Here is a 72089-nt window from a genome sequence, read left to right on the forward strand (position 1 = left end):
ACCACGCCAATAATGGCTCAAAAGAGCAGAAGATTGGACAGCAGAAGAGCAGAAGATTTGACAGCAGAAGAGCGCACAGCAAAAGAGCAGAAGAGCGGAGAGGGAGAAGACCAGAGCAGAGGGAGAAGACCGGATGAAGATTTTTAATAAACTTTTCAAAACGTCTCCTGTCGTTATTTACATACACTGCCTTTTATGGGGTGAATGGGTAGGGGTACAGTGTACCCCATACGCATTCACATAGGGAGGGGGTCCGGGACCTTGTTAAAAGGGGCTTCCAGATTCTGATGAGCCCCCTGCCCGCAGACCCCCACAACCACCGGCTAGTGTTGTGGGGATGAGGCCCTTGTCCTCATCAACATGGGGGCAAGGTGCTTTGGGGTGGGGGGGTGCAGAGCTCCCCCGCTCCAAAGCACCAACCCCCCCCATGTTGAGGGCATGTGGCCTGGTATGGTACAGGGGGGGGGGGGCGCTCGCTTGTCCCCTCCCCTTTCCTGCCCTACCGGGCTGCATGCTCGGATGAGGGTCTGGTATGGATTTTGGGGGGGGGGGGGCCCAAGCTGTTTTTTCGGCGTGGGGCTACCCTCAAATTCCATACCAGACCCAAAGGGCCTGGTTTGGAACCTGGGGGGGACCCCCACGCAGTTTTTTTTCCCATTTTTGGCGTGGAGTTCCCCCTCAAGATTCTCACAGCGCAAGTCGCACCGCAAGTCGGATCATCCTGATCCGACTTGCGGTGCAACTTCCATTAAAATAAATAGGCTCCCATAGGGAACCATTGATTTTGAATGGAAGAAAAAAAAACGTATAACGTGGCTGAACGTACTTCATCACGTTCAGTCGCGTTTGGTCCTGTTTTTGCGTTTGAAACGCCGGGAAACACACGTTCAAACGCAAATAATTGCGTTCCAAAAAACGTCCCTGAACTCAACTGCCTGTAAATGACTGTAATACCATGTATACATGGACAGATAAGATAACATAGAGGAGGGTTCAGGGGCTTCGGAAAAAAAACCTCCAGCTGCTCCTAAACGTCCGTTTACAACGTCCCGTGTACATGGAGCCTAATAGGTTTAGTTAGATTGTAATGTAATATTTAAGAATTTCTCTAGAATTGCCAAACTCATTATATATTCCTGGAGTAAAAATCCAATACCATGGTATTATTTATGGTATTAAGGTTTGAACATGCACTACAGACACAGATTTAGCTGTTGTAATATAAAAACAAAAAAAAAATAAAAAAAAGTTGACAAACAGAATAAAATATAAAGAAAAAAAACTGAAAATTCTATTGAATGTAATGCCATTGCACATGTTACCTGAATATATTACCTATATTAAATAATAAGAAAACAAAATGAGAAAAGCCTTTTTCTTTTTCTTTCAGCAGCATAGTAGATGCCCCTACTTATTCATGTTTGAGCCCAGGGCAAACATGCCAATCTGCAACCCCCCCCCCCCAAGATGTATGAACATTAAGTGTCAGCAAAAATCTTCCCCTCCTAAAAAAAAAGAAAAAGAAATTGGGCACTAATCTGCATGATTACTCCCTAATCATAAATTCCCCCTCCTCTCAGTACAAATCTACCCCCCTGCTGAAATCCCCCTCCCAGCACAAATTTGTGCCCTCTCCTTTCCCTCAACACAAATGCCACTCCCCCCCCCCCCCACAAAAAAAATCACCCCTTCTAGCACAAATCATCCTCCCTTCAAATTTCCCCTCCAAGTACACATTCCCTCCCCCCTACTCCAAATGCACTCCTAGCACAAATACCCCCCCCTCTTCTAGCACAAACAACCTCCGGTCATCCTTACTTGCAAAATCCACCCCCCCCCCACCCCTAAAAAAATATAAAAAATTGTCCTCCTAGCACAAATCCCCTCTCTCCTCTGCAATATCACCTCTACTAGCACAAACCCCCAAAATCGTCCCTGCTAGCACACATTCTCTTCTCCCATCCCCCCCCCCCCCAAATCACTACTCCTAGCACAAACACCTACATTTCCCCCTCCTAGAACATTCTTACCCCCTGCTGCCCCCCATATTCCTCCTCCCAACACAATTCCCCTTCCCATCAAACTCTTTGTGGTGCCCCCCCCCCCCACCTCAAATGATACCACAGTGCCAAGGGCAGCCGTCCCTCCTGTCCACCCCTTGTCCTGGCCCTGATACTTGGTAAAGCAGTGTTCATTTTTACATCAAATTTCTGTTTAGTTTTAGTCGTATGCCATTTTAGTTTTAGTCCTATTTTAGTCATCTGAATTGTTTAAGTTTTAGTCATATTTTAGTCAACTAAAATAGTGTTCATTTAGTCATCGAAAATATTTTAGTCGACAAAATTAACATTGACTCTGATAGCTATATTCATGGTATGCTTCATGTGATTAAAATGTACAACATAGACATTTGTCACCTCTAAGTCATTTTTGTATGTGACTTTTAAGTGCTACTTGTTTGCTCTTCCATATTTTCATGATAGGATTACAGGTTTGCAGAGTCTGCAGATGGTATGGGGATAAAAGCCAGCTTTAGTATATGCGGGATAGAAGGGTTTGCTTTCATCCCTAAAAAATCCAGTGTTGAAAGCACAATGGCTGCACTGTATTACAAGATATACTGTGTATGTGTGTGTGTGTATATGTGTATATATATATATATATATATATATATATTATAAAATGACACTTCTTACCTAGAAATACAGTGACATATCTTTTTTGATCTAGGTGGATCCTGCCATGACCTATGGAGCAGGAGGACAGCTATGTAAATATTCTTGTACTGGAGCATGAAGAAGCACCACGAGATGTTGGTGGTGTGCAGCCCCCCACTAAGTCCCTGTCCTATTCCACAGGGAGGTTTAGAAATGGTGAGTGACTACTTTTGCTTGATTCAATGCTCATGCTAGGAGTAAAGATTGCGACCTTCAGCCAATCAGGAGGGGTGGACTGTCTAACAGCACAGCTAAATATAATAGAAAGATAACCTAAAACAAGTTTTGGGCAACTGCTGTTTTAATCCTCCACTGAAAGGCCAATCACAATACCTTTAGTCCTGGTTTTACATATTTAAGTGCAGCCAGATTCAGCAGGCTTTTCCAAGGGCCTCTAACTGCACATGACCCTGTGCTGCCCAGGACCATCTTACTGAATGGGCATGCTGGGCAGTTGCCCGGGGGCCCCACTTGCCCGGGGGGCCCCACCTGCCCAGCGACCCAGCCAAGTATTAGTTTTGAATCCCACGTGCATCCCGCCACTGAACTTAGCCGGTGGCAAGCATCTGTTGGCCCTGCGCTGCTGTCAGGCCACTTAGGATGTGGAGGGGGAGCCCACAACTGCAGGAATGCCTGTCCACCCCACGGGAACAGACACACACAGCACAGTCGAGTCTGACTCCCATCCGTGTGTTTTTGCCGGACCCAGCCGCCAAACTTGGAAGCTGTTATTAGCCTGGCACTGCTGTACCAATAATTATCACCTTATGGATAATTTGCATTTTTATTCTCGTGGGTGATTGTATAGGCAGGACTCCAGTGCACTGCATTGCCCGGGCCCTTTAATGCTCTTAAGATGGCACTGGTTGTCCAAAAACACCTTTATGTCCCACTATAAAGGGGACTTGTCTCATCTAACAGGGAAATTTGGACAGACCGTTATTCAGGCTAATTCTTCTATGTCACGTTAATAAATGATATTTTTCTTGCATCCACCCGACTAAAATAACGCCTACATATGAAGCTGAGCCTCCATGAATGAAAGAGCTGAGATCCAGGGACTGTAATTCTGGGGAGGAAAGGACTACATGATGCTAGACATCCCCCAGCCAGGAAGGAGGCAGCTCAATCTGACATTTTTTGGATAGCATGGAAGGAGGCGAGGGTTAGAACCTCTGTCTGGATTTTGAGACTTCTTCCTTTTTCCTGTCCTGGTGACACCTGAGCAAAATGAAAGAAATCACTCCCAAGATGAAGGGGCAGGTGTCACTATTGGGAGGTTTCCCCTATATTTATATGCAGAAAAAAGCTATCAATTTTTAAGTTTCCTTTGCTGTCTGGAGAAAAAAAAATCCCATTAAAATATTAAAAACCTCAGAGTTTGTAACCTTTCCCTACTTTGTCCAACACTGGAAAAAAAAAAAAAGATTTTTGATTGGAGTCCCACTTTCGTATTGTCTACAAGATTGAAACAAAGGAAAATAAATAATAAAATGGGTTTAGATCCTTTCAATTCCCTAAGTGTATTGGCTAAGGTGTCTCTAACTACTGTGGTCTCCACCCTATACAGGAGCCACCGGACTCTACAATATCGGAACGACAAGCTGCCTTAATCCGCTGCTACAGACTCTGTATATGAATAAGGAGTTTACGGGGATCCTGTGCAGGTGAGAAATGCTGCATTTGGTGCTTATGGTGCTGCAGTGTTGCTAAAGGCCTTGTCCGCATCAACGCGTTTTAGGCTGTTTTGTTTTCTACAGAATTAGACATTACCCAATCAAGACTAACACTGAACTGATTCATAGGGGGCATATTTACAATTGCTTGCCTAGAACCGTCCTCCCATCCCTGCCACATTCCAGGAGTTCTGAACTTCCTCAATTTAGAATGCAGAAGAGGATACAAATTTTAAAATGTACATGTACATAATTAGGCAATTTAGCTCTTGCACCTCTACAACCATCTTCCCCCATGGACCGGAGCAACTGTTACATTTCTGCTACGGAACAGTTTTTTTTAGAGGGTATTGGTCTTACTAAAAGGCCAACTACAGCACTTGCTGGTTAAACCCTACTTGAATGCCAGTAATAATGACTAAAACAGGTGATATGTGATAAACATAAAAACTGTCAGTAAAATTATATAGAATCTGTCAATAGAAATTAATAAATAGGTGATAATATTATAGTGATTAAAGGTGACTTGTGAACAACTTTAAATAAATAGCAATAGCAAAATCATTCAATGATCTAATAAATAAATGCGTGCCACAATATGCATCAGTGACTTAATAAATAATATATCAATAAAAATGTTCAATGTATATGATCAATAATAAAGTCCAAAAGGTGACTGTAGTGCTCAAAAAGTCCTCAGTGATTGTGAATTTTCCAGCAAATTCAAAAGTGCAAGTACTCAAACGTGATTGTCCATGACATCGATTCCTTTCACCGTGTGTATGGATAGAATGAATCACTTACCGGATCTTGTGGGTCCTATATGCCGTATGGCATTAGGACCACTTGTCCTTAGTTGCCCCCTGGGCTGGGATGGCTTCCCCTTTAAGATCCTATGGGCTGGTGCCAGCCAGTTAAATATGAGGGAATGAGAAAGAAGCTCCAGATAGTGTAGAAATTCAAATAATAAAGTTTATTACCCACAATTGCAGTAAAATATAAAAGCGGATCACCGGTGGTCAGCGGTGCGGGCTGCGCATCCTCCCTGCAGAGTGGTGAGCGGTACTTCCGGCTTGCGTTCCACCTTACCTGACGTAATGACGCTATGCATTCCAATCTCACGCGTTTCGTCACTTCCTGTGACGTCCTCAGAGATCATTTTTTTTGCCAAGACCTTTGTCATTAGTCAAGATAAAAATATAATTCTGTATATATAGTATTTACAGACAATAAGGCTTTCTTTTGGGGATATTGCATTGCAAAAATTATTTTTTATTAGCAATCTGTAGACAAAAAGTAACAAAACGAGAAAAACACTTCCTACGTTAATCACTGTTAGTTTGCAAAAAAATACTAATATGGATTAAATGTATATATTATTTTTCTATAATCTGTTCTGTTTAAAATGACACTAAGCAGTTTTATTACAAATTTGCAAATCTGTTCATACATTGAAACTGCTTGTAAATTTGTTCTATGCAAATAGAGTAAAATTGATTGCTCTCAGGTTATATTGTCTGCAATTTGAACATATAACTGTGTAGATGACATTATAAAATCAAATCAATATAGCCACTAAATGGCACTGGGGAGAAAGGAAAAAAAAAATGGCACCGGGAAGTAAACTTATTGATGTGATAGTCTGCACCATCCAGTAGCCATATTGCAGAATGGCCTCTACATGGCGCTTATTATCATAAGAAATAAGTATGCTCCTAGGGGGGGAAAGGGACAAAATTGGTTCTGGCTTGCTTCATGCAAATGTGCTGAGAAGGAACATGGTAATAGAAAAAGAGAGCAGGGTGAGCAAAGAGATGACTGTCTCCTGCTGCTCCTTTACTGTCCAATAAGCAGGCTGGGGGTGGAAAGAGGACACCATTGTATTCATTGACCTGGCTATGCTGTGTAATATTGCAGAATCTGATTGACATAATTAAAATATAAATCTGACAAAAGTTTTAACTTTCCCTGCTCTGTTCACTAAACTAAAACTTAAAAAAAAAATACTGTCTGGATTTACACATTTAGGCAAAAAATGTCATGAAGAAAATAATGACAGTAAGAGATTAACATTTGTATACTGACCGTTTGATAAGTTTTGGGTTCTCATATGTAACAATGGCTGAGTATGATAGAACAATGAAGGTTTTTTTTTTTCAGCTGCCAACCTCGCACACATTCCACACCCCTCCATTCTGTGATACACTATCAGCATTCATCCCCAACAAAGGAATACATTCTTTTATTTCATATCACAATTACATCAATATACTGGGACTAACAGTGACCAATCATGGGCTAGTATTCTTAAGCTGACCATAGATGGATGGAATTGGCTGACTTTCAATCCATGTATGGCCACGACTTCGCTACAGCGGTTGATCTCACAATAGACTTCTGTTGAACGGATTTGTTGAAAAAAAAAAAATTCAAACAGTAGCTGCAGCCAATGGGCTACATCGTCTAATGTATATTGACAGTGGAGGAGTTTCAGCTGTCAGAATACAATGGCACCACAGCGAAGATTCCTCCATCCACCTTGTTTGTGTGGATGGAGAAATTGATTTGATTTTTTCGATTAGCCCACTGGCTGATTGAAAAAAACAAAAAACAAACAAGTTATTTATTGCCAGTTATTGGCTGCTATTGGTTAAAACTCTTCACTGCATCTTTGCATTGTGTATTGAATATATTTAATTGTCAATTTCAGGGCAAGGCAGCAAAAATATCTGATTGTGAATGTACAATATACTGTATATGAGAAGCTTTGCGTAAATTGTCAGTGCTATATAAATACCTATAATAAATAAAATAAATAATCTTTATGTAGGATTAGGCATTAGTAAAAATCCCTGATTCCTGATTCAACTTCGCCAACAAATTTTGGTTAAAGTTGCAGATTTTTTGGGTACTGCAATGCATTTTGCCTATTGGGGAAATGCATTGGATTCAGTGGAGATGGTATAATGCTGGTGGTTTAGGGTAAATTTTAGGTTTTTAAGGACTTAATATGGGTATAAGTGGGTATTCTTTGCATTATGACTGCTTTTACACTTTTTTTTTTTTTTTTTTGGTGTATTTTATTTTTGGAGTTTTGCATTGGTACAACAGAAAAAAAAAACTACTTAAAGCGGAGTTCCACCCAAAAGTGGAACTTCCACTTTAGGTATTCTAACCCCCTGACATGCCACATTTGGCATGTCATTTTTTGGGGGGGGGGGGGGGAGCGGGTACCTAGTTTTGACTGGTACCCGCTCCCACTTCCGCTCGGAGCGCCGCGGCGACCTGAGCGGAAGTTCTCCTCTCCCTCCCTGCAATCTTCTGGGACATGTCAGAGGTCCCAGAAGATTGCCGGCCAATCAAGACGCGCAGCGCGACCTGCGCATGCGCAGTGGGTACCCGGCTGTGAAGCCGCAAACTGTCACAGCCGGGTGCCCACAGCAGTGATGCCGGCGCCGAGGGAGAGGATCGAGGCTTCGGGCGGTCGCATCGCTGGACCGTTGGACAGGTGAGTGAAATGGCTGGAACTCCGCTTTAAAGTTTGAAACAATGAAAACAACTAAAATGTATTGATATAGTATCATCTATCTAATCTATCCTTCCAGTGCACCATCATTTTTTTTTTCAGGCAGCTTTAAATTACTTTTATTTTTACCTTGCAGGACTGTAAAGTGAAATTATAGGGCAATATTTTGGCAAATGCCAAAATCAAATTTGAAAAAATGTCATGCCAACTGGTAAAACATCTTGCTCATATTTGCTTGCCCCGCTCTAGAAGACTCTTGAAGTATGTCAGTTAACAAATTAGCTTTTGTGGCATGCAGAATGTAAGTGAAACATAAAGTCATTAGCAGTGTATTCCATGGACCCAGCTGTATCCACAGTCCCTGTTTCAGGATCAGTGATGTTCCCGGGAGACAGACTGCATTGGTTAGAGGGGTACAGAAGCTGTTAATAAATTATTGACTTTTTTAGGTTCCATTTAATAAAATCCTTCCTGTGTCCTCCCCACAGGATTGGTGACATGGATGACAACATCCCCCCAGACAGCCGACTCCCCTATGAGCTGTTGGCACTCTTTGAAGAAATGCAGAACAGCAAAGAAGAAGCAGTGGCCCCGTACCGCTTCCTACACTACCTGCAGATCCTCAGAGCAACTGGTAAATTCTGGAGATGTGGTGGGGCGATTTAAAGAGAAACATAACTGTATCTGAGCATCACAAACTTAAAATACTATTTAATTTATTTTTAATATTCAAAGCCAACTTACCCATCTATTCACTTCTCCATGCTTTTTTATGTTGAAAAATCACTTTGAAAAACGCCCCCCCCCCCCTAGTATTTCTGGCCAAGGCCATCTTGCTTAACCACTTAAGCCCCAGGCCTGTTTTTCACACTCTGTGTTTACAAGTTAAAATTTTTTTTTTTTTGCTAGAAAACTACTTAAAACCCCCAAACATTATATATTTTTTTTCAAACACCCTAGAGAATAAAATGGAAATTTTTGCAATATTTTTTATCACACCGTATTTGCGCAGCGGTCTTCCAAACGCAATTTGTTTGGAAAAAATTCACTTTTTTGAATTAAAGAATAAAAAACCAGTAAAGTTAGCCCAATTTTTTTACATAATGTGAAACATAATATTACGCCGAGTAAATAGATACCCAACATGTCATTCTTCAAAATTGCTCACGGAATGCCGACAAACTTTGGTACTTAAAAATCCCCATAGGCGACAATTTAAAAATTTCTACAGGTTGCCATCTTAGAGTTACAGAGGAGGTCTAGGGCTCAAATTATTGCTCTCACTCTTACGATCGCGGCGATACCACACATGTGTGGTTTGAACACCGTTTACAAATGTGAGCGGGGTTTCCGTATGCGTTCGCTTCGGGAACAGGGCGCTTTAATTTTTTTTTTCACTATTTATTTCATTTATTTCTTATTTTTACACCGTTTTAAAAAAAAAAACATTTGATCATTTTTATTCCTATTACAAGGAATGTAAACATTCTTTGTAATAGAAATAGGCACGACAGGACCTCTTTTTTGTGAGATCTGGGGTCAAAAAGTCCTCAGATCTCACAAGTACACTAAAAGATGAAAAAAAATAAATTAAAAAAAAAAAAAAAAGGGACCTTTTAAACCGGTTGCTAGGCAACGACGTTTGCCGTTGCTCTGGTCCTCCAAGACCATAGAGTCGAGTGAGGGCAAGCTTGCTCTCACTCGACATCCTGTCTGTGAGGATCCGGGTCCGGATCGTTTTCCCAGCTGCCGGCGGGTCCGGTATGCGGGGATAAGTTACGGGACGCGGCGGGAGGGGGGGCACCTCTTCCGCCGCCCCGGAAGGGTGATCCCGCGCCGAATCCGCCGCTGGGACAAACCTTATCGGAAAGCCATCCGCCCGCAGTTTAAAAAATACCAGGGTAATGGCAGCTATCTGCTGCCATAACACCGGTATTTAGGCTTAAACTGCCGGCGTAAATAGTCGTTGGGCAGTTGTTAAGTGGTTAAGGGCAAATGGTTCATGAAGCATTTACTGTATTTTCTGGCGTATAAGACTACTTTTGAACCTCAAAAAAATCCCCCAAAAATGGGGGGTCGTCTTATACGCTGAGTATAATATCTCCAAGGTAACCTAAGTATAAGTATTACCGGTAGATGAAAATTAGGGGGGTCGTCTTATACGCCCAGTCGTCTTATACGCCGTAAAATACGGCACTTCCTGGAATTCATCTGCGCTTAGCTCAGGCATGCAGGCAAGGCAGGAGGGCATGCTTAGCTGAGAAAGATGAAAGAAAAAAAATGTCCATGAAGACTCCTTGGATGTGTGACATTATTTTGGCCTAGGCCAGTAAGCAATGTAAAACAAGTTTGAAACAAGTAAATGTAATATACCTTCCTATCTATTTATTAATGCTAGTAGCATAAGGTTTAAAATCATTAATGTTGATTGACAGAGTTAAGTTCCACTTTGAATGAGGTGCATCACTGGGAATTATGATGGAGGGGGAGAAGCCTGCAGATAGACTATACCAAAGACCAAGTTATGTCATGCAGCTTATTTTAATGTAAATAATAGAATGTAATAAGTAAATGAGCTGCGAATATGACAGTAAAACTAATAAAATATTTGTGGTAGTGTGATAATTGTAAAGTCTTAGGGCAGGGGTAGTTGGCCACGGGGCAAGAATGACAGAGAGAGAAGGATAAGCCTGTAAATAGACCATTACAAATAAAACCAAATTTGAAAAACAGGTAATTATCATAAATTATTGAGCCATAGATATTTTAACCTACAGTGGTGATCGAAAGTTTGGGCACCCCAGGTAAAAATTTGTATTAATGTGCAAAAAGAAGCCAAGAAAAGATGGAAAAATCTCCAAAAGGCATCAAATTACAGATTAGACATTATTATAATATGTCAACAAAAGTTAGATTTTATTTCCATCATTTACACTTTCAAAATTACAGAAAACAAAAAAATGGCATCTGCAAAAGGAGAAATAACTGAAAGTCATTGTTTGGGGAGGAGGGGATTACAAGTGGGTGAATTTCTTGAGTTCTGATTGTACTATTTTGCAGTATGTACCCAGAATGATGTAGCTGAAGTCTTTTCTACCCTACTGAGCCTTCTACTTCGGACAACACCCAACCCTCAACTGGTAGGTGTTGCAGACATGGGGAAGGGGATATGGGGAAGAACTTTTCTATCTTTGTACCTTTTTAATTGGATTGGACCTTCCTTGTACTGCATACACTATCTTCACAAATTAGCCGAAATGCAGCAGATGATCAAATCTCATTGTATTTTCAATGGTTGGGTTACATGTTTTTTATAAGAAAGGGGCACTTATCAAACAAAATCAGCCCAAAATCTGCATTATGTGGAAGTCATATTTGCTTTTTATTATGTATTTATGAACATCTTTTCATTTAGAAGTCCTGGCTCTGTAATTATGACAAATTAAAGATTTAGTCTGCTCCACCTGAAAATGTATGTTTCAGTTCTGGGTGGATGTCTTGAGTCAGATTTTTACAAGGACCTAAGCAGTGGGAGTTCTCAACACCTTCTTGAAACAACCATGACATGGAGGTTTCAGATAGACTTAGTCTCCATTCACACTGGTACGACTTGTCAGGCGACTTGGTCAGCCTGACAAGTCACTCACCGTCGCGTCCCATAGTGTAGTACAGGAGCAGTTCTAATAGGAGCGACACAAGTCGCTCCGACTTAGAAAAAGGGTCCTGTATACTTCGGGGCGACCTGGAGCGACTTGCATAGACATTCATTTTATGAAGTCCGTGCAAGTCGTGCCGAAGTCGCGGTGCACGCGACTTCACAGGTCGCTCCCTAAGTCAGATCGCCGTAGTGTGAACCGAGTCTAAGTGGTTAGCACCTCCACCTGGCAGCACTAGGGTTGTCGGTTTAAATCCTAACCACGGCACTACCTGCCTGGAGTTTGCATATTCCCACTGTACCTGCGTGGGTTTCCTCCCACACTCCAAAGACATGCTGGTAGGTAATTGGCTCCTGTCTAAATGTGCCCTTATAATGTATAAATGTGAGTTAGGGTCCTTAGATTGTAAATCTAAAGAGAAATTAATTCATCAGGTCCTAAAACCATCAACAAACCAAGTGGTATTGTAGATGGTACTTCCTAATCAATAATAAAGTTATCGTACGGTCATTTGGAAGGGGAGCTCCAGCAACTATGGTAATCAGAGTACCTAAAAATGGGTTGGAGTCCTGTCATCGACAGGTAAATGCAACATAAAAGTTAGTTCCTTAGATTGTAAGCTCCTTGAGGGCAGAGACGGATGTGAATATGTAGAGCTTTGAGTAAATTGACAGCGCTATATAAGCACCTGTAATAATTAAAATGGGTTTTTAATTAAGAACTGACTGGAGTATCAGAGTTATACAAGCATATGCGTTAGCCTAACCAGCTCCATCTAACACTGAAATATCTGAAAAAGGATGGGTTTTGGTGGAATTACTCCTACTTTTCTTTTTTTGTGGCAGGCCGAGAAGATGAGAACATTGTATACCATTCAATTGGGAGAACGTATCACATGTCAGAGGTGTTCCCAGCAGAGAACTTCCAACAACGACCTTTTAGCTATTCCACTCCGAATCTCCTACTCCAAGTTCCACAGAAAACTGACATTGGTAAGTAGCAGGGGACATGGGGGTTTGTGTTACCATAGCTGCCATCTAAAACTGGACCAGATTCTTTTTAATAAGATCTTCCTACATTTAATAGAGATTCACCCAACATGGTGGATAATTTAGATTGTACTCTTCTCTACATTGCTTTGATCCAGGATTACCATTGGGTATCACCTTACAGCTTACAGTCTCTTCTAATGTTTGTGTTTCTTCCCACAACCCAAAAAGATGGTGGTGTGTCCTCAGAGCTGGGGTGCTGGGTTCAGTTCTCACTTGTGTGCATAGAATATGTATATTCCCTTTGCCTTTGCTTGAGTTTCCTTCAACAACCCAAACACATTCTGCAAACTGATCTGGATTCCATTCTAATTGGATCCAATAAATACTGGGGATTTTTTTTTGTTTACTTTTTTTTAATCTATTTTTTTTTTTTTTTTTCCATTCTTTCATGACAAAACTGCTACATACTTATCTTGTCTATTTCCTCCAGTTTTCAACTTCACTTAAAATACATTTTTTAAAATTACATTAAAATGTTAGCTAATACAAAACATAACATATGCTAGTAGGTGGGCAAGTACAATGCATGAGTACATTCCCATATAGTAGCCATCAAGTGTCAGGAGAGAAGAACAGTTGAAGTAAAAAACAATAGGTATTTCGGGTTATGGGCTAGCATTACAATAATAGCTAGCGTTGTACCTAGGAACGTGGACCTAGGGCTAACTGGGTAGCAGAAGGCACTGGTACGGTCAACGATTTTTATCACTTTCTTTCCTTTTAAAAATCAGATTTAAAAAAAAAAGATGTAGGCGGCTGTGTTGCTTATCATCTTTTGCTAAGAAAAAAAAATACTCCATATATTATCCAAGAAAAAGCATTCAATGGGGTATTTCCACCCCATGTGATCAGTAATACAATTCATCTTTCATCCTTAATATAAAATGCATATTTAATACAAATTGTAATGTGTGTGGGCACCTTAAAGTGGACCTGTCAAGTCTACATAAATACATTCCTAATATGTTTATATATATATACACACACAGTATCCTTTTTTTTAGAAAAGCTCCATCTTTTTATCATTAAGAGCTTCCATTGAGCTGCAGTCCAGTGATTTTTGCCTAGGCTGAGATGATTTCATTAGTCTGCTGCAGGCAGGGGGAAGCATTATCTCAGTCTCCTTTCCCCTGGCAATCAGGTTGCAGCAATGTGACTGTCAGAAGGTGAGAGGCTGCAGCAGGGACTGATCTGTGCCAGGCATTTATGAAAACAGCCAAGAACTGTGCAGGCCCCAGGATTTACATGAATATGTCATCTTGTATTCTGCATCCCAGTACAGGAAGTAGTTGGTGACCCTAGATAATGCCTGAACAAAGATGTTTCCATCCTTCTGAAGAGAAAAACAAATGAAGACATAATCAGGAGTAATGTGAGAGATAATACATTCATGACAATGTTACACTGACAGATTACTGAGCATGCTGCACTTATCAGATATATTTTTTTTTTCCGGCTAACAGGTCCACTTTATTACTATAAGGGTGTTAGTTTTTTAGCACTTTTGAGGGCAGGAACTGATGGTCTGTATACTGACAAGTTATTTTTCTTTTTTTTCCATATAAATGTAACATGCCGTGTTTGTGTCTTTATCAGGAGCGCACACTGTGGAGATACTTTCGGTCGCATGAAACTTATGATGACAGAAACCTCTGCCCCAAATGTAAAAGTAGCAGAATAGTGAAGGTACTGGCTGTCTCCTTTTATTTACCTAAAACCAGGCCATGGCCTTCAAAGGTCACCATTTACTGAATGTTTAGAGGCCTACGCAGACACAAGTAAATGGGAATGTATAGAAGAAAAAGGGGGATTGGAATTGTGGGACTTTAACGGTACGTCTCAAACTATAATAGATGGAGGGAAACACATAAAAAGAGCGTGAGGCTAGACAAACGAATACATAATATTTACCCTGACCACAATAATTAAGAAAGAAAATAGAAAACCTCTATACATTCCCTGGAAAAAATAGTGGGTGGAGCCACAAAGAAAAATATAAATCAGAGTACCAACATCCCTATAAATATACGAAAAAGAGGAATTGGAATTGTGGGACTTTAACGGTACGTCTCAAACTATAATAGAGATCAAGAGATAGTCATCAAGTATTTATGAAAAAAATTGTATCTTTATTTCTGGTACAATCACAATAAAACATTGCTTTTCACATTTAATCCAAATAAATTCATGGAACCAAGTAACTGTTTATTGTATTTATGCATCAATTTCTGACCGTTTTCACCAAACAGCTTCCTCAGGGAAATGAAGACATATGTTACATGGCTTACTATAAAAACAAAAATATGTAAATACATTTCATGTGCATAACATAATTAAGTGTAATTTAACAATAGTCCATGATGAATCAATGCAAGGAAATAAGAGAAATAGGAGGCCCATACCTGAAGCATGGAGTCTCCAATGAACTGTGAAGCAAGCAGTAAAATAAATTGTGGGCTTAATTTCACACGCACAGCACGTCCAGGCAGCAAATCCGCCCCACCCATTGGGTCCACCACAGAGGGGGTGTTGGGCCCAATTATATGGATAAAAGTAGCCAAGGGGCACCTATAAAGCACATATGCATAGATTGATAAGTATTCATAGATTTGTAGCGACCATTTAAAGGTTAATGTCATTTATGTATATATAGATTAATATTAAAAAATAAAAAATTAATTCTTCCAATACTCACATATGCAAAAAAGTTGCCTCATGTACCTGACGCGCCAAAAAGTTTCAACTGCTATGGGCTTGTAGATTTATAGGGAGATTTTGGCTTCAAAAGCTCAATCATAAAGGAAATTGCATGAAGGGCCTGAATCAGGGATCACACCGGCGTGCAGGGAGTGTATGAGTACACTGAAGAAATGCCTGTCTGAGCTCCATACATATACCCCCTCCACTCCGCCCACAATGTGTGCATCAGAGCGGGAAGTGGACGTACGCTTGAAAGCCGCCCACGCGCACCGCAGATCCCTGTCATTGCCGATGGGTGGTTAAACTTTACCCAGCTGACGCAGCACTCAGACCGGGATAGGAGGGGCGGCTCAACATACGGCATCACAGCTGATGCTCAATGAGATGGATTAGTAGCTGCATGTTGAAACAGGGAAAAGGGTGCATATGCGCGGGCCAAATAGAGAGGGCGACATCCCCATCGATCCCAATCTAGAGAGAAAACAAGCCATTTACCTCACAGAGGGAGGGGTGTGGAAGCGCCCCGGGTGTCCATATGGGGGACCCTAAAAAAGAGCGGAGGGCGGGGATCAAATCAGCCGCATGGACAGCCGTGCACAGAAGTATGGCCCCTAAATAAGTGTATATTGATATACAGAGCGGAGTATGTAGAAATGGGGAGAACAAATCCTTGCATTGATGCAGCAATGGTAAATACACTAAAAAAGATAATGAACAAAGAAAATAAATATGACATCAACAGTACATACCTAATGTTGATTATTACAAAAGGAAGTTACATAGTGTATTCAAAAATGAAAGAAAAAGAAAGAGTAAGTTACAAAAAAATGTAATAATAACTTAAATGTAGATATAGCAATCTGTTAAATATTCTTGAAGTTTGCACATTTATTTAATACAGCACTTAAAGGTACACATATTTACATATTTGTTAATTGCGGTGCTTGAAGGTATGGCCAACCCAGGCGAGAGCAAGGTGAATATGGGAAAAAAGGCTTCAGAAATGAAGTGAATAATACAGAATAGAATAGGCTAGAAAATCAGAAATAGGGACATGTGGGAATGGGAGGAGGGAAGGGAATGGAGAAAATGGAAGGGGGAAAAAGGGAAGAAGAAAAAGAAAGAGGGGAAGAATTGCAGAGGTACTTGAGATCTTAGAGAAAACATTTATAACTAATACCCTCATGATACCCTCTTTCTTGGACTCAAAAGCTACTTTTTATTTCTTTTTACAGACTATTTCTTGCTGCCTTTTGAAAGTTTGGCTTGTTTAGTCTACCAATCATGATTATTGCCTACACCCTAAGTTAATATCCCTGATTCAGGCCCCTCATGCAATTTCCTTTATGATTGAGCTTTTGAAGCCAAAATCTCCCTATAAAAAATCTACTTGCCCATAGCAGTTGAAACTTTTTGGCGCGTCAGGTATATGAGTCAACTTTTTTGCATATGTGAGTATTGGAAGAATTTATTTTTTATTTTTTAATATTAATCTATATATACATAAATGACATTAACCTTTAAATGGTCGCTACAAATCTATGAATACTTATCAATCTATGCATATGTGCTTTATGGGTGCCCCTTGGCTACTTTTATCCATATAATTGGGCCCAACACCCCCTCTGCGGGGGACCCATTGGGTGGGGCGGATTTGCTGCCTGGACGTGCTGTGCGTGTGAAATTAAGCCCACAATTTATTTTACTGCTTGCTTCACAGTTCATTGGAGACTCCATGCTTCAGGTATGGGCCTCCTATTTCTCTTATTTCCTTGCATTGATTCATCATGGACTATTGTTAAATTACACTTAATTATGTTATGCACATGAAATGTATTTACATATTTTTGTTTTTATAGTAAGCCATCTAACATATGTCTTCATTTCCCTGAGGAAGCTGTTTGGTGAAACCAGTCAGAAATTGATGCATAAATACAATAAACAGTTACTTGGTTCCATGAATTTATTTGGATTAAATGTGAAAAGCAATGAAAATAAAGATACCATTTTTTTCATAAATACTTGATGACTATCTCTTGATCTCTATTATAGTTTGAGTACTGTTAAAGTCCCACAATTCCAATTCCCCTTTTTCGTATATTTATAGGGATGTTGGTACTCTGATTTATATTTTTCTTTGTGGCTCCACCCACTATTTTTTCCAGGGAATGTATAGAGGTTTTCTATTTTCTTTCTTAATTATTGTGGTCAGGGTAAATATTATGTATTCGTTTGTCTAGCCTCACGCTCTTTTTATGTGTTTCCCTCCATCTTATTATCACCAGATATATACAGAGCTCAATAGCTTAGGCTAAAATATACACACACTCTGGCGGGTGGCCTTATAAGACAGGCCCATCCAGGGTTTTAGTCAGACAAAGTAAGCCTTGAGGCAAACAACGACCCATGTGCTGTCTTATTAGTGAACTCTGAGTGTTCTGGGAATCCTTTGTAATGTATTAAAGAAATTAGCTGCGCTACCCTTTTTGCTGTAAATGATATAACCTTGATCCAACACAATAAAAGTAATTCTTTATTAGCATGAATATTCCAGTAAAGAAATTATATATTCAGCCGGTGAAAATAACACCAAAATATTAATATGGTGAAAGGCCACAACATCAAATTGTGAAAAATCTTCATGCATATCCAGTAAAGTGATTTTCCATTAACCGTCATGAATTGCAAGCTTCTTTATCAAATGGATATGTACCCTAATCATCTGAAGGTCATATGCACTTGGGTGAGGTGATGAAAACAACCTCTGCTATGATCTCCCACCAACTCATAAGTACCTCTATAGATATGCTATAGTATGGACCATACAGGAGGAAGAAAGTAATATCAAATTGTTGGAATTAAAATGTTACTCACAAGCACAGAAAAGGATCCAAGCAAAAAAAAAACATTTAAAATCGCACCACTTTACTTGTAAAACAAAGCATTACAAGTAGTATTCAAATGTGTGTGTGTGTGTGTGTGTGTGTGTATATATATATATATATATATATATATATATATATATATATATATATATATATATATATATATATTATCAAAAGTCTTGGGACGCCTGCCTTTACATCCCAGTCTTAGCATTACAAGTAGTATTCAAATGTGTGTGTGTGTGTATATATATATATATATATATTATCAAAAGTCTTGGGACTCCTGCCTTTAACCACTTTACCTCCGCTCACATGGAGGCTACTGCGGCAAAGTGCCGCGATCCCGTCCAGCGACGTAGACCTACGTCGCTGGACTCCGCCCCTTGTGGGCGGCGCTCGCGCGCCGCCGGAGGCTCGCTCCCGCTGTGTTCATTCACAGCGGGAGTCGGGCCAGCGGAGGAGCAGCGGTGATCGCCGCTGCTCTTACCCGATCGTCGGGGATCGAGTCTGGAGATCCGCCCGCTGTGTGTAAACACAGCGGGCGGATCTCCATAGTGACAGGGACTGACAGATCGGAGTGTTCAGCATAGCTGGACATCCGATCTGTCCTTCTGTCACACAGTCACCTCCCCCCCTACACGTCAGTAAGCACCAGGCATACATTAACCCCTCCCTCTCCAATAAAATTAACCCCTTCCCTGCCAGTGTCATTTTTACAGTAACAGTGCATATATATAGCACTGATTACTGTAGAAATGTCACTGGTACCCCCAAAAGTGTCAAAAATGTCAGTCAAGGGTCCAATCTGTCCGTCGCAATGTCGCAGTCCCGCAAAAAAAATCGCAGATCACTGCCATTACGCGTTAAAAAAAAAAACACCAAAAATGACAGAAATCTTTCCCTTCGTTAGTAAACGCAATAACGTTTGCGCAAACCAATCAAAATACGCTTATTGCGATTTTTTTTACTAAACATAGGTAGCAGAAAACAAACTGACCAAAAATTTAAAAAAAATTTGATTTTTACATTTTTTTTGGGGGGAATTTCATATAAAAAAATGTGAAAAATATTGTTATTTTTTCAAAATAAACGCTCTTTTTTTGTTTATAGCGCAAAAAGTAAAAATCGCACAGGTGATTAAATACCACCAAAAGAAAGCTCTGTTTGTGGGAAAAAAAGGACGTAAATTTCGTTTGGGTACGGCGTCGCACGACCGCGCAATTGTCAGTTAAAGTCGCACAGCGCCGAATCGCAAAAAGTGGCCTGGACGGAAGACCGCAAAATCCTGCGGTGGTAAAGTGGTTAAATCCCAGTCTTAGTATGTAGGGATTAATATTGAGTTGACCCACCCTTTGCAGCTATAACAGCTTCAACTCCTCTGGGAAAGCTGTCCAAGGTTTAGGAATGTGTCTTTGGGAATGTTTGACCATTCTTCCAGAAGCACTTTTGTGAGGTCAGGCACTGATGTTGGATGAGAAGGCCTGGCATTCAGTCTCCGCTCTTACTCATCCCAAAGGTGTTCTATCGGGTTGAGGTCAGGACTCTGTGCAGGCCTCTCAAGTTCCTCCACCCCAAACTCACTCATCCATGGCTTTATGGACCTTGCTTTGTGCACTGGTGCAGAGTCTTGTTGGAACAAGAAACGGCCATCCCCAAACTGTTCCTACACAGTTGGGAGCATGAAATTCTCCAAAATGTTTTGGTTTGCTGACACCTTAAGAGTTCCCTTCACTGGAACTAAGGGTCCAAGCCCGACCCCTGAAAGACAACCCCACACCATAACCCCCCCCCCCCCCCCTCCACCATATGATTTGAACCAGTGCACAAATATAGTGTGTGTGTTCATTTTTAAATATATTTCTGTTCATACAGGGAACACGTTTGTTTGCACACAGTTGATTTTCCTGTAAGTTATCCCATGAAACAGCACTGCGGGTAGTCACTTTGCATTTGCAATTGGCTCCAATATTCGCATGAATATGCTGTCGTAGTTTCAAAGAAAATATATTCATACCTCAGAGTTTTATATTTTAACACATATGAGAAACTGATTCAAAAATGATATTCTTGTCCGTGGAGTTCCACTACCCCACCCTCTTTTTCGCTTTTGTTCTCTTCTCTTTTTCTTCCCTTTTTTGTCTTGTGTGTTCTCTTATCTGTGGGTGGCCCACACCTCCGGGTTGTTACCACCTCTAGGAGGGCGGCATTTCTGCCTTGGAAGATCGATGCATCCTATTCTCAGTATTAGCCCTCCTGCATCTTCGTTACTATTTTGTGATGATTCTTTTGTTCAAATAGCTTCAGCTTGCTTATTTTGCATGTGAATGTACACCTGGGCCCCTGCGTGGGTGTAACATAAGCCTGCATATTCTTCTTTGTTTAAAATGTATTACCAATATTGGAACAGGAAAAAAAAATATTATTAGTAAAATTATTATTATTATTTCAAATAAAAAACAATCCTTGTATTACAGGTGACACATTTAAGATCGTTGCCACGCACACTAAACATTCACTTGAAACGCGTGAGCCAGAAAAATCCATTGCAGAAGGTCAACAGAACACTGTCCTTTCCGCCAGTTCTGGATCTCCATGAGGTCCTGGATCCAGAACATCTACCGCCAGAGGAATATTCTATGGTGAGACAGCTGACAATATATCATTTACACCAGGGATCCTCAAACTACAGCCCTCCAGCTGTTGCGGAACTACACATCCCATGAGACATTGTAAAGCTCTGACATTCACAGGCATGACTCGGCATGATGGAAATTGTAGTTCTTGCACAACTGGAGGGCCATAGTTTGAAGACCCCTGATTTACACCATCTAACATATGCAGGAGTAGAGCTGTGCATTATGGTTGTGGCTTATGGTAGTAGCGAAGAAGGTAGTTTAGATACTCTGGGTGGCACCATGCTTGGAAAGGCTCCTGAGTACAGCATAACCATACCCATGTTTATCCAATGTACATACAGTTGTGCTTAGCTTGTCAGCTATCAGTGCAAGGTGGGAACAACCATTACAAAACTTGATGAATCAAAAAACATTATGAAAGAGCGACCAGTAACATATACAGCCATGATGGGCAGTTGCCTTTTGATCCAGGCTGTGCTTGCGGGTAGGGCCTCCTCACTTCAAAGATTAGAAGCCAGTTCTAATGATGTACAATTCTTTTGAATCCATTAAATCTACTCTTGAATGTATCCCACCATGTCAAAAACCATATTCTTTGTTTTTTTGTTTTTTTTTTAATTTTGTTAGATTTGGATGTCTACAATTAACATTTTAAAAAGCCAACTCTACCTAAATGAGATCATTTATTATAAATTGCTGAAATAAATTGCCACTATTATATTCCCTAGACATTCAGTTCCTTGCAGACCTTCCACCCCTCCAATAAGGACATAAAGTTGTCACTCTCCCCTACTGTCTGTTTACTGGGTAGCATTGCCACCTGACCATCTTTGAATTGGACTGTCCAGCTTTTGTAACTGCCATTTGGGTTCAAGAATTGCTATGCAGAGCATTCGTATTGGGCACTGTGCCCAACAAATCAGACTTTGCCTTAATGTTTTGGGGGTACCCTTCCCAGGGCTTCAGTGGCCTTTCTTTACTGTATAATTACAATGTAATTCTGTTGTTACAATAGGCTTAAGTTCTGGGAAAATCAACAGGCATTTTTGTGCACCTGCAGTGCTTTTACAGGGATAAAACATAAGGAAATGTGCATTATTGCAGGGATTTGCTGTATTTTTGTTTTTCACCGACGCATTTCTGTGATTCTGGAGTTCAGCAGTAAATACATCTCTGTGGGCTCAGTGATTCCCTTGTGCAACCCTATTGCTGGGATCTCCTGGGGCCCCAAGGTAAATTTATACTCACCTGCCTTGTTTTGTTGTCTTCCAGCTGTGCTATAATTATCGCCTGTTTGCCGTCGTGGCACATTCTGGCACTGGCGGTCTTGGTCACTTCTGCTGTTACATCAACAGTCACAAAGATGGCAGATGGTATTTCTTCAACGACTCCAGCGTGTGCAGGGTGAGGCAGTGTTCACGGAACGTGCTCTGACAATTCACTACACTTGTCTTTGAAAAGTAAAGGAGCTAAAAACATGAATAACTCTTCAATTTACGCAAAAAGTACTTTAGTATTTAAACTGGTCATAAACTGCTGAGTGTGTGTTTTTTTTTTTTTTTGTTGACCTGCAAGGTAAAGCCATAATGTGCTAGTATGCATTACATACTAGCACATTATGTGAAGCATACTTGAAAATGAAGCCCCCAAGCGGGACGCTGTCACTGCTAAGAGGGCTTTCATCTTCACCTGGTCTTCCTTCCGGGTTCACGGACTCCAGCTGTGTAAGTGGGCAAAAGCGCGATGATGTCACTCGCGCACGAGAGCCACCACTTACGGCATAGGACTCTGGAGGAACAGCCCAAGTGGCCATTCCTTCAGAGCAAATCTAGTGACGTCACCAGCTGCATGTATAGTAAATGTCTCCTAAATGGTGCACGTTTAGGAGCTATTTACAGTACCTATAGGTAAGCCTTATAATAGGCTTACCTATAGGTAAAAGTCAGAGATGGGAGTTTACTCCCACTTTAATGACTGATATATACACACACATTTAATGATAATGAAGGAAGGACACCCTGGAGCCACACATCCGTGCTGTCCCTATGCTGGGTGTATGAATGGCAACCTCAGTCTGGACTCCAACCAGGCCACGCCCCCAGCGCTTTTTATTTCAACGCGTTTTCCACATGACTAAGCTCTGAGGGGCGGAGTGAAACGCGTTGGGGGGGGGCATTGACTGGTTAGAGTCTAGGCTGAGGTTGCCATTTATGCACATTCATGCAGTATAGGGACAGCATGGATTTGCGGCTCCAGGGGGTCCTTCCTTCATTATCAGTGATCATAGGAGCTGGGACGAGCTCCCTCCCTTGTCAGCACTCCCAGTGGAGGATGTTTGGGATTTACACCACACTTCAGCGAGCTTCAGAGGCACACAAAGCAGTCCATATATATATATATACATATTTAGCAAGGTTAGCACCTCCCATATCCAAATCCCCCCCCCCCCGATTGCTTTTTTTTTTCATTGTAACTGTATTACTGGGTTCTTTTTAAACCACAAATTCACCCGCACAGAGTTGTCTCCCTGTGATCCACTGTTTAGGTGCCATACAGTGGGTCCCACACCACCATCCTGGTCTATTTCCGCTGGCTGCCACTTCTGGGTGCCACCCTCAGGCTGCTCTGTGTGCCTGATCCTGCAGCCTCTTGTGGAGATGTGATGTAAGTATCCCAGAAGGCTTCAGGACCACGGCCTAGGCCAGAATGGTGGTAGGGAGTAGAGCCAAAGAAACAAGATAACCACAGAAAAAAATAATTCTGCTCGGGGGAAGGTGGTTGTCTCTGACAACCAACCACACAAAACTGGAATATCATATTAGAGTAAAATTACCCTTTAAACATGACATTATGGGGGGGGGGGGGGGATTTACTAAAACTTGAGCACTCAGAATCTGGTGCAGCTGTGCTTGGTAGCCAATTAGCTTCTAACTTCAATTAAGGTTTGACAATAAGTCCTGGAAGCTGATTGGTTTCTATGCAGAGCTGCACCAGATTTTGCACTCTCAAGTTTTAGTAAATCAATCCCTATAGGTTGCCTTTTGGATGCTGATTGTAAAACTTTTGTTGGTAGATTTCTGTATTTTTAAACTTCTTTAGTTATATGTTTAATAGTTGCTTCTCTTCTAGGTGTCCTGGGATGATGTCAAATGCACATACGGGAATACGACCTTCCGCTGGTGCGTATATAAGGGATGGGAAAACCCTATAGCGGGTATGGAGGGGACCAGGGCCGGTGCTTCCACTAGGCAAACTAGGCAGCCGCCTAGGGCGCATTGCCACCTAGGGGCGCAGCCACGAGTCGGCACTCTCTCTCTCCATCATAAATGATCCTTGTGAGCTGAGGGGAGGGATGACAGTGGGGGAGGAAGAATGGACAGAGGAAGATGCCAGGTGTCTTTTGGGCAGTGGCAGAACTACCAGGCCCTGGCTTTCCACCACTGTTGGGGGGGCACAAGTAGCTGGTCTTGCCTAGGGCGTAAAATAGTCTAGCAACGGCCCTGGAGGGGACATTCTAAAATGATATCAGCACTTCAAAATTATCCTCAGTTTTTCGGCCACTTCCACAATAATACATTCAAGAAAGCTGATCTAGGATGAAAACAGTTGAGTACTGTTCGTGATACTTTTTTTTATTTGCACTAACATAACATTTTTCAGGACAAGCTTTCGGGGTGTATCCCCTTCATCAAGGTCCTAGCAGTACTAATACACAATGTTTTAGCAGAATGTTGACGTAAGACACTATGAGGAAAAAATAAAAACGTACACAAACAAATGTACACAGCAATGACAATAAAACTAGGATAGTTTGTGAGATAAGGCTGGCCATAGATGGAGACAATTTCTTTCCTGCAATCACAGGTTGCAGGAAAGAAAATCTCTTGATTCCCCCATCAACACAGTTAGTGTTGATGGGGAGGGGGGCTAGCTGACCCCACTGGGTGAACACAGTGACTGATAGCGGCTATAACCACTGTATAGTGTCTACTGAATAGTGTGGTCTGGTTGTGAGAAATGATGTCCCACAGGTGTGCAGAAATCATCTTCCTTACAGTCCTTGATGGTGGATTTGTGCAAATTCATCCTTGTTGTAACTTCTGTCCTGTTTCGCCAACATAAGATCCTTTGCTACATTTTTTGCATTTTCATTGTTGACATATCAACATGGATGTCGCACCACTTCCTTAAACAAAATCTCTCTAAGACCAAGCTGGTAATATTCCCCCCCCCCCTCACCAACCTGTGCCCCCCTCCATGACTTTTCCATCAAAATCAATAATTTAACCATTAATCTGTCCCTTCATGCTAGGGTACTAGGTGTCACCTTAGACTCAGACCTGTTCTTTCAGCCCCAAATCCAATTGTTGTTGAAAGCTTGTAGACTTCACCTCCGTAAAATCTCTAACATTTGCCCCTTTTTAACATATGAAGCCACCAAGCTACTCATTCACTCCCTTGTTATCTCTCGCCTTGACTATTGCAACCCCCTTCTCATTGGCCTACCTCTTTATAGGCTATCCCCTCTTTAGTCTATCATGAATGCTGCTGCCAGATTTCTCCACCTTACCAACCGCTCTGTGTCTGCCACCCCTCTCCTCCAATCCCTCCATTGGCTCCTGATCTCCCAGCAAATTAAATTTAAAATACTAACCACAACATGCAAAGCCATTCACAACTCTGCCCTGAGCTACATCACAAATCTTGTCTCCAGATATAACCCAAAACGTTCTCTCCACCCCTCTCAAGACCTCCTGCTCTCTAGCTCTCTTGTCTCCTCCTCCCTTGCTCATCTTCAGGATTTCTCTAGAGCTTCTCCCATCCTCTGGAACTCTCTACCTCAATCTGTTGGCTATCTCCTTCTCTAACTGCCTTCAGGCAATCCCTGAAAACTCATCTCCTCAGGGAAGCCTATCATGCCTTCAACTAATCTTTTACCACTTTCATCAGCTCATCCCCCACAGTTACAACCTTTTGTACCACTTGCCCTGTCCTATTAGATTGTAAGCTCTTCTGAGCAAGGCCCTCTTATTCCTCTTGTATTTTATTGTATTGTAACTATATTGTCTCCATTTTATATTGTAAAGCACTGCATAAACTGTTGATGTTATATAAATCCTGTATAATAATAATAATAGGTACACAACATGACTAGAGCAGTTGTAATGATCCTGGGATATTGAAGATCACTTTTGTAAACGTGCAACACTTTTTGATAGATTCATTTAGTTGCAAACTTTAAATGTTTTTTTGTTGCAGGGCCTAGCTCCTTTATCTGTGACTTCATAATCCGAATGAAGTTTCCTGCTGATTAGTTTATCTGAGGTTGGGTGTTTGTCTGAAAACCAGTATTGGGGGTTGTTGGAATATTTCTTTCAGAGTTTCATCCTCTATGATAAGTTGTAAATCTTTGATTATCTTTCTTATCCCTTTTAGTGCTGGATTATATGTGATTACTGGAGGAACACAGTTATTTGCTTTTTTCTCTTTGTATTGGCGGAGATTTTCTCTTCAGGTTTTCAAGGCCTTGTTTATGCTGGTATTGATGGGTTTGTCCTTGTAACACTCCTTATGGACAGTCTGCTAGTGTTCTCAAATGTTTGTCTGTCTTCTGGGTCTGAGCATATTCAGTGGTATCTGATGGCTTGGCTGTGTATGATGGCCGTTTAGTGTGTTGGGGGTGAAAACTGGAACAATGGGGATAATTGCACCTTTCAGTGGGTTTCCTGATAATTAAGGTGTGCAGCTCATCATCCCTAATGTATACTGTAGTACAATGGTCTCCAAACTGCGGCCTGGGGGCCGGATACGGCCCTTTGCTTGCCTTTATCCAGCTCCTGGGGCACTACTCCATCCACTGATACAACACACTATTCTGCCATCTGAAACCAACAATGGGACACCATTTCTCCCACTGACACCAATAATAAGCCACTATTCCCTCCCTATGATGCTACCGATGGGCACTTTTTCTCCCCCTAGTACCAAATGTGGAGATGTTTACTCAAACCAATGCCAGGAAAATGTCCACTCACACTAGCCCATGTCTGGCCCCCCTAAATCCTGAAGGACAATAAACGTTTGGAGACCCCTGCTGTAGTGTCTAGGAAGTTGACTGGTGTTTGACTAATCCGCTTTTAGTTTTGATTGATTGGTGAAACTTGTTGATCAAGGAGTAAAATTGTTCCATATTTTCTTCACCTTCTGTCCATATGATGACAATACCATTTATATAACAATAGAATGGCTTTTGTTGTTTGCTGTTCAGGAATTTGTCCTCAAGGTCAGCCATAAATAAGTTTGCATATCCGGGTGCTATTTTACTTCCCATAGCAGTACCCATACACTGAAGATAGATGTCATTATTGAAAGCCAAATATTTGTGTGTAAGAATGAATTCAATGAGTGGTGTAACATCCTCAGTGCTGTACTTGTGGTTTGCTGAGGATGATAAGAATCTGTGACATGCAGCCAACCCATCCTTGTGAGGGATGTTACTGTACAGGGATTCTACATAGTGACTAGAAGTGTATTTGGTAGTAAATGCTGTATATTGTTTACCTTGTTCAGAAAAATTAATTTTATCTTGCAGGAAACTGGCAGTATTTCTGACTAGACATGGGCAAAACACCCCGCTGTTTGGTTCGCAGCAGAATTCCCAAACAGGGAAAATGTTCTAACCCATACGGCGAACCCCATTAAAGTCTATGGGAGCCAAACAGGAAAAATCAAAAGTGCCCATTTTGAAGGCTTATATGCAAGTAATTGGCTATAAAAGGGGTATGGGGGTCTGGGTACTGCCCTGGGGGATATGTATTAATGCAAAAAATGTTTTAAATACAATAGTTTTTTTCAGGAGAAGTGATTTTAATTATGCTTAAAGTGTACCAATAAAAAAAAATTCCTGTAAATATAGTGCCTGGGGGGTAGTTTCAGAGCCGGTTCACACAGGCGCGACCCGACTTTGCCGGGCGACCTGTGAAGTCACGGTGCGCAGCTCGCACCGCGACCTCGGAGCGGCATGCACGGACTTCATATCATTGAAGTCAATGCAGGTCGCTCCAGGTCGCCCCAAAGTAGCTCAGGATCCTTCTTCTAAGTCGCTCCTATTAGAACGGGTCCTGTGCTAATCTATGGCAGGCGACCCGCGGCGACTTGTCAGGCGACCAGGTCGCCTGACAAGTCGCCCCAGTGTGAACCGGCTCTCAATGTGCCTGTAAAGTGGCGCATCTATAGCATGCATAAAACATGCTGCAGCAAAAATGACATTTCTGAAAAAAAAGAACGAGTCAAATCCCATTTAAAATGACTTGCAGTTACAATTGCCAGCAACCGACTATTGAAAAAATATAGAAAAGAACATGGGGTCCGTCCCCCCCCCCCAAGTCCACACTAGGCCATCCAGGCCTGGTATGAATTTTAGGGGGAACCCCACACCAAAATTTTAAAAAAAACGGCATGGGGTCCCCCCCTAAATTCATACCAGACCCTTATCCGGGCATACAGCCTGGCAGGTTGGGAAAGGTGGGGGGAACGAGCGAGCGCCACCTCCCCCTCCTGAAACATACCAAGCCACATGTTCTCAAAATGGGGAAGTGGGTGCTTTGGGGCACCCCAAAGCACCTTGTCCCCTTGTTGATGGGAGCAAGTGCCTCATCCCCACAACCATGGCCAGCGGTTGTTGAAGTCTCCGGGCAGGGGGCTTATTGGAATCTGGAGGCCCCCCATAACAAGGGGACCCCAGATCCCACCTCCCTCCCCTATGTGAATGAGTACCGGTTCATAGTATCCCTACTCATTCACCAAAAGTGTCAAAGTAATAAAAACAAGAGACAAGTTTTTGACAAATCCTTTAATAAAAAATAATAAAAAAGTGTCCTTCGATGTAAATCCATTGTCAATCATGCGCCCGCCGCCCCAGAAAAAGAAAAGCTCTGCCTTCTCGGGTCTTCCACCCAATGCTTCCTCTGCACTTTAACATTTCTTAAATAGCTATTACGGCTGCTAGCAATAATTGCATGTAAAATCCGGCAGGCTAGATGTGCATTTAGACTACCCATATATGGTTTGAATTTCGGCTGGCTTCTGCTGAACCAGTTTCTGCTGTACTGTCCGAGATTTGGACCATCTATGGCCGGTGTTCTATCAGATTACCGCTACCCGTCAGATCATGTAATGGAAGGGACGTTCTGTCCAAAAAATACTTACTGTGCATGTGCCATGCGTTCCATGGCGCTATGCTTTCCAAATACTTCATGATCTGACAGGTAGTGGTAATCTAATAGAACACTCAGGCAGACATCTTATATAATGCAGACAGCGTATATAAATAAATGTAGTATATTGACATCTGTGATGCTGTTTTGATGTTACATTTTGAAAAAAGCTGGACACCATGAGTAGGAAGCTGGCGGAGGCCATGTTGGTACACCCAGCACTGCTCAGCGCTAAACCTTTATGCCTTCAAATTTAAACATCCAAACAGCATCACAGATATCAATATACTATATTTATTTATATACGCTCACTTTATTGCTAAAATTACTCTGAAATTCAAGACATGTATGGGTGTAGTAAGATGTCCGCCTGGGTGTTCTATCAGATTACCACTACCCGTCAGATCATGAAGTGTTTGAAACGCATAGCGCCATGGAACGCATGTTGGAATGCATAGCACAGCCTTTCTCAACCTTTTCAACACAGAGGAACCCTTGAAATATATATCCAGTCTCGGGGAAACCTGCTAAAAATTAAATATCTACAACTCGTGACCCATTTGTGTGACAGTCAGTGGGAAGAATGTTCCTTACACTTGTCATCATTGGGAAGAATTACCCCCCTTACAGATAGCTAAAAGGAACAGTGGTGTCATTGGGAACTTATCTGAGAGGCAGAAATTGTCCATTTCACAAGGAACCCCTAGACAACCTCAGGAGGAATCCTGATTGAGAAACCCTGGCATAGCGCATGCGCAGTAAGTATTTTTTGGTTGGAACGTCACTTCCGTTACTCAATCTAACGGGTAGAGGTAAACTGATAGAATATCAGCTTTAATAATTATATTACAGTTTTACAACCCTCTCTGTGATTCTTACATCCCCCCTAGTCTATAGCTCTCTCTGTCTTATCTCACTAACTATCTTAGTTTAATTACCATTGCTGTGTAGGTTTATTTGTTGTTTTTTTTTTTTTATGTCTCAGAGATTGTCTTACTTCAGCAGTCTGCTATAACTCTGTGTAGTACACATACCCTAAATGCCGGTTCACATTTGTGCGATGCGGGAACGCTGCAAATATACAGCGTGTTCCCGTATCGCATCCGCACCCCTGGCAGTTCACACTGCCATATGTGATACGCTGGGGGTGTCAATTAAGAGTTAACGACACCCCCAGATCAGATCGCATATCGCAGTGCGATCTAAAAGTTCGCACAGAATCGGATCGCACTAGTGTGAACCACCATGCGATCCGATTCTGCTGCGGACCAAAAAAGGGTCCTGTGCGTGTTTTAGTGCGATTACGGTGCAAATTCAGCCATACAAACTGTATGGCTGAATTTGCACCGCACAGAGATCGATAGTAATTTTAGGAGCAGTGCGCTCCGAATTACATGCGATGTCTGTGATCGCACAAATTTGAACCAGCACTAAAAGCTTGTCCTGGAAAATTGGATGTTAGTGCAAATAAAAAAAGTATCACGGACATTACTAAATTCTTTCTGTTGCAAGTGCACTAATATGGCTAAGATGAATAGAAAGGAATATCTAGATGTGTTAGTAACCAAAGAAAAGGAATGCACACATTACATTGGGATAAACACTCTCACAGTAGGGATCTTCAAAATGAGCAATTTCCATTTTCCCAAAAAATTCAGTGAAGATCCAGAAACTCTCAATATGTCTTCATATTGGTAAATTGCATTGAACTATATTAGGAAAGCAAACGCTGAACTCCAGGATAAGCCAATATTATCTAGATAAAATAGACATGAGTAATCTTATTTGTATCTTGGTGTGCTTTGTATATTTCTTCCAGATCTGTGCAGTGATCCAGTGTGACACTTTACCTTTGTGTAGGAGCGTCCTGTAATAAAGACCGGTCACTGCTGCTCTCTCTCATTGTGCAGGATGACTATTCCTGCAGTTATCTGCAGGCAGCCTGTAGTGGGTGGAGCCTGTTGGGTCCCTCCCACAGCTCTGCTCTATGCACAGGTTGTGTACAACACAGAGGATGTCATTGCAACTTTTACAAGGTAATGTCTGGTTTTGCAAAGGCATTTGTAGCTTACAAAATAAAATTATAAGTCCTTTGCAACTATTAGGAAATATGTTTAAAAGAATTTTGATGTGCTCGAAGTTTAACTTTGACAGTATAATGAGCTTTAAATGGCTCCTGAAATTCCTTTCATGTAGTGCCACTTATTAGCCACATTATTTTAAGTCTTTTTCACAGAAAGAAAGCAGTGAAAAAAGAAGACGGTGGGAAAAAAAAAGGTTGACCTAAAAATGTAAAGAGACAATGCAAAAAATAATGAGAAAGAAAGTAAAAAAAAATCCCACAAAAATAAAGAAGATGAAATAAATTAAAATAAACTGCCTTAAATATACCCCTATGATATTTTGGAATTGACGTACCAAAACATTTTTCTTCTTTTCAATGAAACCTTGCTTAACCACTTACCGCCCGCCCGCCGTCATATGACGGCGGGACGGTGCGGCTATTATCCTGGGCGGCCGTCATATGACGTCCGCCCATTCATGCAGGGCAGGCGCGCGATCGCGGGCGCGCCGCCGTGCACTGCCGGTGTCGGCGTGTCCCCGGGACACAGCCGGTCACCGGCAGGGGGGAAACAGCCAATAGGCATGGCTGTTTCCCACGTGATCGGCTATGTTGCAATGACATAGCCGATCACAACAGTAGATGCCGGCAGAAGACCGCGCATGCGCGATCGGGAGCGCGCAGCGCGGTCATGTCGGTGGCTATGTGTTCCCTAGGAACACAGCTAGTCACCGACAGTGAAAAACAGCCAATGACAGTGGCTGATTACGATGTGATGGGCTGTGAAGCCATTCACAGCCCATCACAAATGTAAACAAAGAGCAGTAACTCACTGTTACTAGCTCATCTTCCCTCACACACCGTTTCCAGTGTGAGGAGAGGATAGCCAGAAACAGTGAGTTACTGATCTGTGTCTGTCAGTGTAAAAAAAAAGTGTCACCAGCCCCCCCCAATTTCACCTGTCACCCAACAGTCACCTGTCATCAGTGCACAAAATCACTACCTATAAAGTGCACCTGTCACCAGAGACTGCCAACAGTATCGCCAGCGGTGCACCTGTCACCCATCGGTGACCAGCGCCCGTCACCTGTCACCCCATCAATCACCGTCACCTGTCACCCCATCAGTCATCGTCACTTGTCACCCCATCAGTGATCGTCATCTGTCACCCCATCAGTGATCGTCATCTGTCACCCCATCAATCAGCGTCACCTGTCACCCCATCAGTGATCGTCATCTGTCACCCCATCAGTGACCGTCACCTGCCACCTATCCGTCACCTGCCACCTATCCGTCACCTGCCTGCCACCTATCCGTCACCTGCCACTCATCAGTGATCATCCGCAGTCACCCGTCGCACAGCCAAAATGTCCAAAAGGTTTTACAGCAGCGAGGAGGCGTTTGAGATGATCTCTATGGATGATGAGGGCACCAGGGAGCTCTCATCAGTATCCGAGTCGAATTCCGAATCCAATTCGGAATTTGAAGTTGCTACCAGTAGCGGATCGGAGATGGACTCGGAGGAAGAATGGGTCCCTCCCAAAAGGGCACGGCGCTCTGGAAACCGGGCAGCCACAAGGGATACACCCCAGGATCCTATGCCCAGCACCAGCACTGCCACCACCAGTACACCCCAGGATCCTATGCCCAGGCCCAGTACCCGCTCTGCCCCCAGCGAAACACCCCAGGAGCGAATGCCCAGGCCCAGCACCAGCGCTGCGGCATCACTCCCAATTTCAAATCCCCCTTCTACCAGCACTGGAGTGTCACATCCCCCAAGAGCCAGGGCCACTATCCACCTCCCAGATGCTCTTGCCAACCCAAGATGGCTGCCCTCCAACTCGGGATCAGCAAATATTCCCCCTTTTACCGCACAGCCAGGTGTGCAGGCCAATACAGAAAATTTTTCTTTTATTGATTTTCTCCATTTATTTTTGCCCAATGATTTTCTGCAATACATCGTGGACCAAACGAATCTGTATGCCCAGCAGTTTATTGCTAACAACCCCCAATCTTCCTATTCCCGTCCATTTGAGTGGAGAGATTTAACCTTGGAGGAATTTAAAATGTTTTTGGGCCTCACCATAAACATGGGGGTTACAAAAAAAAATGAAGGACATGCCTATTGGTCCACCCACCCCATACACATTATGCCCATATATTCTGCCCTAATGTCCAGGTCCAGGTATGAAATCATCATGCGCTTCCTTCATTTTAGTGACAACAGCCAGTGCCCCCCCCAAAATCATCCAAATTTTGACAAGCTGTATAAAATTCGCCCCCTCATAAATTTTCTTTCCCAAAGTTTTGCAGAACTTTACGTCCCAGATCAAAACATTTGTGTAGATGAGTCCCTGCTACACTTCACAGGCCGGCTTGGAATAAAGCAATATATTCCAAGCAAAAGGTCCAAATATGGGGTCAAACTATACAAATTGTGCGACAGAGCTACGGGATATCTGTATGCGTTCCGCATATACGAAGGAAGAGATTCCCAGCTCAATCCCCCTGACTGCCCGGCCTACATGGGCACAAATGGAAAAGTTGTATGGGACCTGGCGTACCCACTGCTGAGGCTGAGGCTACCACCTTTACCTAGATAATTTTTATACCAGCCTGCCCCTCTTCAGACATCTCTACCTTGAAGGAACCCTGGCCTGCGGAACCACCAGGAAGAACAGGAAGGGCTTCCCACAGTCCTTAGTAAATAAAAGAATGAGGAAGGGGGAAATAGCAGCCCTGAGAAACAACGAGGTGCTGGCCTTGAGATGGAAGGATAGCCGAAACGTGTACATGATGTCCACCATTCACGACGACACCACAGTGGAGGTTCGGAGAAGAAGAGGTCCCATCCAAAAACCATCATGTGTGCAGGATTACAATCTTTACATGGGGGGGGGTGGATTTTAACGACCAGATGATTCAGCCCTACTTGGCCACAAGGAAGTCCCGATTCTGGTATAAGAAGGTTGCAATTTATTTATTTCAATTGGCATTTTATAACTCTTATGTAATCTACTCCAAATCCACTGAAAGACCCATCGCCTTCCTAAAATACATTGAAGAAGTTATCACGACCCTCGTCTACCCACAAGGACTCCCCCAAGAAAACCTTCGCTCTGAGGCTGTTAGCCGACTTAGTGAGCGCCACTTCCCAGACTACCTTCCACCGTCTGAAAGAGGCCGAAGACGCCAAAAAAAATGCCGTGTGTGCAGCAGAAGGGGGTTTCGTAAAGACACCAGCTTCTATTGTCGGTACTGTCCCTCCCAACCTGGCCTGTGCATTGGAGAATGCTTCACACGGTACCATACATTCATAAATTACTAGCCCATTTCCCCGTTTTCATCTGTGCTGACCAATTTTTCTCATGCTACTGCCTTCCACATAAACTGACCCTGGCCTGTTTTTCCACTATGCCTTTGCCTACTGTTTGGACTGCTTTCACGTGAACTGACCCTGGCTTGTTTTACCGATTACGCTTCTTCTTACTGTTTGGATTGCTTCCCTGTGAACTGACCCTGGACTGTTTTTCAACTACTCTTCTGCCTGCCGATTGGATTGCTTGCACGTGAACTGACCCTGGCTTGTTTTACCGACTATTCTTCTGCCTACCGCTTGAACTGATCTGTCGCCCCCCCTGCTACTGTAGTACACAGGGGTCTCACATATGTGAGGGGCTCCAGAGTTGTTTTTCCGGATAGAGAAAACCAATTTTTTTGGTTCTCTCTGGGTTCCGTAAATTCCGGATTAGGGTCTGGAGTCCGGAGGCTTCAAAGAGATTTGGGTGGGAGAAGCCTCTACCCCTGTCCCCAGGTCTCACCTGACCAAGGCCCTCAGCTTACTACCATCATGCCTCTGCCTGCTGCATGATATTAGCTGGAGAGTGGTACAATGATTGTCTGCAGTGTACCGGGACCAATATTATGGCTGTGCTGACAATGTCTCTGCCTGGAAAATTCATTTGGACAAATGCTGCGGCTGTGCTGACAATATCCCAGACTATAGACTATATTCCTGCCTGCTGCCTGGAAAATTGCTATTGTAGTCGCTAAGCATATCCCTGCCTGCTGCCTGGACTAATGCTCTCCTCTGTGGACAACTGCACTACTACAACCACAGGTAATACTTTTTTTACACTTTCCTTTATAGAATGTATTTTGTAATGTATTTATTGCTATGTACATGCTATGTGTTAAAAATGTGAGGGGCCTTCAAAAATGATAGGTTGTCAGGAAATTAGATGTGCATTCTATGTAAAAGTCTCACACGTGTGGTATTGCCATAATTAGGAGGAGTAGCAGAATGTATTTTGGGGTACAATTTTTGCTATATACATGCAACCACTTACCGACCGCCTAACGACTATATACATCGGCCATTTAAAGCTAAATACTGGGGTTATGGCAGCAGATAGCTGCCATAACCCCGGTATTTTTTTAAACGTCGGGCGGTCGGCTTTCAGATAAGGGTGGTCCCAGTGGCAGATTCGCCGCCGAATCTGCCGCAACGGTGCATGGGATGAGGTGCCCCCCCCCCTCCCGCCGCGTCCTAGACGTTTTCTCAGCTTACCGGACCCGCCGGCAGCGGGGAAAACTATCCGGTCCCGGATCCTCAGAGACAGGAAGTTGAGTGAGGGCAAGATGGCCCTCACTCGACTCTATGGTCTTGGAGGACCGGAGCTACGTCAAAAGTCGTTGCCTAGCAACCGGTTTAAAGGGCCGGGTTTTTTTTTGGTTTTTTTTTTTTCTTTTTCAACAATTTTTTTTTTTTTTTTTTTTTTTTTAGTGTAGTTGTGAGGTGTGAGGTCTTTTTGACCCCAGATCTCACAATAAAGAGGACCTGTCATGCCTATTTCTATTACAAGGGATGTTTACATTCCTTGTAATTGGAATAAAAATGATCAAAACATTTTTTTTAAAAAAACTTTTTAAAAATAAAAAATTATTAAATAAAATAAATAGGAAAAAAAAAAATAAAAAAAAATTAAAGCGCCCTGTCCCCGTTAGCTCGCGCGCAGAAGCGAACGCATACGCAAGTCCCGCCCACATATGTAAACGGTGTTCAAACCACACATGTGAGGTATCACCGTGATCGTTAGAGCGAGAGCAATAATTTGAGCCATAGACCTCCTCTGTAACTCTAAGCTAGTAACCTGTAGAATTTTTTAAAATGTTGCCTATGGGGATTTTTAAGTACCAATGTTTGGCGCCATTCCGCGAGCGTTTGCAATTTTGAAGCATGACATGTTGGGTATCTAATTACTCGGCGTAACATTATCTTTCACATTATGGAAAAAAATTGGGCTAAATTTACTGGTTTCTTATTTTTTTATTCAAAAAAGTGAATTTTTTTCAAAAAAATTGCATTTGGAAGACTGCTGCGCAAATATGGTGTGATAAAAAATATTGCATTGATCTCCATTTTATTCTCTAGGGTCTCTGCTAAAAAAAAATATATAATGTTTGGGGGTTCTAAGTAGTTTTCTAGCAAAAAAATGATTTTAGCTTATAAACACCAAGTGTCAAAAATAGGCCCAGTCTTAAAGTGGATAAATGGACAACTTTGTGTAAAGAGCTACTTGGATGTTAGGCCTATGTATGTGGTCAGGCTGTGTAAAAGTATTACACATGTGGTATCGCCATACTCAGGAGGAATAGCAGAATGTATTTTGGGGTGCAATTTTTGCTATGTAGATGCTATGTGTTAGAAATATTGCATAAATTGACAACTTTGTGTAAAAAAAAATGCATTTTCATTTTCTTTCCACAGTTTCCAAAAGCTTGTGGAAAAAAATGACATGTTCAAAAGACTCATTATGCCTCACAAATTATACGTTTGGTTGTTTGCTTTCCAAAATGGGGTCATTTTATGGCAGTTTCCATTGTCCTGGTGCTCCAGGGCCTTCAAAAGTGCGATAGGTTGTCAGGAAATTATATGTGTAATTTCTGCTTCTAGAATGCCGGACGGGGCTACTTGAATGTTGGGCCGCTGTATGTGGCCAGGCTGTGAAAAAGTCTCACACATGTGGTATCAGCATACTCAGGAGAAGTAGCAGAATGTATTTTGGGGTGCAATTTTTGCTATGTACATGCTATGTGTTAGAAATATTGCATAAATTGACAACTTTGTGTAAAAAAAAAGCATTTTCATTTTCTTTCCACATTTTCCAAAAACTTGTGGAAAAAAATGACATGTTCAAAAGACTCATTATGCCTCAAAGATTATACATTGGGGTGTTTGCTTTCCAAAATGGGGTCATTTTATGGGGGTTTCCATTGTCCTGGTGCTCCAGGGCCTTCAAAAGTGCGATAGGTTGTCAGGAAATTATATGTGTAATTTCTGCTTCTAGAATGCCGGACGGGGCTACTTGAATGTTGGGCCGCTGTATGTGGCCAGGCTGTGAAAAAGTCTCACACATGTGGTACCAGCATACTCAGGAGAAGTAGCAGAATGTATTTTGGGGTGCAATTTTTGCTATGTACATGCTATGTGTTAGAAATATTGCATAAATTGACAACTTTGTGTAAAAAAAAAGCATTTTCATTTTCTTTCCACATTTTCCAAAAACTTGTGGAAAAAAATGACATGTTCAAAAGACTCATTATGCCTCAAAGATTATACATTGGGGTGTTTGCTTTCCAAAATGGGGTCATTTTATGGCAGTTTCCATTGTCCTGGTGCTCCAGGGCCTTCAAAAGTGCGATAGGTTGTCAGGAAATTATATGTGTAATTTCTGCTTCTAGAATGCCGGACGGGCTACTTGAATGTTGGGCCTCTGTATGTGGCCAGGCTGTGAAAAAGTCTCACACATGTGGTATCAGCATACTCAGGAGGAGTAGCAGAATGCATTTTGGGGTGCAGTTTTTGCTATGTTCATGCTATGTGTTAGAAATATTGCATAAATTGACAACTTTGTGTAAAAAAAATGCATTTTCATTTTCTTTCCACAGTTTCCAAAAGCTTGTGGAAAAAAATGACACGTTCAAAAGACTCATTATGCCTCACAAATTATACGTTGGGGTGTTTGCTTTCCAAAATGGGGTCATTTTATGGCAGTTTCCATTGTCCTGGTGCTCCAGGGCCTTCAAAAGTGTGATAGGTTGTCAGGAAATTATATGTGTAATTTCTGCTTCTAGAATGCCGGACGGGGCTACTTGAATGTTGGGCCGCTGTATGTGGCCAGGCTGTGAAAAAGTCTCACACATGTGGTATCAGCATACTCAGGAGGAGTAGCAGAATGTATTTTGGGGTGCAGTTTTTGCTATGTACATGCTATGTGTTAGAAATATTGCATAAATTGACAACTTTGTGTAAAAAAAAATGCATTTTCATTTTCTTTCCACAGTTTCCAAAAGCTTGTGGAAAAAAATGACACGTTCAAAAGACTCATTATGCCTCACAAATTATACGTTGGGGTGTTTGCTTTCCAAAATGGGGTCATTTTATGGCAGTTTCCATTGTCCTGGTGCTCCAGGGCCTTCAAAAGTGTGATAGGTTGTCAGGAAATTATATGTGTAATTTCTGCTTCTAGAATGCCGGACGGGGCTACTTGAATGTTGGGCCGCTGTATGTGGCCAGGCTGTGAAAAAGTCTCACACATGTGGTATCGCCATACTCAGGAGGAGTAGTAGAATGTGTTTTGGGGTGTAGTTGCAAGTATACATATGCTGTGTGAGAGAAATAACCTGTTAATACGGCAATTTGTAAAAAAAAAAAAAAAAAAAAAAAAAAATCTTCATTTTGCAAAGCATTGTGGGAAAAAATTACAACTTCAAAAAACTCACCATGCCCCTTATTAAATACCTTGGAATGTCTACTTTCCAAAAAGGGGTCATTTGGGGGGTATTTGTACTTTCCTGACTTTTTAGTGTCTCAAGAAATGAGATAGGCCTTCAGTACATCAGGTGTGATCAAGTGTGATCAATTTTCAATGATTCGCACCATAGCTTTTGGACTCTATAACTTTCACAAAGACCAAATAATATACACTTACTTGGGTTATTTTTACCAAAGATAAGTAGCAGTATAAATTTTGGCCAAAATTTGTGAAGAAAAATGACTGATTTGCAAAATTTTATGACAGAAACAAAGAAAAATGCGTTTTTTCACGATATTTTCAGTCTTTTTTTATTTATAGCACAAAAAATAAAAAACCCAGTATTGATCAAATACCATGAAAAGAAAGCTCTATTTGTGTGAAAAAAAGGACGCAATTTTTGTATGGGTACAGTGTTGCATGACTGAGTAATTCTCAGTCAAAGTGTGAGAGCGCTGAAAGCTGAAAATCAGTCTGGGCAGGAAGGGGGTGAAAGTGCACTGTAGGCAAGTGGTTAATTTAAAAAAATAAAATATATAAACAGTGTGTGTGTGTGTGTGTATATATATATATATATATATATATATATATATATATATATATATATATATATATGTGTGTGTGTGTGTGTATATACACCCATAGAACATGCCCTTTAAATAACGGGAATAAAAACAAGGAAATATTTTTTTCCCAAGCAAATTTTACAGACTGGAAAACCATTAATTTCACAATAAAATCAATTTTACCAAAATCCTTGTGCTCATCCATAACTTGGAGCACAACACAGTTTTTTTTTTTTCTTTTTTCTGCATCGGCAGGCCCCATCCTTTACACAGGTGCCTACAGAAAGCTACAGGTGGGGGCGGAGACAGGACCAGTCACCCTGCACAAGGAGAGAGAGCAGCAGTGACCGGTCTTTATTACAGGAGGCTCCTGTACAGAAGAAAAGTTTCACATTGGACGGTGTAACATATTCTTTTTGCAGTTAAAACTTTTTTTCATATCTGCATATTCAGCTCTTTGCTCGGGTTTACCTTTAGACCATAACACTTGCAGTGTTGCTGTAGATTTGACAGTAAAATGAGTCTCACTTCTCGTGTATTCTTCTGCAGGGGTGTGACGGCTTGCCTGCTGGTCTACGTACAATCAGACGCTGCAACTGCAACAGACGACACAAAACCTCCCGTGTGACCCCAGGATGGTAATACAATGGACAGTCCTCTGTGTAGTCACTCTCTGGAGTCTGGACAATCTGCAGGGGTCTTGTCAAATACCAGGCACACCACACCCTACAGCCTTCTATTGCAATATTGCAACATTTCTGTCTATCGTGGGTGCTATATCTTGATTTGTGACATAAGCAGAGTGAAATGTATATTTGAGGGCATTCTGCTTCTTGAATAGGAATATTGTCATATTGGGGAAAATGCAGGAAGTTAAAAATGTGACCCAGAATACATTTTTATATTTAGCCTGAGTGGGTTAAACTGGAGCCAGCCATCAATATGCAATAACAGCCCCTAATGTGGCAAACTTAGGGTGGATTGGGGTAATGCCCATGGGCAGCAACAGCAGCCTTTATCCCCCTAGGAGTACTGATACTGGTGCTGCTTTGGTTCCAGTTGAGCAGGTGACCGGCAGATGTCACGTGTTTGGTCGGCTTAAATGACAGCTTCTAGTAAAACTGTTTTTTTCTCTTTCAATAGATTTTTATCAGTTTTTCCAATGTAAGAAATAAAGACATATGGACAAAAATGGCATGCCAATAAAGAACAAGCAAGTACATTAGGAAATAACGGGGGTACAACTTGAAAGCAGTGGCGTAGCGTGGGGGGTGCAGGGGGGGCGGGCCGCACCGGGCGCAACATCTGGGGGGGCGGATCCGCAGTGTCAGCCCTGCCTATGCCGCCTCTCCTCATTGCTCAGTCAGTTTAGCAGTGAGTGAGTCAGCAGCCTTGCGCTGTCACAGAGTGTTTTTTTTTTAATCACCTGATTAGAGCCAGAGGCTCTAATAGGCTTCAAAAAAGGGTGGACCCAGGGCGCAGAGCAGTGCGCCCCGAGCGCACCCATTGTGTGACAATAGCGAATGAAAATTCACTATTGTCACATGGATCCTCCTCCTGGCCAATCAGGAAGCGGGTCCGAGACCCGTTCCTGATTGGCCGAAAGGAGGAGGCGGGAGGACTTGAGGAAACGCGGGGAACTGGGGAGAAGCCGCCGCTGCAAGTAAGTCTCTTTGCATTGAAGGGGGCACGCTGGTCTGTATGCATTGAAAGGGGGCACGCTGGTCTCTCTGCATTGAAAGGGGGCACGCTGGTCACTCTGCATTGAAAGGGGGCACACTGGTCATTCTGCATTGAAAGGGGGCACGCCGGTCACTCTGCATTGAAAGGGGGCACGCTGGTCATTCTGCATTGAAAGGGGGCACGCTGGTCTCTCTGCATTAAATGGGGGCACACTGGTCAATCTGCATTGAAAGGGGGCACGCTGTTCTCTCTGCATTGAATGGGGGCATGCTGGTCATTCTGCATTGAATGGGGGCACAATGGTCATTCTGCATTGAATGGGGGCACGCTGGTCATTCTGAAATTAAAGGGGGCACGCTGTTCTCTCTGCATTGAATGGGGGCATGCTGGTCATTCTGCATTGATTGGGGGCACGCTGGTCTCTCTGCATTGAATGGGGGCACGCTGGTCATTCTGCATTGAAAGGGGGCACGCTGGTCTCTCTGCATTGAAAGGGGACACGCTGGTCATTCTGTATTGAAAGGGGGCACGCTGGTCATTCTGCATTTAAAGGGGGCACGCTGGTCATTCTGCATTGAAACGGGGTGCGCTGGTCTCTCTGCATTGAATGGGGGCAAGCTGGTCTCTCTGCATTGAAAGGGGGCACGCTGGTCATTCCGCATTGAAAGGGGGCACGCTGGTCATTCCGCATTGAAAGGGGGCATGCTGGTGTCTCTGCATTGAAAGGGGGCACGCTGGTCTCTCTGCATTGAAAGGGGGCACGCTGGTCATTCTGCATTGAAAGGGGACACGCTGGTCTCTCTGCATTGAAAGGGGGCACGCTGGTCATTCTGCATTGAAAGGGGACACGCTGGTCTCTCTGCATTGAAAGGGGACACGCTGGTCTCTCTGCATTGAAAGGGGGCACGCTGGTCATTCAAACTTGTATTTAGATGCATTTTACTTTGAAAGGGGGCACGCTGGTCATTCAAACTTGTATTTAGATGCATTTTACTTTAATTACATCAGTATTTTCATAACAAACAATACATGTGCTTGGGGGGTAAGGTTTTTTTAACTAATCTAGTGGAAGAGACTCGAGTGCTAAAATCCCACGGGTTAGGGGGCGCAAATTACTTGCCTTGCCCCGGGTGCTGACAACCCACGCTACGCCACTGCTTGAAAGTCTCCATATTGGTTGTGAAAACAAAATATCCTCAGACAAGGGGAAGAATGGGGTAACACAAGAACAGGTAGAAAGTTTCCAATATAATGATGAAGCATACCAGTAAGAACTTGTAAGAAAAGAAATGGCCGCACATCCAGGAATTCCAATTGCCTTTAATTTCCAAAGTGATGACACCAAAGACACCAACATGGGGTCACGTAGATGCGTTTCGATTAAGCACAAGATGTATGTGTGAAACGCGTCTACGTGACCCCATGTTGGTGTCTTTGGTGTCAGCACTTTGTCAGCACTTTGGAAATTAAAGGCAATTGAAATTCCTGGATGTGCGGCCATTTCTTTTCTTACAAGTTTTCCACGGAGGCGGGCCAGGGCTAGCACTCTATGGGATATTCCACCTCTAAGCTATCATCGCACACCTGGAGCAGCGTTTTCTCCCTTCAGTATACCAGTAAGAACCATCAGTATTGGGAATTGTTAGCTTAAGCTGGCCATAGATGGTTCGAATCTCGGCCGGTTCTAGTCGAGATTATAACCATCTATGGGCAGGCTGAAGTCAATCTATCATCAATTTTGGTACAACCAGCATGTCATTTTTTTTTACCTGCGATTTGTTGCCAGGCTCTATAGCTGTTAGAAATAATAACTGTGTTCTCCCCACCACTGGGAGAACACATAGCTCCATGGGAGAGATTCCATCATCAACACTGACTGTGTTGATGGGGGAATCAAGGCGATTTTCTTTTTTCCAAACCTTAGTTTTAGGAAAGAAAATTGCATAATCTGTGGCCTGCCTTAGGCTGGCCATACACTATACAATTTTCTTACAATTTTCTGTACAATTTTCTAGAAATCTACCTTCAACTATGTAGTACAAAGGCCTGCCTAATTAGATACAAGTGAAAAGTGTTGTTTAGCTTTGACCTCATATTATGTGGTTTGTGGTAAATCTAACAGAAAATTGTACAAGAAAATTGAACATGTATGGCCAGCCTTAGTGTCACACATCTGTAGCAACCATAGTTCTGAGATCCCCTCAAAAATTCTCAGTACAACTCGAGAGATGAAAGACCCCTCTTTTGGGAGATAACAACTGATAAATGTTTCCAATCTAAGGAGATAGTAGAAAAGAATGAAAGGGAAAGACAAAGGAAAGTAGGAATAAAAAAGTAAGTGGTTGAAGAAGATACCCACTCACACAGAGCCAACCCCCGGGTAGAATGTATAATAGGTCACCACGATCAAAACCTTGCGGTTTGTCATGAAGCGCACTAGCAATTTTTTCGCACAGCATTATCCAAGTAAATTTGCGTCTGGCCACATTAATATCTACCTCGGGCTTAGCAAATCTTTTATAAACTGTGAACACAGCTGAGAATGAACAGAACTTCTGCTAAGTTTCTACTGTCTCTTCAATGGGGGCAGAGACAGTAATACATTTTTTTTTTTCTAAAGAAGAATGGAGAAAGGTGAGTCTCTGTTAGGCTTTTGTTGTATTCTGTGTCCCCACCGGAGAGATCTCCGCACTCTTTGGACACTAGGACAGGGAATATTCCCAATGGGAAAAGACAGCAATAAAACTCCGCTAAAGGCTATAACAGTTCCTCCTGCTCAAACCAAGCTCAAAAATATATATATTATTCGGCTAGAGATCGTTATCTTAGTGCTGAAACTTAAAACCTAAGATAAAGTTCTGATCCTAGGTAGAGGGAGGGAAGATTCTATACATTTAGCTGACTACCTCTGCTATAATCCCAGTCAAGGCCATTGCAGAAAGCTGCTGGGGGGCTTTATATACTATGATAACAGTGTGCATTGAACTTCATAGAAGATTGGAACCTGAAGATACGTACTGGTGTGGGAACTTTCCAAACATACCTGAGATTTGGATTAAAGGAAGCTAAAGCTGGCCATACACTAGTAGTATTCAAATGAATGTTCATACTAACACTCATGAAAAAAAAAATCTTAGTGCAATTAATGACATGCCATTTTTTAACATTTAATTTCCAACTCATTGGACTTTCCTAAATGAAGACCACACTGTTATAAATGTGTTCATTCGAGAAAAAATGGCCATTCTTTTCTTGTCACTTCAGTAAAAGTCTAACATCAATTTCACCCCACGGATCTGCTAGTGTATGGCTTTAGAGTCTTAAAGCGGAGTTCCGGCCTATTTTGCACCTTTAGTGATTCCTGGAGTGCTCGCTATGCTGATCAACAATTGGGCATTTTCAATTTTTTTCGGGGGTCCCTTACCTTATTTTCAGGGCGTTTTTGATTGTACTTCCTCCTTCTCCCCCCTCTGTGGCCGCGGCCACCGACATCACTTCCGCCTTTGCATTGCGTCCTGGGAGCTGTTTGTCATCACTCCCAGGAGGCTGGAATCAGGAAAAACTCCCAGAACACTCCCTGGGATCAGGAAGAAAGACACAGCAGATTACACTGCGGCTTCAGATGGCCGCGCCCAGACAGCGTTTTTAAAAGTACGATTGTGACTAAAATCCAATACCGTACACCTTTTAAGTATGAGAATAGCGGTTCTGTAAAAGGCGATGGATTAGTATTATAGGGGTATTTTTAGTTAAAAAAGGTATTTGAGGCCGGAACTCCGCTTTAAGTAGGAAAACTTTTAAAAGAGGCACAAACCTTTTTTTTTTTTTTCCAAGTGCAACTATTTTGAAAAATGTTTAATTTGTAGGACCTTGAATTCACGGTGTTCCCAACAAGTTAATCACCAAGAAAGGTGACACATTAAGTGATTACAAAGCTCCGATAAGAGATGATCAGAGAGTTCCCTGGAAGCTCCACATTTAAAATTGTTACAGTTACTTTTATATTAGCCCCAATGCAATCTGCTGCCATTTATAATGGCACTTTGTAGAAAACTGTTTCTATACTTACAGACAATTCTGTGCTTTTTAGTTCAGTGGTTAGCCTCGTGGTCCAGCCATAGAGATGGAAGTAGTGCCAGTTTGCCTGGATGTGGCACAAGCTTGGGGACCATTCTAGTATCAGTTTTGAAAATGAAGGTTTTTTTTTTTTTTAGCTGTTGCAGAGCAGAAATGTCTGTCTGAACGCTATTGCCGTTCAATGAAATTGTGTCATATAGGTGGAATAGGAGAAGTGAAAGCCTAACATTGGCCAACATTTTTTGGCTGTGAACTTGTAAACTGTGAAGTGGTAGAATTACTTTCAGGTTTTTATGTCTGTTTGTGGGTAGATTTTCCCTCACTTCCTGTCCCTGTGACACCCATAGAAGAAATATTGAGTGTGATTGTCACCTGAACAGGAAAGCACAGAGGACAATACAAATATTACCAGATATTCTAACCCTTCCACGCTCTACTGAAAAAAGTTAGTTTTTTTGGTCTCTACTCCTCTTGGAGAGTCCCAGTGAGACACAAATAGCAATGAAAACCTGATATCTGGAACCCTTTCTCACTCCATCCAAAACAAAATAAAAAGTTCTGGCTGGTTTTGGGCTTTAAATCATATATGAAATATTTAATCATGCTGCATTCACTTGGATGTTTAACTACGCTGTGAATCCCAGCAGCAGGAATCCACTCATTCCTGTGGCTGCGAATGATGGCTGTGTGTGGATAGCTTTGGTCGCTGAGCCTGAACAGTGCAAAAAAAGGCTGTTGGCGGCCTACTTGCGGTGATGGTGGCTGAATGCAGACATTTAAATGGTTAAATGTCTGTACAAATGCAATTTCATACTGTGCACTTAGCGGTAATTATCATGTTTTGCCACAAGGTGGCAGCAGAGCTACAAAAGAAAAAAACAGTTCATACAGTTATCAGGATACAGTAATAGTTTATTTACTTTTGTAGTGTTATCTTTATTATTATTATTATCATTGTATTGTTGTTGTTGTTATTATTATTATTATTACTTCGACCCTCAGGCCCCGTTCACACTGGGGCGACGCTACTTCCCGGGGCAACCTCACAGCTGCTCGCACCGCAACCTCGGAGCGGCCGGCACGGACTTCATAACATTGAAGTCAATGCAGGTCGCTCCGGGTCGCCCCAAAGAAGCTCCGGACCCTTTTTCTCAGTCGGAGCGACTTGTGTCGCTCCTATTAGAACGGGTCCACAGCTTCCCTGTGGAAGGCGACCTATGGCGACCTGTCAGGTGACCAGGTCGCCTGACAGGTCGCCCCAGTGTGAACGGGGACTAAGCCTGCAATGTGTGAATATTTGTCAACAGTTTAATTGGTACAATCAACTAACATGGCCATTTTTTAATAACCGGAGCACTTTACTCATTCAAAACTGGTTAAACACTTGAAAAACAAAGTTCACAAAAGGTTTACAGCTATGTATCAATTAAAGTATGTTTGTAAAATGTGTCCCCTTGGAGCCTATAATGGAATGTCATTCATTAAAAGTGATACCTGCAATGTATTGCATGTTTACAGGCTATTTATAGTTCTGCATAAAATATTGATACTATGTATTAAAAAATATCTATTTTCTCTATCTGGGCGTAGTACCAGCTTATTGTACATAAAATGTGTCTTAAAAATCTTGTGATCATGTCTTAAAAGTCTTGTTTGCATATTTTATAATTATAAATTATAAATATGAAAGCTTCCTGCTTAACTACTTCAGCTCCAGAAGGTTTTACCCCCCTTAATGACCAGGCCATTTTTTGAGATTCGACACTACGTTCCTTTAACTGACAATTGCGCGGTCGTGCGACGCCATACCCAAATACAGTTGATGTCCTTTTTTCCCACAAATAGAGATTTATTTTGGTGGTATTTGATCACCTCTGTGGTTTTTAGATTTTGCGCTATAAACAAATAAAAGCAACAATTTTGAAAAAAAATAAACACTATTTTTTACTTTCTGCTATAACATTCCCAATAAAAAAAATCAAATTTTTTTTATCAGTTTAGGCCAATTTGTATTCTGCTACATATTTTTGGTAAAAAAAAAAATCCAAAAAAGCGTATATTAATTGGTTTGTGCAAAAGTTATAGCATTTACAAACTATGGGACAGATTTATGGATTTTTTATTTTTTTATTAGTAATGGCGGCGATCAGTGATTTTATATTGGGACTGCGACATTGCGGCGGACAGATCAGACCCCTAACTGACATTTTTGACATTTTTAAATAATATGCACTGTTACTCGATAAATGACACTGGCAGCGAAGGGGTTAACACTGGGGGTGATCAAGGGGTAAATGTGTTCCCTATTGTGCTTACTAACTGTGTTGGGGGATGGGTTGGACGAGGGCAGAGCCTCTCTGACAGAAGAGCCGCCTGCTTTGTTTACATAGGCAGGCGGCTCTTTTGTCATTCTAGCCGAAGATCGCGGGAGGCCAGGGGTGATCGAGCCCGCTCCTCCCACGGTCTGGCTCCCGCTGTGTCTAATCACAGCGTGAGTGGGTTGCGCCGCCGAAACCGCGCACACATCTACGTGATTATGCGCAGCCAAGCTGCAGTAAATCTGCGTTGGGCTGTCAGTAAAAGCTTAAAGTGGATGTAAACCCTCACATATTTCCAGTAAAGTAAACAGCCTCAGATGATTTACAGAGATAAAACAAATCTCCCTACATAAGATTTATTTGTATATCTGGTGTCTTTAGCTTTCTACACTATTGAGAAAGTGAACATTGTGTTAGAATTTTTTCTTCCTGTTCCAGCAGTGGGTGAGGAGTCTTGGCATACACTGTGTGTCAGCTGATTGGAGGAAAAGCACACACCCCTCTCCACATAGGCAGAGGAACGAAGAAACATGCAGAGCTGTGCTGTGAATAGACCAGCTCTCTGCAAATCTATCTCTATGCGCCCACCCCGACACTCATTTTCAGCTGCTTTTATCTCAAGTGTAGCTTGTCAGAAGTTATCACGATAATAACAGAGGAAAGGAGCAGCAGAAAGACACAGGACTAGAGATAAGTAAATACTTCAGATATACAGTGGGACGAACAAGTATTTGATACACTGACGATTTTTTTAAAATAAACGAATTATTTAAAAATCATACAATGTGATTTTCTGAATTTTTGTTTTGGATTCTGTCTCTCACGGTTGAAGAGTACCTATGATAAAAATTACAGACCTCTACATGCTTTGTAAGTAGGAAAACCTACAAAATCGGCAGTGTATTAAATACTCGTTCTCCCCACTGTATGTGCCCAGGTCAGATTTCATGAATGGGGTTTCAATCCATTTTAAAGCTGAACTCCAGAATAAGCAAGTCCCACTTGAAAAAAGAGTCATGTGTATTCTTCCTTGAGGCCTGGTTCACATCTATGCAGGTTGCAGTTTGTATATTCCAGGTACAGTTTGTCTTTTTCAGTGCATGTTCTTGATCCTTTGAAGTCTATGGAACCAAAAAACAGAAAAAAAAGTCCCTGGCCCTTTCCATAAAACGTACAGATGTGAATGTGATCTATAGGAAAACATGTTAAATGGACTGTAGTGTGTTTCTGCAAAAATGAAAATGCACTAAAAAATGTATAGGTGTGAACCAGGCCTTAATCTTGGTGTGTTTTGTGTATCCAGATCTGTGCAGTAATCCAGTGTGAAACTCTCTCAGTGAAGAAGTTTCCTGTTGGACCAGTCACTGCTGCTCTCTCTCCTTGTGGAGGGTAACTGGTCTTGTCTCCGCCCCCTTTAGCAGGTTTTGAAATGGCAGTGACAGCTCTGTTCTTTTTTACAGGTCATATGCAGCACAAGGATGATGTCATTGCTAATTTTACAAGGCAATATCTGAGTTTGGTGCACACAAAGCAGATTTATATCTTTTGTGGCTATTGGGGAAACTACTTACCGTATTAGAACATTTTTGTGCTCGGAGTTCAGCTTTAAAGTGTTACTAAACCCAGAAGCCTGCATTCACTATATCTGCTCTCCCACAGTACACAGAACATGGACATGCAATAGTTTTAGTAAATATAAACTACTAAATACCTTTTCTCATCAGCAGTATATAGCAGTCTTGTGACTTCTATCAGTGTCCAGCTGAGTATTAATTAATGCGTGTAGAAGAAGTTTTCATTCCTCCCTAATTGTCCTATGAGGCTGGAGGACCCCTGACCTTCTGTCCGGACAGTGCTGATTGGCCCTGTGCTGATCACATGCACCCTACCAAGAAAAAAAAAAAAAACTTGCAATACTGAGCATGTGTAGCTTGCCCGCAAGGCTCTGTACTATCACCAGATGGATTGGGGACAGTAGAAGAAGGGGAGAAGACAGGATCAAACAGCCTTTTTACACAATGCAAAGGATTAACCCCTTAGGTTCCACAGTGAGCATGCTTTACTGTATATACTGACTGATTTTTACTGTTGCGGATTTAGTAACACTTTAAAGCTTCTGTGACCAGAGGTCAGCATATTGATGTCTGGATGCCCAAGCCAAATTTAGCAGCGTCAGTTAATTTGACAATAACTCTATATTTGTACATAGTGAATGTGATATTTGCCATAAATTCTGTGTAGGTGTATCTTCCTGGTTTTACATGATAGTGATTAATTCACCTGCAATACATTTCAGAAGAAATGGAAGGATGAGTAGGACTTTTGAGGTAGCCACTGATAATTCCATAAGGAAACAACAAGTACGCAACAAGTAAAAATAAGAAATGTAATATGACAACATAGTAAAAAATATTAAAACCATATCATATGGAAAAATTATGTGGTGGAAAAACAGTACTTTATCTCCTCATACAAGGTAGGTATATTAGTGCAAAAGAACCTGTTACATGCCCATATCAAGCTTAGATCTGGTATCAGAATCTGCAATGATCTTTGGATATCCGGGCCAAACAGGGATCTCAAGCATCATAAGCCAATGGATCACTACGCGTTTCATTTACAGCTTCCTCAGGAGATCCTATTGGTGTCAAACCCCAAGGGGGGAGAAAAAACACATAGAGCATCCAGGCCGGCACAGTGGCATGAGGAAAGGTCATATGCACATCAGTTCCAAAGAGGGATGAGTACACCCATTCTACCTATCAGTGACGGTGCTAGACTTTTAAAACAGGGGTGGCAAGGTATTAAAGGGGATATAAAGGGGATCTATGGGGATCCTGCTCTAAAGGGGATCTATGGGGACCCTGCTCTAAAGGGGGATCTATGGCATAGATCCCCTTTAGAGCAGAATCCCCATATATCCCCCTTTAGAGCAGGCCAGGGCAGGTCCCCCATAGATCCTCCTTTACAGCAGGCCAGGGTGAGGTGAGGACCCCCATATAGATCCCCCCTTACAGCAGGCCAGGGTGAGGTGAGGTCCCATTCCCCATAGAGATCTCCCCCTTACAGCAGGCCAGGGTGAGGTGAGGTCCCCCATATAGATGCCCCCCTTACAGTAGACCAGGGTGAGGTGAGGTCCTGTCCCCCATATAGATCCCTATAGATCCCCCTTACAGCATGCCAGGGTGAGGTCCCGTCCCCCATATAGATCCCCCTTACAGCAGGCCAGGGTGAGGTGAGGTTCGGGGACCTCACCTCACCCTGGCCTACTGTACGGAGGGAGATCTATATGGGGGACAGGACCTCACCCTGGTCTAATGTAAGGGGGGATCTATATGGGGGACCTCACCTCACCCTGGCCTGCTGTAAGGGGGTATCTTTATGGGACCTCACCTCACCTCACCCTGGCCTGCTGTAAGGGGGGATCTATATTGGAGTCCTCACCTCACCCTGACCTGCTGTAAGGGGGGATCTATATGGGGGATCTCACCTCACCCTGGCCTGCTGTAAGGGGGAAATATATGGGGGACCCCATATAGATACCCCCTTACAGCAGGCCAGGGTGAGGTGAGGACCCCCATATAGATCCCCCGTTACAGCAGGCCAGGGTGAGGTGAGGTCCCCCTTATAGATCCCCCCCCTTACAGTCAGTAGGCCAGGCATTGGGCAAGGGCAGGTTTCCCATAAGATAGATCCCCTTTCCTTTACAGACTTCTCACTACTCAGTCAGTCACTAGTACAGTCAGACAGTACTACAGTAGTAGTCTCTTACCTACCTTTTTTTCACCTGTCCCGACTCCCTAGGCAAGGTTTTTCCTGCAGCACCACAGACAGACACCAGCTCTCTGACCTCTCCCCCAACGCCTTCTTTGCTGAGCCTGAATAATTGATGGCGATTGGCGATGCTGCTGATACTGAGTCCTGACTGGAATCCTGTCGTCCGACTCCTCCGCTCCTTGCCGCGCCGGCTCCTTCGATTGCTCACTGCCTGGTTCTCTCCCGCGCTGCGCTGGGCGGCCGCTGCACAGGCTAGTCCCTCCCCCCAGACAGTCCCTCTCAGTCTCTGCACCGCACGCCTCCCCCACCAGTCTACAGTGGGCGGCGCCGACAGCATTGGGTTCGGGAGCTGAGCGGCCAGAGGCAGAGAGCAGCAGACATAGCGGCGGCGGCCATGGCAGAAGCACTGCACGAGGGTGATTAGGGTGTAATGTTTTCAGCGGGGTGGCAACAGGGGTGGCAAGGACTTCGTCTGGGGTGGCAATTGCCACCCCAGCTAGCCCTCTGGCTCCGCTACTGGTACTACCTATTTGGCTACTCTATAGCCAAAACAGCAGGAGTCCTGTCCTAGGGCCATATAAACTTTACAAAGTAGCCCCAGATGGAGGGTAAGTTCCAACCCCCACATGTAGAGGGTGGTGACAGAGTCTTCCCTCCAATCTCAGGAGTCTCCCATATCACAGCTTCTCGCTTATGGAATATGGAGCTGCTGCTCCTATTTATGCCGATCCTCGCCGTGAGGTGCCCCTCCAAGTGGAAAACTCAAGAGACGTCTCTCTCTCTCTCACGTCTCTTGAGTTTTCCAGTAACACTTACTGGAAACTTGCCAGTCCTTGGATGTGGTGGCCCCATTCGTTTTGTTAGGCTTTTACTACCTTTTCTTTCACCTGGTGATCCTTCCAATCACACACTTCCTGTCTTAGGGTGACAACGTTTACTCATCGTACTTTATCTAAAAAGGAGTAGCGTTGTCATCCTAGGACAGGAATACAGAAAAACTTTCCTTCTTCTCATTCTAAACATACATAGGAGGTGTTCTGTATTACATGACAATATCTGGGAACAATGTAATTGATGATAGTATGTAGCACCCTCCTAGACAGGTGCTAGGTAAAGCATTTGTTTTGCTCTGTCTGCTTATCAGGGGAGCCTGATCTTTTAGTTAGGCCTGCTCTCTGTGCTCAGTGTGCATTCATTTGGTCTGAGGGAGTGTCGCCACTGCATCCAATAGGGAGGCCTGTTGGACAGTGGAGGAAACCTGGCCAATGATGCACAGGCTTTTGGGGGAGTCCCAGTGGGAGGGCATCAGCGCAGTGCATCCTAGGATTGACCTTAAAAGCCGAGAGCACATGAGGCAGGGTGTCTTTGGCAGGAAGCAGAGTCCCAGGAGGAGGGTGACGGCTGTCTCTCCTTCTGTATGCTGAGGAAAGTGGTCATAGGCAGTCGGCCTGGTGAGCCAGGTGTGGAGATGAGCCATAAAGGTCCTGGAGAGACTGACAGTGGAGCTAAAGGCAGAGCTACCTAGAAAAAACAGTGTCCGTGAGTACCAGGGGGCTTGCCAAGGGGTCTGCCCAGGAAGGAGACCGGTCCAGTAAGGTCAGAGGACAGAAGGTCAGCGCACACAGTCAGTGAGAAAGGGGGTTCCAAGTAGAACCCTGAAGAGTAATCTACCAAGTAGTTTGCCTTTCGCATACTTCACTTCAGTGGCAGGGTGAAGCAGCGGCCTTGCCGCATTCAACATAGATATAAGTCCTCAATATTGTGCATAGTTTGCTAAGTTGGAGTATCCCACTCATCCCTTCTCCCATCCCATCATAAAATAAAAACAACAAAAACCAAATCCCCTGGACTGTTTACTGACTGAGCCAAGAATCTAAAGTAGTAGGAATTTACAAGTCGTTGCTGTGGGTAACCCAGGGGAATCCGCTTTAAGCAGCTCCCATGGGAGTAGTGCTAGGCAGTACATCACAGGCAGAGAGCATGAGAAGTGATCAGCTCACAATATTTCTGGCAGGATCAACAGGTTTTTATTTTTTTACTTACCAACCGATAAAATATAGCATTTTTTATGGAATATATTAACAGACCAAAAAGGGAACAAATAATAACATACTCCCACTGTCCCGAATCGTGTGGGACTTTCCCACATTTTGGCCCTACTCCTTCTGTCCTGTGTACAGGGACTGAGAGTTCTGCCCCTGTACACTAGGTCAGCAGTGCATTCGTATGCAAACTGTCACTAGATTTGCATATGAATGAAGAGGGCACTTGAATGTGAGGCCACTGGATTTACATATGAATTAATGGATTGTACTCGCTCATTTATATGCAAATTCCCCTGCAGCTCATTCATATGGCAGGCTGAGTGAAGCTCTTCCTCTGCTTCAGGCAGGAGTAGGAATTTCTGCTGCCACTACATTGCTCTATTCCACCACTCTCTCAGTGATTGAGTTTAATGGAGGGGAATGGCTCTGTACTGGAAGGGGGGTCTGTACTAGAAGAGGGGGAGAGGGTTCTGTACTTGAGGGGGACGCTCTATACTTTAGGGGGTTTTTACTGGGGGGAAGGTCTGTACTGGTGGGGAGTGAAGGGTTCTGAACATAAGGGGGGCTCCACTGTATACTGGAGGGGGTCTGTACTGGGGGGGGTTCTGTTTTGGAGGGTGGGAGGTCTGTACTGGTGGGAAGGGAGGAGGTCTGCACTATATGGGAGTCTGTACTGCTGAGAGAAGGAGGTCTGTACTGGTGGGGAGGGAGGAGGTCTGTACTGGAAGTCGGGTGGTGGGGGAGGTCTGTACTGGTGGGGAGGGAGGTGGTTTGTACTGGAGGGAGGGTCTGTACTTCTGGAGAGGGAGGAGGTCTGTACTGTATGGGAGTCTGTACTGGTAGGGAAGGAGTAGGTCTATACTGGAGGGTGGGGTTGGTACTGCTGGGGAGGGAGGAGATCTTTACTGTATGGGAGTCTGTACTGGTAGGAAGGAGAGAGGTCTGTACTGTGGGCCTGTACTGTGGGAAGGGAGGAGGTCTGTACTGGAGGGGTGGGGTCTGTACTGCTGGGAAGGGAGGAGGTCTGTACTGTATGGGAGTCTGTACTGGTAGGGAGGGAGGAGTTATGTAATGGGGGGAGGTCTGTACTGTATAGGAGTGTACTGTGGGAAGGGAGGAGGTCTATACTCAAAGGGTAGGGTCTGTACTGCTTGGGAGGGAGGAGGTCTGTACTGTTTGGGAGCCCTGTACTGGTAGGGAGGGAGAAGGTCTGTACTGGAGGGGTGGGGTTTGTACTGCTGGGGAGGGAGGAGGTTTGTTCTGTATGGGAGCCCTGTACTGGTAGGGAGGGAGAAGGTCTGTACTTGAGGGGTGGGGTCTGTACTGCTGGGAAGGGAGGAGGTCTGTACTGTATGGGAGTCTGTACTGGTAGGGAGGGAAGAGTTATGTAATGGGGGGAGGTCTGTACTGTATGGGAGTGTACTGTGGGAAGGGAGGAGGTCTATACTCACAGGGTAGGGTCTGTACTGCTTGGGAGGGAGGAGGTCTGTACTGTATGGAAGCCCTGTACTGGTAGGGAGGGAGTAGGTCTATACTGGAGGGTGGGGTTGGTACTGCTGGGGAGGGAGGAGATCTTTACTGTATGGGAGTCTGTACTGGTAGGGAGGAGAGAGGTCTGTACTGGTGGGGAGATAGCAGGTCTGTACTATGTGGGCCTGTACTGTGGGAAGGGAGGAGGTCTGTACTGGAGGGGTGGGGTCTGTACTGCTGGGGAGGGAGGAGGTCTGTACTGTATGGGAGTCTGTACTGGTAGGGAGGGAGGAGTTATATAATGGGGGGAGGTCTGTACTGTATGGGAGTGTACTGTGGGAAGGGAGGAGGTCTATACTCAAAGGGTAGGGTCTGTACTGCTTGGGAGGGAGGAGGTCTGTACTGTATGGGAGCCCTGTACTGGTAGGGAGGGAGAAGGTCTGTACTGGAGGGGTGGGGTCTGTACTGCTGGGAAGGGAGGAGGTCTGTACTGTATGGGAGTCTGTACTGGTAGGGAGGGAAGAGTTATGTAATGGGGGGAGGTCTGTACTGTATGGGAGTGTACTGTGGGAAGGGAGGAGGTCTATACTCACAGGGTAGGGTCTGTACTGCTTGGGAGGGAGGAGGTCTGTACTGTATGGAAGCCCTGTACTGGTAGGGAGGGAGTAGGTCTATACTGGAGGGTGGGGTTGGTACTGCTGGGGAGGGAGGAGATCTTTACTGTATGGGAGTCTGTACTGGTAGGGAGGAGAGAGGTCTGTACTGGTGGGGAGATAGCAGGTCTGTACTATGTGGGCCTGTACTGTGGGAAGGGAGGAGGTCTGTACTGGAGGGGTGGGGTCTGTACTGCTGGGGAGGGAGGAGGTCTGTACTGTATGGGAGTCTGTACTGGTAGGGAGGGAGGAGTTATATAATGGGGGGAGGTCTGTACTGTATGGGAGTGTACTGTGGGAAGGGAGGAGGTCTATACTCAAAGGGTAGGGTCTGTACTGCTTGGGAGGGAGGGGGTCTGTACTGTATGGGAGCCCTGTACTGGTAGGGAGGGAGAAGGTCTGTACTGGAGGGGTAGGGTTTGTACTGCTGGGGAGGGAGGAGGTCTGTACTGGGGTGAGGTCTGTTTTGGAGATAGGGAGGTCTGTACCGGTGGGGAGGGAGAAGGTTTCTATTGGAAGTGGGATCTGTAAACCACACTCATAAGGCCACACCCACTTTTCAATGGCCACACTTGCTGCAGCATTCTCCACGCACCACATTCTACCTGTAGCACCCTCCTAGGTAGGCGCTAGTGAGAAAGTATAGTTTGTGCTCTGTCTGCTTACCAGAAGAGCTGCAGGTAAATCTATATTGTTCTCTGCCTACCAGAGAGCAGGATCTGTTAGTGAGGTCTGCTCATTGTGCTCAGAATGCCACTCATTCTGTCTAGAGAGTGTGTCACACTGGTCCAATAGGGAGGCATGTCGGACGGTGGGAGGAAACCAGACGAATGGGTGCATGGGTTTTAATACAGTCCTGATGATTGGTAGAGGGAAAGTGCCTCAGTGTATGTTGGGATATTGTATGAAAGCCAGGAGCACATGTGCTCAAGGTTTTTCGGCTGGAAAACGGAAGCCAGGAGGGAGAGGGCAGGCTGCCTCCTCCTCTGTAGAGGTGACATGGGGCCTCAGGGGGTCATCCTGAGGGCCTGAATAGAAGCAGTGAGGAACTGAACCTGGAGGTCCAGAGGAGTTGACTGAGAGGGGAGACACTTGAGGATCTGTCTCTGCAATTCAGTGAGTACAGAAAATCGTGTCAAGGGGCCTGACCTGAGGGGGGCCACCCATGCTCCTAAGATAATCAGTGGACAGGTGTCAGTGGAAAGGGGATGCTAGTGAGGGTGTCCAGAAGATAGGTTATTGCCCAGCAAGTCGTCTTGTCAGAGAGTAAAAAGAGCAAGAGGCCTAACCCCATCTACACATGTGGCAGTGTGGATTAACAGCCTGGCTGTTCCTAATTACCAAGAAAGCCCTGAAGATAGAAGTCCTCAACCAGTGTGAATAATTTAGTTGGAGTATCCCACTATTCCCTTCTCCTATCCCACTCACAAATAAACAAAAAAAAAAAAAAAAACCAACACCCCTAGACTGTTTATTTGTGTGACGAGCCATCAGGAGCAAGGTGGGAACCAGGGACTTATTACAAAGGTAATTGAGTGCTGGTAACCAGGGGAGCCCGTCAAGACAATACTTAGCAGTTGCTGTGGGGACAGTGCTACATACCCTTTTAAAAAATGTGGTAGGTATGCAGATAATAGGAGATCATTGTTCAGGTTTATACTTTAAGCCCCATAGTCAGTGAGGACGTGTCTTCAGAGATGAATTCTTACAAAAGTGTGCTAATCAGAATTAGCCGCTGGTAATATGAAGCAGATGGACAAGCTGTTCAGATCTGCATCCCTGGGGGATGAAGCTGGCTGGGGGGTGACATACTGATAACATGATATCACCACGAAGAAGTGGAGGGAATTTTTCTGGTCCATATATGAAGATGAGATGATCCCACTGACTCCCCGGCCAATGAGCAGCCATATCTCTACTCTATAAATAAATCCTTATCAGTCTGTAGTCAGTGCTGGCTGCAACCTGAAACTGTCAGAGATAATCGCCCATTATTCAGGCTGCTGATCACGGGCTGCTCTTCATTTCATGATATTGTTGTGCTTTCTGAGGTTTCTACAAAGGAATTGCTGACTGAATTACAGGGCAAAATATCTGTCATCTCTGGAATTCATTTCTCTACAAAGCCAAGAGTGTGACAACACTGTTCATTATTGCAGTTCTACAGCTACCTGTGTCACCATCCTAGTCAATGCACTGACAACGAGCATCATAACACTGCTGGGGCACACTTTCCTGAGAAGCTCCCAGTGGCAGAAACGCCAGCATTGTGCAATATCAAACAGCCTGACTTGCAAAGCTCCCATAGCACTTGTGTAGCACTCTCTAGTTTTCTGCAGCAGTCTCCTGTAATGTAATGTTCATGCAACAATCTATAGTAATGTGGAGCTCTGGTAGCACTCTCCAGTAGTGTGCAGCTCTCCTAGCACTCTCCAGTACTGTGCAGGTCTCATAGCACTCTCCAGTAGTGTGCAGCTCTCCTAGCACTCTCCAGTACTGTGCAGGTTTTATAGCACTCTCCAGTAGTGTGCAGCTCTCATAGCACTCCCCAGTAGTGTGCAGCTCCCATAGCACTCTCCAGTAGTGTGCAGCTCTCATAGCACTCCCCAGTAGTGTGCAGGTCTCATAGCACTCCCCAGTAGTGTGCAGCTCCCATAGCACTCTCCAGTAGTGTGCAGCTCTCATAGCACTCCCCAGTAGTGTGCAGGTCTCATAGCACTCTCCAGTAGTGTGCAGCTCTCCTAGCACTCTCCAGTAGTGTGCAGCTCTCCTAGCACTCTCCAGTACTGTGCAGCTCTCATAGCACTCTCCAGTACTGTGCAGCTCTCATAGCACTCCCCAGTAGTGTGCAGCTCTCATAGCACTCTCCAGTAGTGTGCAGCTCTCATAGCACTCTCCAGTAGTGTGCAGCTCTCATAGCACTCTCCAGTAGTGTACAGCTCTCATAGCACTCTCCAGTAGTGTGCAGCTCCCATAGCACTCTCCAGTAGTCTGCAGCTCCCATAGCACTCTCCAGTAGTGTGCAGCTCTCAAAGCACTCTCCAGTAGTGTGCAGCTCTCATAACACTCTCCAGTAGTGTGCAGCTCTCATAGCACTCTCCAGTACTGTGCAGCTCCCATAGCACTCTCCAGTAGTGTGCAGCTCCCATAGCACTCTCCAGTAGTGTGCAGCTCTCAAAGCACTCTCTAGTAGTGTGCAGCTCCCATAGCACTCTCCAGTAGTGTGCAGCTCCCATAGCACTCTCCAGTAGTGTGGAGCTCCCATAGCACTCTCCAGTAGTGTGCAGCTCTCAAAGCACTCTCCAGTAATGTGCAGCTCTCATAACACTCTCCAGTAGTGTGCAGCTCTCAAAGCACTCTCCAGTAGTGTGCAGCTCCCATAGCACTCTGCAGTAGTGTGCAGCTCTCAAAGCACTCTCTAGTAGTGTTCAGCTCTCATAGCACTCTCTAGTAATGTGCAGCTCTCATAGCACTCCCCAGTAGTGTGCAGCTCTCATAGTACTTGCTAGTAGTGTGCAGCTCTCATAGCATTCTCCAGTAGTGTGCAGCTCTCATAGCATTCTCCAGTAGTGTTCAGCTCTCATAGCACTCTCCAGTAGTGTGCAGCTCTCAAAGCACTCTCCAGTAGTGTGGAGCTCTCATAGCACTCTCCAGTATTGTGAAGTTCTCATAGCACTCGCCAGTAGTGTGGAGCTCTCATAGCACTCTCCAGTATTGTGAAGTTCTCATAGCACTCGCCAGTAGTGTGGAGCTCTCATAGCACTCTCCAGTATTGTGAAGTTCTCATAGCACTCGCCAGTAGTGTGGAGCTCTCATAGCACTCTCCAGTAGTGTGAAGCTCTCATAGCACTCTCCAGAAGTGTGAAGCTCTCATAGCACTCTCCAGTAGTGTGAAGCTCTCATAGCACTCTCCAGAAGTGTGCAGTTCTCATAGCATTCTCCAGTAATGTGCAACTCTCACAGCCCTCTCCAATAATGTGCAACTCTCACAGCACTATCCGGTAATGTACAACACTCTCCAATAATGTGCAACTCACATCTCTCTCCAATAATGTGCAACTCACAGCACTATCCGGTAATGTACAACACTCACAACCCTCTCCAGTACTGTGCAGCTCTCAGAGAACTCTCCAGTACTGTGCAGCTCTCATAGCATTCTCCAGTAGTAGCATTCAAACACATAAACACAACTCTATTTTCTTTCTTTTATTTTTCAGCAGACATATGTTGGCCAGTGCTGTATTACATGGTCAGGGGTCCCTGAGGGAGAGATAAAAGCTGAAAACACAGCACAATTACCCAGGAGTAATGTGACATCACTTCCCACGGGCCAGTTGTGGTGACTGATAGGCCTTTCCTCTGGCACTGATGGGGTGAAATTACACATGTTTTTTCAGTGACATGCTCCAGCTCAGTGAGTCATGGGGAAATAATTAGGAAGAAATTTTGAAGGGAAATGATAGGACGCTTAGACCAACCCCATATTAGTCAGACAATTGTTCTGTATTATCCTAAAACATCCTCTGACCCCCGCCTGCCGCAATCCGGAGACAATTAGCTTTAACCAGCGATGATCTCATTAGATTATGTTTACTAACCAACACTTTGATTTAAAGTCTCTCTGAGATCAGAATTCCCTGGACGATAGTAATCACAATCAACAGCATTATATTGTCTAGATAGATGTTTGTTTGTATAATAGTATTATGGTACCAACATCCCTAATAATAATGCAAAAAAAACAAGGAGTTAAGTGAAAGCCCTGGTGTGAGGGTCGAACACAGACACCTTGTTTAAAGTGATGAAGGTCTAGAAATGATGAAGAAAAGGAATGAAAATAGTGAATTTGAGCAGAAAAAAGGAGAATGGGGAAAAAGTTGAAAGAGAAAGGGAAAGTAAGAGAGCTGAAAGAAAAATGGTAGAGGGAAAAGAAGAAAAAAAAAAGAAAAAAAAAAAAGAAAAAAAAGAAAAAAAAAAAAAAAAAAAAAAAAAAAAAAGAGGGAGGGAGTGAAGGGAGAGGGGGAAATAGAAAAAAGGAAGGAAAGAGGAGGGAGGAGGGGGGGGGGGGGAAGGGAAAAACAAGGGGAAAGGGGAGGAGAGGGAAAGAAGAGAGAAGCAGAGGGTTGGATGGGGAGGGAAAGGGGGAGATAGGAAGAAAAGTTAGTAGAGGGCTAGTGGGATTTTAACGGTACTTAAATCAACGATGGAAAAACCACCATATATAAAAAGATATAAATTTTATTATTCCATTAAAAATTACATACATAGAGAAGAGAAAAAGATTATTGTAAAATAAAAAATTGTACAGAATAGATTACCATCATAGTCATATCAATTACATACAGTTCTGAACATTGCAGGCAGTATCGATGTTATGCAAGCTCCGATAACCCCAAAACAGGGTACCGGGCCTTAACCCAACATGTTTCGCGGGTTTCAACACTCCGCTTCTTCAGGGGTGTAAAATTGTACACTATATTGGTTGCCTTAGAGTTCCTGTGCAATAGAAATATGTTATGAGGACATTGTAATCAACAGTTGTATGCAGAGGGGTTATTTGCATGCACAAACACATACAGGTCCAGGGTTCCCACCACCAAAACACATGCAGGGGTATCCACCCAGTGAACGCCTCACCCACGGATGTGGAGGGGGTCATTAGGGTAGCGTGATTTTAATAATAAAGGTTATGTGTGACAATGTCACAATACCTGTATGTGATAGTATCAGTATCTGGTAGGTCATAGAATGCCCATGAGGTTGTATGGCCAGACAAAGTGGCACTTCTTTCTGTTGAGCATAAAAATGTTTATGTAATGCCGTAGCCAAGGGGGGGCTCTAAGCCTTTAAGGACACACAGTTCCATTAAGATTAAAGCTTACCAAACTTGAGTTGGAAGTATGCAAGTGTATCTATAAATACATCATGATGTTCCAAGTAGTTCTTTTTTGGCTCCAAGTTTGCATATAAGCAATTATGGAGGGATGTATGGGTGTTCCGGATAAAGGCTCCCTTTAAGGAGGTAAGAGGCACTTGAATGCCTGTATAGTAAAAAACAGATTGTATATAGATTAGGAGAGCATGAATCTAGGCATATGCAAGTCTGTCATATCCAAAGAATGGCTCCCAGCGCTTACCTCGTGTCTGGTCTGCTAGTGTATACCCCGGCATCTGCAAGGGAATTGTTTGCCCGCCACCTTATGAACATCCCCTCAACCCGGCGTGTATGCGCACCTCCGGGCGGAAGTGACGACATCGCGTCGGGTCAGGTCTCTAACGGCGCTCGCCAATGCGCAGGCGCGCGCCGTGCTGCGTAATCCACAACCGCAAGAGCAGCTGTACGTAGCCACATGATCAGACATGGGCGGGGACATTGCCCCGTAAGTCTGTCAGTCCAGAGACCACACATCCGTTGGGAGTGCTGAGTGATATCGCCCCCCGCAGTTGGATAGTGGGAAGTGGAGGACAATGAATGTGCATGCCGAAGCTCCAATGTGGAAATCAGATCTTGTATAGATGGAAAATGATGCTTATGAATATTAGAAAAATACAACAATATGACAATAATATATACATATATGAACATGAAACACCAATACTGAAGAAATGTTTGCAAAAATACATATATTAAAGGGTATATTGTAGGATGCTGAGATTGTTCCCAATCATAACAGCACCAACAATAACTAGTACTAGGCATCACACAGAAAGATTTTTTTGTGTGGCCTGTCATATCAAATTATTACAACATAGTCTAAATTTTGGCTTCTGATCTGTAATAGAGAGTAAATATTAGCAAATCCAGGGAAAATATTAAAATAAGAATATAAAGAGGAAGAGGGAAAAAAAACAAACATATATTGTAAAGTACAATATATGTAAGGTAAGATTGTTTAAAGTGATCCCTCGATTGAATATGAATCGAGGGAAGCTCTCATGGTCCAAATTTATCCCATATACATGCAGATCGCGGCTGCAATAGGCGGCCCTATGGAATCCTCCACGGGGGTCCCGGATGGTATTATGCAGAGTACAAGATGTGGTGATGTGTCACCTATTCAGCCAAGAAATGGTTTATAAGTAATCATTTCGTTGATACCTGGGGGTTGTGTAGCATTCAATGTTTCAATCCAATAGCATTCTTTTTGAAGAATGCGCTTGTCCCAATTACCCCCACGGGGATCCTGGGGAATAACTTCTAGGACAAAAAATGATACAACGGAATTATCAAATTTATGATACAGATTAATGTGTCTAGTGACACTGGTTTGATAAGTGCCTCCCTCCGAATGATAGACATGGTCCCCAATTCTTTGTCCTAGTTTGCGAATTGTCTTGCCGACATAGTAAGAGCCGCATCGACAAGTCATTAAATAAACCAGTCCCTGTGTATTGCAGTCAGCGTATTGTTTAGATTTTAGCCATTGGCCATTAGGCAGGCGAATACCATTACCACTGTGGATCCAAGGGCATCTGCTGCAGGATCCGCAGGGGTATGTGCCTTTTTTATTGCCATAGTAAGGGCTCTGAGTTGTATAATGACTTTTAACAAGATTGTCCCTGAGGGATGTGGCTCTTCTGAAGACTAAATCGGGTCTAGGTTTGACATATTTATTTAGCGTGTAATCCTGTGTGAGGATAGGCCAGTGTTTGCGCAGGACATCACGAAGAATTTCCTCATGTGCGGAAAATCTCGTGATGAACCTCACATTCTCTTGGTCATCCCTAGAGGCGGTTTTATACAGAAGTTCAGATCTTGATTTTGCCTTTGCCCGGTTAAATGCTTTTCTCAAGAGGCTTTTTGAGTAACCTCTGGCCAATAGCCTAGATCTTAGATGATTGGCCTGAGTGTGAAACTTTATGTCGGTTGCACAATTTCTGCGAATTCTGAGGTATTGCGCATATGGTATGCTTTTTATCAGGGGGGCGGGATGGGCACTTGCTGCGCACAGTATGGTGTTGCCTGCGCTGGGTTTTCGGTACAGATCTGTGTCGATATGGCCATTGGGCAGCAGAGAGATATTGAGATCCAAAAAGGAAATTTGATGATGGCTGATGGTATGTGTAAATTTTAAATTGAGATCATTGTTGTCCAATGCTAATAAAAATTTCTCTAAGTCCTCTCTGCTGCCTGTCCAGATCAATAGTAAATCGTCAATAAATCTGTACCAAATGAGGACATGGGACAACCATTGCTCCATGTCCTCATTGGAAAAAACCAGACGCTCCCAGCCACCAAGGTAAAGGTTGGCATAGGACGGCGCGCAGCAAGTGCCCATCGCGACCCCCTGTATTTGCAAATATATCTGTTCTAAAAAAGTAAAATAATTTCTAGTCAAAATGAATCTGAGTAATTCAAGGACGAAATCCATAAGGGGCCAGGTAGTATGGTCTTGTTCTTTTAAGAAGGATTCAGTCATCCGGATGCCCTGCTCGTGCGGGATACTCGAGTATAAAGCCTCGATATCAATGGCTACGAGCAGGGCATCCGGAGGAACTTGAATCTCTTCCAGATGTTTGAGAAGATCAGTGGTATCACGTATGTATGAAGGTAAACCACATACGTGAGAAATGAGGAATGAGTCGACAAATTTGCTGGCAAAAGTTTTTTTAGATCCCCAAAAAAACCTTCAAACCTAAATCAGAAAAATTTCCTGATCTAACCATTAATCCTCACATCTGGACTTTTGTCCAAAGGGTTTCCCAGGACCTGAAATCTACTTCTTGGCCACCTGTAACTAGCAACTTAACACACGAACAAGAAACTGCATTAAAACAGTTAAAAGCAAACAAAAACATACTGATAAAGCCATCAGACAAAGGTGGCAACATCGTGATCATGTCACCTTGTCAATATGAACAGATGTGCATGAAGGTCCTGGAAAACCCGGATTGGTACCGTCCCATTCAATCCACACGCATTCAAGGATTTATTGAAGAATTCAAATCTCTTTGTAACAATGCTTATACAGCCGGATTAATAGACAAAGACGTGTACAAATTTTTAAATGTTAAGTTTCCAAAAACTCCTACGTTCTATACGTTACCGAAAGTTCATAAAGACATCTCATCCCCCCCAGGTAGACCGATCATATCCGGTAACGAATCACTAACTGAGAATGCCAGCAAATTTGTCGACTCATTCCTCATTTCTCACGTATGTGGTTTACCTTCATACATACGTGATACCACTGATCTTCTCAAACATCTGGAAGAGATTCAAGTTCCTCCGGATGCCCTGCTCGTAGCCATTGATATCGAGGCTTTATACTCGAGTATCCCGCACGAGCAGGGCATCCGGATGACTGAATCCTTCTTAAAAGAACAAGACCATACTACCTGGCCCCTTATGGATTTCGTCCTTGAATTACTCAGATTCATTTTGACTAGAAATTATTTTACTTTTTTAGAACAGATATATTTGCAAATACAGGGGGTCGCGATGGGCACTTGCTGCGCGCCGTCCTATGCCAACCTTTACCTTGGTGGCTGGGAGCGTCTGGTTTTTTCCAATGAGGACATGGAGCAATGGTTGTCCCATGTCCTCATTTGGTACAGATTTATTGACGATTTACTATTGATCTGGACAGGCAGCAGAGAGGACTTAGAGAAATTTTTATTAGCATTGGACAACAATGATCTCAATTTAAAATTTACACATACCATCAGCCATCATCAAATTTCCTTTTTGGATCTCAATATCTCTCTGCTGCCCAATGGCCATATCGACACAGATCTGTACCGAAAACCCAGCGCAGGCAACACCATACTGTGCGCAGCAAGTGCCCATCCCGCCCCCCTGATAAAAAGCATACCATATGCGCAATACCTCAGAATTCGCAGAAATTGTGCAACCGACATAAAGTTTCACACTCAGGCCAATCATCTAAGATCTAGGCTATTGGCCAGAGGTTACTCAAAAAGCCTCTTGAGAAAAGCATTTAACCGGGCAAAGGCAAAATCAAGATCTGAACTTCTGTATAAAACCGCCTCTAGGGATGACCAAGAGAATGTGAGGTTCATCACGAGATTTTCCGCACATGAGGAAATTCTTCGTGATGTCCTGCGCAAACACTGGCCTATCCTCACACAGGATTACACGCTAAATAAATATGTCAAACCTAGACCCGATTTAGTCTTCAGAAGAGCCACATCCCTCAGGGACAATCTTGTTAAAAGTCATTATACAACTCAGAGCCCTTACTATGGCAATAAAAAAGGCACATACCCCTGCGGATCCTGCAGCAGATGCCCTTGGATCCACAGTGGTAATGGTATTCGCCTGCCTAATGGCCAATGGCTAAAATCTAAACAATACGCTGACTGCAATACACAGGGACTGGTTTATTTAATGACTTGTCGATGCGGCTCTTACTATGTCGGCAAGACAATTCGCAAACTAGGACAAAGAATTGGGGACCATGTCTATCATTCGGAGGGAGGCACTTATCAAACCAGTGTCACTAGACACATTAATCTGTATCATAAATTTGATAATTCCGTTGTATCATTTTTTGTCCTAGAAGTTATTCCCCAGGATCCCCGTGGGGGTAATTGGGACAAGCGCATTCTTCAAAAAGAATGCTATTGGATTGAAACATTGAATGCTACACAACCCCCAGGTATCAACGAAATGATTACTTATAAACCATTTCTTGGCTGAATAGGTGACACATCACCACATCTTGTACTCTGCATAATACCATCCGGGACCCCCGTGGAGGATTCCATAGGGCCGCCTATTGCAGCCGCGATCTGCATGTATATGGGATAAATTTGGACCATGAGAGCTTCCCTCGATTCATATTCAATCGAGGGATCACTTTAAACAATCTTACCTTACATATATTGTACTTTACAATATATGTTTGTTTTTTTTCCCTCTTCCTCTTTATATTCTTATTTTAATATTTTCCCTGGATTTGCTAATATTTACTCTCTATTACAGATCAGAAGCCAAAATTTAGACTATGTTGTAATAATTTGATATGACAGGCCACACAAAAAAATCTTTCTGTGTGATGCCTAGTACTAGTTATTGTTGGTGCTGTTATGATTGGGAACAATCTCAGCATCCTACAATATACCCTTTAATATATGTATTTTTGCAAACATTTCTTCAGTATTGGTGTTTCATGTTCATATATGTATATATTATTGTCATATTGTTGTATTTTTCTAATATTCATAAGCATCATTTTCCATCTATACAAGATCTGATTTCCACATTGGAGCTTCGGCATGCACATTCATTGTCCTCCACTTCCCACTATCCAACTGCGGGGGGCGATATCACTCAGCACTCCCAACGGATGTGTGGTCTCTGGACTGACAGACTTACGGGGCAATGTCCCCGCCCATGTCTGATCATGTGGCTACGTACAGCTGCTCTTGCGGTTGTGGATTACGCAGCACGGCGCGCGCCTGCGCATTGGCGAGCGCCGTTAGAGACCTGACCCGACGCGATGTCGTCACTTCCGCCCGGAGGTGCGCATACACGCCGGGTTGAGGGGATGTTCATAAGGTGGCGGGCAAACAATTCCCTTGCAGATGCCGGGGTATACACTAGCAGACCAGACACGAGGTAAGCGCTGGGAGCCATTCTTTGGATATGACAGACTTGCATATGCCTAGATTCATGCTCTCCTAATCTATATACAATCTGTTTTTTACTATACAGGCATTCAAGTGCCTCTTACCTCCTTAAAGGGAGCCTTTATCCGGAACACCCATACATCCCTCCATAATTGCTTATATGCAAACTTGGAGCCAAAAAAGAACTACTTGGAACATCATGATGTATTTATAGATACACTTGCATACTTCCAACTCAAGTTTGGTAAGCTTTAATCTTAATGGAACTGTGTGTCCTTAAAGGCTTAGAGCCCCCCCTTGGCTACGGCATTACATAAACATTTTTATGCTCAACAGAAAGAAGTGCCACTTTGTCTGGCCATACAACCTCATGGGCATTCTATGACCTACCAGATACTGATACTATCACATACAGGTATTGTGACATTGTCACACATAACCTTTATTATTAAAATCACGCTACCCTAATGACCCCCTCCACATCCGTGGGTGAGGCGTTCACTGGGTGGATACCCCTGCATGTGTTTTGGTGGTGGGAACCCTGGACCTGTATGTGTTTGTGCATGCAAATAACCCCTCTGCATACAACTGTTGATTACAATGTCCTCATAACATATTTCTATTGCACAGGAACTCTAAGGCAACCAATATAGTGTACAATTTTACACCCCTGAAGAAGCGGAGTGTTGAAACCCGCGAAACATGTTGGGTTAAGGCCCGGTACCCTGTTTTGGGGTTATCGGAGCTTGCATAACATCGATACTGCCTGCAATGTTCAGAACTGTATGTAATTGATATGACTATGATGGTAATCTATTCTGTACAATTTTTTATTTTACAATAATCTTTTTCTCTTCTCTATGTATGTAATTTTTAATGGAATAATAAAATTTATATCTTTTTATATATGGTGGTTTTTCCATCGTTGATTTAAGTACCGTTAAAATCCCACTAGCCCTCTACTAACTTTTCTTCCTATCTCCCCCTTTCCCTCCCCATCCAACCCTCTGCTTCTCTCTTCTTTCCCTCTCCTCCCCTTTCCCCTTGTTTTTCCCTTCCCCCCCCCCCCCCTCCTCCCTCCTCTTTCCTTCCTTTTTTCTATTTCCCCCTCTCCCTTCACTCCCTCCCTCTTTTTTTTTTTTTTTTTTTTTTTTTTTTTTTTCTTCTTTTCCCTCTACCATTTTTCTTTCAGCTCTCTTACTTTCCCTTTCTCTTTCAACTTTTTCCCCATTCTCCTTTTTTCTGCTCAAATTCACTATTTTCATTCCTTTTCTTCATCATTTCTAGACCTTCATCACTTTAAACAAGGTGTCTGTGTTCGACCCTCACACCAGGGCTTTCACTTAACTCCTTGTTTTTTTTAGCATTATATTGTCATTTTCTGACAATTTGCTGCTTGCCTTATGTTTCTACATTCATCCTGGGTAACAGCATGGAGGACCACAGAGTACCATACTCCTTGTCTTCGGGTTAGAAATTCATTCTGCATTGGATGGTGAAACCAAACTAAGGGTCCATTCACACATTGACATGCCCATTACACCAGGAATTTGCATGCATTTTTAGTTTTTTTTTTTTTTTTTTTTTATGCATTGACAGGCATTGCATTGTAACTGCTTATACATTTGCTATAGGTCTTCAATGAACGCCCACATACCAAAAAACATACCCGACTCTCTTTTTCCAATATATGTGTATTCGCACATTGTGGCGGTACCACTCAGTTAATCTGACTTTCAGCTGAAATCAGCTTGCTTACTGGACATTTATACCCCCTTCCTGCCCAGGCTGATTTTCAGCCTTCAGCGCTATCACACTTTGAATGACAATTGCGCGGTCATACAACACTGTACCCAAATTAAATTGTTATCATTTTTTTCACACATATAGAGTTTTCTTTTGGCGGTATTTAATCAGCACTGGGTTTTTTATTTTTTGCTAAACAAACAAAAAAAGACAGAAAAGTTTAAAAAACAAACAAAACATTTTTCATATATTGTTATAAAATTTTGCAAACAGGCAATTTTTCTCCTTCACTGATGGGCACTGATGAGGTGGCACTGATGGGCACTGATAAGCTGCACTGATGGGCAATGATGAGGCAGCACTGATGGGCACTGATGGTGGGCACTGATCAGGAGGCACTGATGAGGCTGCACAGATAGGTGGCATTTATGGGTGGCACTGATAGGGGGCACAGAGAGGTGGCACTGATGGGCACTAATAGGTGGCACTGATGGGCACTAATAGGGGGCACTGATAGGGACTGGTATGCGGCACTGATATGCAGCACTGATAATTGACACTGATGCTGAAGCACTGATTGGCAGCACTGATGGGAACTGATAGGTGGCACTGGTGGGCACTGATTAGCAGTACTGATGGGCATTGATAGATGGCACTGGTAAGCACTGATTAACAGCACTTGAGGGCACTGTTTAGCAGCACTGGTGGGCACTAAGGGGACCAATGACCTTCTAACAAAAGCCGGTTAAAAGCTTTCTTCTTTTCTTCATGCTGACAGCGTGAGGGGAAAAAAAGCTGATAGCCGGCTTCTGTTTACTTCCGCAATCAGCTGTCGTTGGCTGACAGCTGATCACGTGGTAAAGAGCCCGCTGTTATTGGCCCTTTACCTCCATCAGTGATCAGCCGAGTCTCAAGGACATGGTTATTACAGAGCGCACGAGAACGGGAGGACGTCTATGTAAACCCTCCTCCCAGCATTTTAAGCCCGCGCTGTAGCTGTCTTTCCGCTATAGCGCAGGCACCAAGTGGTAAATACATTTCAGCTCCATCAAATATAAATTCATGCGAAGTGTTCAGCCTAGAACAGGATGAGAAAATCAGACAAAAAATACCGCTTTCCAAGCGATCATAAAATAATCTGATCTTTAGTACACAATTTTTGAGAGCCGATCATGACAGTTCATCTGAAATTATCTGAAGGGACAAACACAAAATGCTCTCGAACAATACCAGAACTAACGTTATTCGTTTAATCAGTACAGTATTTGTCTGAAAAAAATCAGAAGACCAAGACCACGCATGCTCAGAAACGAAAGAATACATTACAATACAATACAATACAACACATTAGAACATTCCGAAGTTCTATTCTGTTGTTTGAGAATTTTCGTAAGTTAAGTAACCTTTTTTTCTTTTTTAATATGAGACTAGCATGCAGAAAAAAAAAAAAAAAAAAAAAAAAAGATTATTCTCATCGTGTGTACATGGCTTTACAGTTTATTTTCTTGTCTTTTTTTTCCTGTCTCCTGCCAGCAATGCTGCAGAGAAGGATCCTTGCTCTATGTTTGGAAGCAGTAGTCTCTCTGCAGAGGTCCAGCACACCTCCTGCTGAGTCAGAATTATAGCTCTACAACAAGGGTCCTCAAACATGCGGCCCGCCAGGGTCCGGAACCTAGCCCTCCGGCCGGGATGTGTCATTCATGTTGTTTTTTTTTTCCTGAATCACCTAATTAGAGCCAGAGGCTCTAATAGGCTTCAGAAAAGGGTGGACCCGGGGCGCAGAGCACTGCGCCCTAGCCCACCCATTTGTGTGACAATAGCAAAAGAAAATTCGCTATTGTCACACGGATCCTCCTCCTGGCCAATCAGGAAGCGGGTCCGCTTCCTAATTGGCGGAAAAGCGAACCCATGCCATTGGCCGAGGAGGAGGCGGGAGGACTCGAGGAGACGTGGGGGACTAAGGAGAAGCCGCCGTTGCAGGTAAGTGCACTGACTGGTCTCTCTGCATTAAAGGGGGCACGGCACACTGGTCTCTCTGCATTAAATGGGGGCATGCTGGTCTCTCTGCATTGAAGGGGGCACGGCATGCTGGTTTCTCTGCATTGAATGGGGGCATGGCATGCTGGTCTCTCTGCATTGAATGGGGGCACGCTGGTCTCTCTGCATTGAAAGGGGGCACGCTGGTCTCTCTGCATTGAAAGGGGGCATGGTGGTCTCTCTGCATTGAAGGGGGCATGCTGGTCACTCTGCATTTAAAGGGGGCATGCTGGTCACTCTGCATTGAAAGGGGGCACGCTGGTCTCTCTGCATTGAAAGGGGGCACGCTGGTCTCTCTGCATTGAAGGGGGCACGCTGGTCTCTCTGCATTGAAAGGGGGCACACTGGTCTCTCTGCATTGAAAGGGGGCACGCTGGTCTCTCTGCATTGAAAAGGGGCACGCTGGTCTCTCTGCATTGAAAGGGGGCATGCTGGTCTCTCTGCATTGAAGGGGTTACGGCACGCTAGTCTCTCTGCATTGAAGGGGGCACGATGATCTCTCTGCATTGAAAGGGGGCACGCTGGTCTCTCTGCATTGAAAGGGGGCACGGCATGCTGGTCTCTCTGCATTGAATTCGTTCATATTTTTTTTCAAACTATAGTCTGGTCCCCAACAGTGTCTGAGGGACCGTGAACTGGCCCCCCGTTTAAAAAGTTTGAGGACCCCTGCTTTACAATAAGCAAAACTCCTGCTCCCAGCCGATTGAAGAGCTCTCTCTCTGACTCAGCAAGGGGTGTGTCACACCTCTGCAGAGAGATCACTGCTTCCACACAGAGCACAATGGTTCTCCTCTTCAGCCACCATTAGCCTGCTAATACATATCAGACACTTCTTCCTCCCCTAAGGCTTCATGTACACGGGACGTTTGAAGGCCTCTACTGAATGCTGGAACTTGACAGCTAGTAACCGATGGTTAAAAAAGTCTATTTGCCGCGTTTACATGCCGCGTTTATGCGTGTTTAGCAGTGTTTGCATTTAGAAGCATTTCTACAGTGTAAAATGGTCAGAAATGTATCCCTATTGAAAACACCTATAAACAAAACGCTTATAAACGGGAGTTACCACGTTTAGATTTGTTTGCACGCTGTTACAAGCGTTTGGTGTTTCAAATGTTAATAAACTTCTGTCTGAACACATTTTTTTTGCTTTAAAAAAATGCTACTAACCTCAACTGC

At 43.4% G+C, this 72089-nt stretch overlaps 1 protein-coding gene across 2 annotated transcripts; it reads left to right on the plus strand.

Moving 5' to 3' along the window:
- Positions 1-2736: 2736 nt before the first annotated feature.
- Positions 2737-40213, plus strand: USP18 (ubiquitin specific peptidase 18). Of its 2 annotated transcripts, XM_082252781.1 has the most exons (10): positions 2737-2873; positions 4288-4384; positions 8408-8553; positions 10980-11059; positions 12421-12567; positions 14224-14313; positions 20690-20854; positions 22124-22255; positions 23981-24030; positions 40062-40213. In XM_082252781.1, exons 1-10 carry the CDS (start codon positions 2750-2752, stop codon positions 40138-40140), a joined length of 1110 nt encoding a protein of 369 aa, XP_082108907.1. In that variant the 5' UTR covers positions 2737-2749; the 3' UTR covers positions 40141-40213. The 2 variants fall into 2 exon arrangements, with proteins under 2 accessions (XP_082108907.1, XP_082108908.1); XM_082252782.1 differs by lacking the exon at positions 12421-12567.
- Positions 40214-72089: the final 31876 nt, after the last annotated feature.

The sequence above is a fragment of the Pelophylax lessonae genome (assembly GCF_965119305.1).
Source record: "Pelophylax lessonae genome assembly, chromosome: 4".
NCBI lineage: Eukaryota > Metazoa > Chordata > Amphibia > Anura > Ranidae > Pelophylax > Pelophylax lessonae.

What these genes read in the sequence shown, in the direction of transcription:
- USP18 (XM_082252781.1), top strand. Translation starts at nt 2,750, where the DNA reads ATGGAGCAGGAGGACAGCTATGTAAATATTCTTGTACTGGAGCATGAA. An exon ending in GCAGATCCTCAGAGCAACTG is followed by an intron (nt 8,554 to 10,979) that starts GTAAATTCTGGA and finishes ACTATTTTGCAG; the next exon opens with TATGTACCCAGAATGATGTA. An exon ending in CAACACCCAACCCTCAACTG is followed by an intron (nt 11,060 to 12,420) that starts GTAGGTGTTGCA and finishes TTTTTGTGGCAG; the next exon opens with GCCGAGAAGATGAGAACATT.